Raw genomic sequence first — 72,089 nt, 5'->3', positions numbered from 1 at the left:
GGGAGCCCGATGTGGGGCTCAATCCCAGGCCCTCGGATCATGACCTGAGCCGAAGGCAGATGCTTAACCATCTGAGCCACCCAGGCGCCCCTGTTTTAATGTATTTGAATCCTAATTATATCACTTACAAGCAATGGTTTTACTTCCCTGAGACTAAGATTTATTAATCTGTAAACTGAGAATAATAATGAGGATGAAACAAATGAATATGATTAAGGAAAGCGACCGAGTCCTTGGCACACTCACAGCTTGTGTATTACACATCGTAGATTTTACTGCTGCCGAATTTCTGTTTTACCTTTGGCTAACTGGCATTATTTTATCATTTTATTTCACTGCAGGAGCCTAGACTGGTCCTGAGGGAAAAATGCAATCTTAGCACAACTTCCAAGGCCCCATGTGGTCTGCCTCCCCTGCCCCTGGCCAACCCCACCTTCCACTAGTACCCTTCACTCTGGTTACAGAGCACCTTCTCTGTTAACTGCCTCCTGCAGGTAAGATGTGTCCCTGCCCCTTGCTTGTCATGCAGGAGGGTTAGACACACTATAATCAGCCAGTCACACAGGTTACCTGTCTGTCCAGGGGTCTATCATCTACCTCTCACCCTCCTCCTCATCTGTCCCTTAACAATAGCTAACATTAATCAATCCCTAAGGTTCAGGGCAGTATTCTAACCCCTTTAAATAATTTTGTTTCAGGGATGTCTGGCTGGCTCAGTCGGTAGAGCATGCGACTCTTGATCTTGAGTCATGAGTTTGAGCCCCATTTGGGCATAGAGCTTACTTAAAAAACAAAACAAAAAGAAACAAAAACAAAACAAAAACAATTTCAGGGCATCTGGGTGGCATAGTTGGTTAATCATCCCACTCTTGGTTTTGGCTCCAGTCGTGATCTCAGGGTCATGAGATCGAGCCCTGCATCAGGCTCTGCACTCAGTGGGGAGTCTGCTTGGAGTTTCTCTCTCCCTCTGTCCTCCCCCCTCCCCCCAACTTGTATGCTCTCTCTCTAATAAATAAATTTTTTAAAAAATACTAATTTTGTCTCACTCAAAACCTTCCCACAAGCCTATGACATAGGCATTTTTATTTCTACTGTCCAGATGAGAAAGCCACCTCACAGAGAGTTTAAGTGACTTGCCCAAGGTCCCACAGCTAAGAAGTAGCAGGGTCAGGGTCCCTCCCCCCAGTGTGCATAACAACTCCTGTACAGATGAACCCCTCCTGCTTCATGTTATCTGAAACATCTTTCTGGTTGCTGTCTGCCTCTCGTCATCAGGCTCACATCTGCTCCTTCTCTCATTTGCCAAGCAATTATCGTGCCAGCCACTCTGGAGTCTGACTCCACAGAGATAAACAGACAGGACCTCTGCCCCCTGGTGCTGACCATCCAGAAGTGAGGTGCACATGTAAATACGCACAGAATGGGTGAGATGTTTGGCATCATGGGGTGTGCATGGAAAGGGTGCAAAAAAAGAGAAACAAAGCCTGCCTGTTTCATAAAACATTACCATTTTTTCAGTATAAAAATACTATATAGAATGTATATTTTTAGCCTAAGATCAGTTTCAATTGTTAACAGATCAGCAATCTGAAAACCTCTAGCTATTTTTCTCAGCGCAATAACTTCCGTCTTCCCATCTCTTCCAATCTTCCTCCCCTCCTCCTTCCCCCCACCGTTTTCCCCCTTACCTCTTTCCTTCCTAATCATCCCTCAGAGATGATATGAATGCCTCCTTTCTTTCCTCCATGCCAGGCACTGTGCCCGTTGCTCATCCTTCAAAATTTAGTTCAGGCCCTCCTCCAGAAGACCCTTCTTGAACTGTAAGGTTCCTAAGAAAATTGAGTAAGGTCCACTTCTTTCTCCTCCTAATGTGTCCCATGAGAGCTGATGGAGACCACGGTGGGAAGGTGTGTTTTCTGCCCCCACTAGACAGTGCACTCCCTGCATAGATAGTTTGATGCAGTGCCTGCAACTAGGTACTTGACGGAGGTGCTCACTAACTATTCATTCTATGTATAAATAAAGTGCATTCAGGAAGAAACCATGATGGATGCTCTAGGAATTATGCAGACAAAAAGGGCTTGATTATACAACTGAAGTTCTCTTGCAACCTGAGATTCTGTGAGATGTTCCAAGTTCTGTAAATCTCATGGTCACTGATGCAGGGCAGCCTGCATGCCTAATCCCTTTTGGCACAGCATATCTCTTGTGATAGTGAGCATCTCTGCCATATCTCTTTACTTAGGACTCATGTAGAATCTCTGATTGTGGCAAAGACTCTTTATTGCCTTGGTCTTCTTCAGATTTTTAGCTGAGCACATGGCCACCCGAGTAAAATCTGCATCTCTTAGCATCTCTTACAGACAGATATAGCTAATGGGAAGTTAGCAACAGTGCTATGTAACTTTTCCCCTTCTGTCCTTGAAAATAGGATGTAAGGGGCGCCTGGGTAGCCCAGTCGGTTGAGGGGCTGACTCTTGGTTTCACCTCAGGTCACAAATTCAGAGTCCTGGGATGGAGCCCTGTATCAGGCTCTGAGCTTAGTGTGGAGTCTGCTTCTAGATTCTCTCCCTCCCTCTCCCTCCACCCCTCCCCCGCTCACTCGCACTCTCTCTCTCTAAAATAAATTAATAAATCTTAAAAAAAAAAAAGGAGGTATTAGGGTACTTGGGTAGCTCCGTCAGTTAAGCGTCTGCCTTCGGCTCAGGTCATGATCCCAAGGTCTGGGATCAAGCCCCACATTGGGCTCCCTGCTCAGCAAGGAGCCTGCTTCTCCCTCTCCCTCTGCCTGTTACTCTCCCTGCTTGTGCTCTCTCTCTCTCTGTCAAATAAATAAATTAAATCTTTAAAAATAATAGGAGACATTCCCCTTACTTACCTCTCCTCTACCTTAGTCCTGCTGGCTGGAATATCCACCCATCCATGTGGTGGAATTTCCATTTGGACAAGGGCTGTTCCCAAGGGATGGTGGAGCGACAAGATAGGAGCCTGAGTCTCTGGCAGCTTGGAATGCTTACTGGCCTTAGAATGCTCACTTCCAGAGGTAAAAGAGAGAGAGAAAGAAGTAGGCCTCCATGTTGTTTAAGACACTGATATGTTGGGTCTCTGTTACATACCGCCATACCTAATGTTGACTGATCTTCCTTTTGTAGAAACACAGATTGTCAGAGGTATATGGGACTTTAGGGTTAACCTAATCCAATGCTTTTTAACCTTTTCGGAGCTAAGAACATTTTTAAATTAGACAAAAACTAACTACTCTAAAGTAAAATAAAATGCATATCCATAGTGGACCACGGCCCCTATGCTTAAACATTTGGTTGCAAACTCTCATTTTAACTACAAACAAACTGTGCTTCAGAAAAACTTCAAAAAAATATTTATGGAGAGTCAGACAAGAAATTGATCCAGGTTCTAGGCATTCTTGCCCTTACGCTGGTGCATTTTCCTCTAGGAGACACCCTCTGGCTTCCATGGACAATGCTCTAGTGAGAGTCATATGATGGGGCTTTAGAGATATTTTAGGTTTCTTGGTAAATATTGATGACTTCGCCTCCTTTATTGAATAATTCATTCATTCATTCATTCATTCATCCACTTAAGAAGTAATTATTGAGCACCTTTCAGGGTCAGGCACAGAACAATGCACCATTATGCCTGGTGAACAAAGCTCAGATATCACCCTATCCTTATGGGGCTTACATCCAGTGGATGAGTCAGATGTTAAACAGTCAAAGCACAAACACAATTATAATAATGAACTGGGATGAGCACTATGAAGGAAGTGAATGAGACGGTAGCAGAGAACAGTAGGACAGCTCCTGGGAATCAAGGGGACCACTTTGTGGAGCTGACATTTAAGCTGAGATGACAGATGGGAAGGAACCAAACATGTGAAGAATGAAGCAGGTGTGTTCCAGATGGAGGGAACAACACATGCAAACATCCTGAAAAGGAAAGAGCTAGAATACTAAAGAGCTGGAAGAAAGTTCAATACAGAGGGGTTAAGTAAGTAGAGAAGAAGTTGAGATGTAGGCCAGGGCAAGACCATGCAGGCCCAACTGGACCCTTGATGGCTTCCCAACAAATTTGGGCCTTTATCTTAATTACAATAAGAAGACATAGGAAGGCTTTCTTCCGGAGGGAGAAGGGTATGATTCTAGGTTTCTCAAAGACCATTGTGGTTGCTATGTGACAATGACTTGGGATGGTGATCAAGAGCAGACACAGGGAGACATCTGAGAACATATCATTCCAACCCTGCCACTGATAATTGGGTTGTGCAGATGGATTTGAAATGTATTTTGGGTGTAGGATATATTTTTGGTTTGGTGGTAGACTGGTTGTAGAGTGTGAGGAAGAAGGACATACAAGAGAAGAGCCAGTGGGTCTCTTGCAAACCTTAAAAGATTCGTTTCTGGCATTCTCCAGCAAAGGAAGCCAGATATATTCTAGTGCTGATGGAAGATCCTTCTCAACAGCTGTCAACCTGCTCACAGACCTTTACTGGATGCAAAAGCAAAACAAGGTTAAACTACAGATTGCTTCAGTAGGCTAGATGCCACTTTGTAAGGAAAAAGCTGGAAATTACACATTCAGAATAAGGTTAGAGAGGATTTCATTCATTTCTTTTTGATAAAATTACCACAAATAACTCACTGATTTGATTTGGAAGAAAATAAGATGTGTGTTACAGTTTTTGACTTATGCTTATGTGAATTGAGTAAATTTGTAAAAACAAATTTAGAACTTTAATTCAAAAACATTTCAGAAAACACTTCTACTTAATTGTTCATAATTATGTTTCTATGGTAATAACTTAGTGTTTTAGAACCCAAAATAAGTGACAATTGATCGCTTGTCTGTCTTTAAGCAACAAGTGGGAGATGTGGAGATGTGGTGAAAATTGCCTATCATTACCTTTTTTTCAGTCAGGAAAGCTGAGTCCTTCCCTGACTGAGTTCAGGTCTCAGAAACTTGCTGGAAAACCAAAGCTCCCACTACCCTCCCTGCCACTCCAGCAGGACAGATGGGGAAACAAACATGAAGCACATTTGTTAATTTAGTTTGATTTTCACAGAAACATGGGTAGGTTTTTTTTTTTTCATCTCTACTTTACATCTAAGGAAAAAGAGGCTCAGAGAAGCTAAAAGAGCTGTGGAAGGGCCCCTAAGAAGTAAGTGGAGGAAAGTAGAGTTGAATTTCAAAAGTCCACACACTTTGAATCACATCACTCTCATGCAGTGAGACTCTCATGCAATTTCCAGTTTCACTCACTTTACAAGTGTTTTGCAGTCCTAGATGTGAAGGAACAATACTAAATATTCTCAGAAAAGTCAACTCTCCCCAGCAATGCTTGGCTCTTAGATAGTTCTCACAACTTTGTATTCTATATGGCAGATCTATTAGCCCCGATTTTCATCCTTTTGTTCATGCCCTTTTCCATGTGACTTTACAGTTCTTTCCACTGGAAGCAGAATAAATATTTCCATTCCCCTTGACTTTGGGCTCAGCCATGTGACCTGCTTTGGCCAATGAAATGGTTGCATTCATGAAACAAGAAAATGCAATGAAATGCAATGCCTGATTTCATTTGCTCTTGTGTGCTTCTACCATTGCCTGAGAAGAGTGTCTCCTGAGTGGGCATTTCCCCTGATCCTTGGTCCCCGACGGAAACCCAAGTGGCACAGACCTCAGCCTAACTTGCAGTGAGAAGCCAAGCCCAGTTGACTTGCAGCCTGAAGCAGAGGCACCCAGTCCAGCCCAGCCAAGATCAACTAATACTCCACTGACCTGTGGACCTATGCGCAAAAGAGTAAGTGGTTGTTGTATGGCTTTGAGTTTGGGGGTAGCTTATTTTATATCATTTTTGGGACAATAATCAATTAATATATCTATGACAGTTGCTTTCACCTCCTGGGTATTCTGCTTTGGAAAATATCTGTAGCCAGCAAATAGTGTTAGAGCACTGACAATGTGAAAATCAATATAATGTTCAAACAGTGGCTTTGGGAATGTTCAAAGAAAATTAAAGCACAGGGTTCCTTCAAGAGAGCTCAAAGTCTAATGGGAGAAGAGAAGGTAAAAGATACCACACACATGGAGTAAATAAAGCAGAGATGGGAAGGAGCCACTGAGTATGATTTTATTTTGATTATAGAATTTACCAGCTTCAAGGGTCCACATTAGAAGAAGGTGCCATCTCTAAAAGCTGATCCAGATATGCAATCAGAGAGAAATGTTAAATAGGTTATCTGGCCAGGAGAGTGACACTAGACATGCCTACACTAACTTATTTATGTTTTAGGATACCATTAATGAAAATTTACTCCATTCCAGTTTCCCTCCTAAGAAACTTCAAACATTGCTAATATAATCCCCTCAGGCAAAAATAATTAGTCCTTCCCATTTCATAGATTAAGAAACTGGGACTTGAATAACTGATTTGTTCTAAATCACACATCTACTGAGCAGGGATAAAAATTACTGTGACAGCCAGCCTCTAAGATGGCCCCCAACGATCCTGCCTTCCCGTGTTTGCCCTGGCACAGCCCCTCCCACTTGTACCCGGGTTGGTCTGGGTGACCAACGGAACCCTGCAAAAGTGATGGCAGATCACTTCGGAGGTTAGGGTATAGCAGACAGAGTGACTTCCATTTTGGTCTTATGCTCTTTCTCTTGGACCACTTGCTCTGGGGGAAGCCAACTGCCATGTTGTGTGGACTCCAGCAGTCTGAAGAGGCTCACTTGGCAAGGAACTAAGCCCTCCTCCTAATAGCTGGTGAGGGACAAAGGCTAGTCAACAAACATGGAAAGAATGTGGAAGAGGATCCTCCAGCCTTCAGATAACTGTACCACCACTCGGGACATAACTGCTACCCTCTGAGACACCCAGAGCTAGAACCACCCAGCTAAACCATTCCCAAATTCCTGACCCACAGAAAATGTGAGGAAATAACATTTGTTGTTTTAAGCCACTTAGTTTTAGAGTAATTTCCTATGCAGCAATAGATAATACAAATGACCACTTTTTCCAAAGTCCCGAGGATGTGGCACTGCTTTAACAGTTTATAATAATATTTTTTTAAATAATAAATACAAATATTTCTGTAACCTTCACAGTTTATAAACAATATGCTCACTATTGCTCATCTGACAGAGGAATCCATTCTCTACTCCACAATGTGCTGACTCATTTCAGGGTAGTAAAATTCCCAGTTGCTAACTTTTTGCCTGATATTCAGCATAGTAGAGCAGAAAAACATGTGGCCAGTGGAGTCAGACAGACTGGATTATTTTAAATACAGTAATATTTATATACAGGGAAGTAAGCAGAATTTTTAATGGTATAGTCCATTAAGTCTTAACCAATGCATTCTCTCATATGACAAAAAAACACCAGTAATAATGAAGAATACTTTTACCACTCCAGAAATTTCTCTCATGACCCTTCCCATGTAATCCCCACTGTCCCTGAGATAACCAGTATTCTGATGTCAGTCACCATGGATTAACTTTGCCTGCCCTCGAATTTCATGTAAATGAATCATACAGAATGTATTCTGTGTGGTTACTTTCACTTGGTATGATGTTCTTAAAATTCATTCATGTTGCTGTGGATAACAATACATAGAATTTATTAATAATTAGTATTTCATAGAAATAATATAATATATAGAATATAATATATTATCATATACTTACACATTTTTCTATTGATGGGTCATTTCCAGATTTGGGCTTTTAAACTAAGCTGTTACAAACATTTAGACAAGTCTTTTCCTGGATGTATATTTTCATTTATCTTGAGTAAAAAACCTATGAACAAATTTGCTGGGTCCTAGGATAGATGTATAACTTTGTAAGAAATTCAGTTTTCCAAAGCATTTGTATCATCACATTCCTGCCTGCAGTATGTGAGGGTTCTGGTGGCTTTATAGTCTAGCCAACATTTGGTGTTATTATTTAAGTTTTAACCATTCTAGTAGATCTGTAGTGGCTTTTTACTGTGGTTTTAATTTGCATTTCCCCAATGACTAAGGATGCGGATATAATATAAGCTCATTTCCCCAATGACTAAGGATGCGGATATAATATAAGCTCATTACGCATTAATACATCTTCTTTTGTGAAGTGTCTGTTCTTTTGCCTATTTTTATGATACTTAAAAAAATATTGACTTAAAGGGATTTTTTTATATTACAGATTTAGGTCTTTTGTCAGATATTCACACTGTGAATAATTTCTCCCAGTCTGTGGCTTGCCTGTTCATTTTCTTAACAGGCTTACTTGCTTGCTTGCTTGCTTGCTTGCTTGCTTGCTTGCTTGCTTGCTTTCTTCTTTCTTTCTTACTAGAAATCTCTAATTTTGGTAAAGTCTAATTGATGTATTTTTTTTCCTTGGGGGTTAGTTACTTTTGTGTCTTTTCTAAGAAATCTTTGCAATGCTAAAGTTTGAATATATTCTCCTTTTTCTTAAAGAAGACTAATAGTACTGGCTTTTACATGTATGGCCATGATCTTTCTTAAATTATTTTTTTGTGTTTGATTAGGCAAGTATTGGAATCCTTTTTTTCCCTCATTTGTTGAATAAAATTTCCTTTTTTTGTTAAATTGCTAGCATGCTTTTTTTTTTGGAAAATCAATCAATCCGAATGTCCAAATGTGTAGGTCTATCTCTGGATTCTCTAATTCTGTTGTATTGATTTATTTGTCTATACTTAGGCCAATACTACACTGTATTGACTGCTGTAGTCTTATAGTCAATCTGGAAATCAGAGAGTGTGAGTCCTCCAAGTTCTCCTTTCTAAGATTATTTTGTTTTCTAGGTCTTTGCATTTCCATATAAATTTTAGAATAAAATTTTCAATTTCTCAGAATCTTATGTAACTTGCATTAAATCATGCTTTTCAAGAAATTTGTCCATTTCCTCTAAGTTATGGGATGTTTTAGCTCTCTGATGTCCTTAAGATCTGTTATTCTCTCCCTTCTATTCTATGGCATCTTTGTATTTATCCTGTTCCAGGTTATCTGAACTTTTTGGATCTATAGGAGTTGATATTTTCATCAAATTTGGCACATTTGAGCCATTTTTGCTTGAATATTTTCTCTGCTACGTTCTCTCTATCCTCCCATCTGGGGACCTCAGTTATACACATGTTAGACACTGATGTTACCCCACATGCCCCTGAGGCTCTGTCCCCTTTCCCAAGCTTCCCCCCCGCCGTATTCTTCAGACCGTATTACTTCTGTTGATCGATCTTAAGCACATTGATCCTTTTTTCTACCATCTCTAATATATTAAATCATTTCATATATTTTATTTAAGTATTATAATTTTCAGTTTTTAGAATTTCCAAAGCAGAGAGCCGGGTCAAACATGAAGCTCATCTTGTGTGATCTCTTTAGCAAAGGATCACAGTCCTATGCTGTTTGATGTCCAACGCCCAAAAACACTTGCTTCATTTATTTGTACCGGTTTTATTATTGTTTGGGGCCAGAAGGTAAGCTTGTACTAGTTATTCCACTATGGGGCAGTGCCAGACTTACTTTTGATGTTTTGACCTGACATTATATTGCTGTGTGATCTTGGGCAAGTTAATTCGTCTTCTGTGTTTCAGTTTCTTTATTTACAAATGAGGATCACAATACTTAGACTATAAGTTCAATGAAGACAGCTGCCTTGCCCATTTTGCTCATTTCTGAATCTCCAGTGACTAACATGATGCCTAGCGTGTAGAAAGCACTCAACATACGCTCATTATTTAACTGTAATCATTCATTCATTAATTCAAACATTTTACCAAGCGAATACCTACTACACAGAGATGTTGTGGAGAATAAATTAAATCATCTGTATAATGTGATCAGTATAAAACTTGGCTCCAAGTAAGGATTCAGGACACTACAGATATTTAAAAGAAATGATGGCTGAAATTAACTGAAGTTCCAGGCCCTAGGATCTACAGATATTTCATCTGAGAAAAAAAATCAACCTCAGTAGGGTCTTAGGAAAAAGGCATAAAAGGGCCTCATGCTAGAACTTCACTGAATGGTTTATGAATGCCGCCATTGATCTGAAAGGGTGTGGGACCAGTCCATCCTCACTGTTGATCCTGTACCTGGAGCAGTTTGGTTGGATGACTGTCCGTTTGACTGGTGGTATTAGGGCTTTTGCCTGATGGGGTAGACAGGCTGGCTGAGCTTACTTGGCTGAATCTCTGCATCACTCCCTGAGGATGGTGTCATTGCCTACAGTAATGAGTCTCTGCACTCAGATAACTTGGAAACAAGCCATGATTTCTGGCCTGGCATGAACTAAAACTACAGTGAGGGGGCTGGGAGAGTGAGTGCAGGAAGAAGCCAGATTTATGAAGTTCTAGGGTGGTGTACAAGCCTGTTCTCTCTGGCAATGTGATGGCCACCTGATCAACAGTCCCTCTTATACATTCTACTTTACTTTCCAAAGTGCTTCTCACGCCTATGACCTTCTCTGACCCTCACAGCATCCCCTGAATGGATAAAGGGCAGGATTGCATGTGCCCCTTTTACAGGTATGGAAACAGCCTAGGAATGATGATATGACTTGGCCAAGGCCACTCAGCTAGGAGGTATGAGAGCCGGGCTTGGAATCCTGTGGCAGAGGGCAAGCATTTTTTTTTTTTCATGATCTAGAAACAGTGGTTTCCATCCCTTTATCCAAATGGTGGTCATTTCAGGGTGCAGTGCTGAGAAGTGAGACAGGTGCTTGGGAATACAGCAGGTCTTTCTGTCTCCACCCAGAGGTCTTAGCGCTTCAGAGGTCGGCAAGACCCCAGACAGACATCAACAGGTCTAGCTGCCTTATTCTGTAGATGCTGAAGTGGAATCTCAGAATGACTGAGCCACTCACTGAGGCTCAACATCAAGTCCCCAGGACAACATAGGCACCCCTACTCATCTCCCCTTCATACTATGCTGTTTTCATAAAACCCTCTCAGGCCTCTGGCTTCCTAGAATCAAAGAAAACAAGACAACGGCAGCTTTGGGGCCTGGGTAGAGCGCAGGTCCTAACTCCACTAGGAGGTTGTGGATCAGCTGGACAGATCACTATCAAAGAGAGCCTTTATGAAGAAGATGCATCGAGACGCCCAATCAGTAGCACGGTTTTGTGAGTTTCTCTAACCTTAAGCGCGTCAAGCTGTATTGATTAGAAGCAGTTGGGAAATGAATTACTGAGGCTGATCTATAAAGAAATTCAATCTGGAGATGGAGCAAACTGCCATCAGGATTCCTTATTAGGCACTCTACACCACACGCCAAATAAAGCAAACAAACAGGCACACACAAAGGGCAAACTTTTCCGTGGGATGAAAATGACACTGTGATTGGGGAATACAGGGCCAGCTAATACCACCATAATTGACCATTTTTTAATAACCAACAAATCGATCCCTCCTTAACAATGCTTCCAAGAAGTGAGAATAGGAAGGCCTGTATTAACAAAGAGGGATGGAAATGAAATTAAGCCCCCAGCATGACTTTTTCCGTAACCATAAGATAGGAGTATGATTCCGTCAGAAACTGCATTCTACAGAGAATCCAAAATGGTTACCTCATTTAATTAGGAGGAGAAGAGTGCATGGGGAGAGAGGGAGTCTTCTGGGGAGTGGAAGCCAGCAAAGATATTGAACGTTCCATTTCAAAAATTGCTTAGCAAAAGCAATTTTAATTGCTGCCTTTGTTATAAAAGATTAAAGGTAGTTATGTCCCCATGGACCTCACTTTAAACAATCGATATGTTCCTGAATAGTTATGTGCAGATCAAATTTTTGTAAATCAAATCCAATTTTAAATGCCTTTGGAGAGCTTGCTGTTTCAAGGAACCTCTCTGGTGGATCCTTCTGTAAGGCCTAAAACCATCCTCTAATTTATTGGGCTGGTAGGTTTAAATTTTTTTTAGACTATGATAAATCAGGCCAATAGAATTTTGTCCCTTCTCCCATATTTAGAAGAAAGGGCTTGAAAATAGAAGAGAAATAAGGTGACTTAAAGACATGCTGTAACAGCTAATGGTACCTCCCATGATGGGTCAATTTAGTAAATGCTAAGATTACCTCTTGTATCTGAGCAGTGATGACTAGCATTTAGCATTAGGACAATGAGACTCTCAGAAAGAATAAAAAATGGTTACTTGGAAGAAGCTTTAAGGGTTATCTAGTCCTACCTTCAAAACAGAGATTTCTTTTTGCAGCATTCCAGAATGAAGACTATTTAAGATCTGCTGCGACACTGCTTGAATGGACTGTGATATTCATTCATAAGTTTGTGTGTTAACTATTTTTTATTTAAATTCAATTAGCCAACATAGAGTACATCATTAGTTTCAGATGTAGTGTTCAGTAATTCATCAGTTGCGTATAACACCCAGTGTTCATCACATCACATGCCCTCTGTAATGCCCATCACCCAGTTATCCCATCTCCCCACCCATCTCCCCTCCAGCAGCCTTCGGTTTGTTTCCTATAGTTGAGTCTGTAGTGGTTTTTCTCCCTCTCTGATGGCTTCCCATTCAGTTTGCCCTTCCTTCCCCTATGATCCTCTGTGCTGTTTCTTATATTCCACATATGAGTGAAACTATATGATAATTGTCTTTCTCTGATTGACTTATTTCACTCAGCATAATACAATCCAGTTCCATCTACATCAAAGTAAATGGTAAGTGTTCATTCTTTCTGTTGGTTGAGTAATATTCTTGGATAAAGAAGATGGGTGGCTCAGTCCGTTAAGCATCTGCCTTTGGTTCAGGTCATGATCTCAGGGTCCTGGGATCAAGCCCTGTGTTGTCAGCCTCCTTGTTCAGTGGGGAGTCTGCTTCTCCCTCTCCCTCTACCCCCCCTACTTGTGCCCCCCCAAATAAATAAACAAAATCTTAAAAAAAGAGAAGACTTGGTATATTCATTAACTATCTAATAAGCATTAACTATGTGAGGAACTAGGGTCTTGGGAGGTGGGAAGAAAACCAGATAGAGAACTCACCTCCTATAGAATTTAATTTACCTGGGAGGGCAGATATGAAATACATAGTAGCACAAATAATTGAGGCATTACCATTCTGGTCAACATTGTGAAGAGTAAATATAGTATGCTATGGAAGTAGTCAAGGAAAATTGACCTGAGGAAGTTGCATTTAATCTAAGACCTAGAGGATGAATAGGGGCTGAGGCAAAAGGAATGACCAGAAGGCACTGTGTGTGGAATAGACATACTCCACTTTGTGGTTTGAAATGAATGCTCTGGCTGCAATGTGGAAAGCAGGGCAAGAATGGAAAGAGAGAGACCTGTGGTCAGGCTAAAAGATGCTGGGGGCTTGGGCCGAGGTGCTAGAAGTAGGGAAGGGGAAGAGTGATGGTCCCGACAAATTAAAGGGAATAGGATCAATAGGACAGGGTGGCTGACTGTGTCACAGAATCAAGCAAGGCAAAGAGCCAGGGAGAGTCAGGGATGACATCTGCATTTCTGGATTGGACAAATGGAAAGGCAGTGATGCCATCTACTGAAACCAGGAGCATTGGTGGAAGAGCAGCGTGGGAACAAGAGATTTGGTGCAATGAATTCTGGGCATGTTGAGCTAGAGGTAACATCAGTGAAGATGTCAAGCAGGCAGTTTAATAACTGAGTCTAGGACTCGATGACCTTTATCAATGTGGCAGATTATGACCACCCTGCAGGAATGTCAGCACACCACAGCCTCCTCATTACTAGCTGGGGCATCCAAAGACACAGCTTCAATTTCTAGGGAAATGAAGTCCTAAAGGAACTGATATACAAGTCCAGCAGCCAAAACTATAACTAGAACATATAAGCTAGACCTAGACAGGAATTGAGTGATGAGAATGGGGACCCAGGTCATAGGAATGCAGCAGGGACTCACTTATTAATGTTACCACTCAATATTTATGGCTGTTCTTAGGTCATTGAGACAAAGAAAGCAGTATTCAGGAGAGTCCTTTGACCAGCGTTGAGGTAGGAGGCAATGTGATATCAAGCTCAGTGCTCAGGAGTAAACTTCTGCAAAATGTTTGAACCACAAGTCCATGTGGTCACCATAGAGAGGCATGCACCATGCCAGGCAGGTGTGACATTTGACAGACCCTCTCACACTTCCCATATTAGGCAGCTGGTGCCTTTGTCTAGAGAGGTAAGAAAAGTGAGCTGGAGCTGAGTTATGTCTTGTGTATCATCTCCCCATATTCAACTGTTTATATTTTGGTGTATCTTCTGGTAGCCTTATCTCCTTCTTGATATATCGAAGTCTAAGTCAATAGCTCATCAGAAAGGAATCTTAGTAGTAGTCCATCTCTTCCAGGTACCTATGATGCAACTCTACCTAAAAATAGCTTAAGCTATTTGACTGGGCTTAGGAATCTACCCGTAGCAAATGAGAGTCAGTCTTGGGGCTGCATCCATTGAGAGAGAAGTGCTCTACTTCCTCCAGATTGCCAGTGTGACAGAGCCCAAGTCCGGAACTACTAGTGGGTACCTTTGCCAACACATCAGGAGAGGGTGCCTGACAGTGAAACCAACACAGAGAAATGCAAAAACCCAGACATGGGCCTGAAGGAAAGCAAAGAGCCAATGGAGAGAGGCCTCTATCTGGTGACATCATTTGAAGTCCTTGATATAACTGTTTCTGGAGCACATCTACTCTTAGCTTCTAATTTACATAGATCCATATATTGTATTTTCTGTTTAAACAAGTTTGGGTAGGCAATTTGGTCACTTGAAACTGAAAAACCTTCTGTCCAATTCCATGCCTATGATTTGATTACTCTTACTTTAGTGACATATCTGTCCCTTGGAGTGTTCCCTGTCTGATTTTCAGGGATGGAGTCTGTAGATCATGTGGCCACACTGAAGCTTGGAGGTGGAGAATGGTGAGTTACTGTAATTGGCAATCCCAACAAACTGACATGGAAGGGAGAAGAGCAATGCAAGGGAAAGTGTGCCATTACCAAAATTATGGAAATTGGGGAATCCTGAGCAGATGCCCTTACCTAATCAGGGTGCCTCTGTCTACAGGAACATGGGATTTTTTTCAGTGTGCTTCCTCCTTAGAGATGGGAACACCAAGATTATGCAGGCTGTTTCAGTCAAATGGAACATAGGGCACTACCCAACAATTCAAGATTTTCCAGGTACTGAAAAGTCCTCTTTGGGGGGAATAAGCTATGGGGGGGAAATGTTTAGGTGGCTTTGAAACATCTAAGGCAGACTTTTTGTGTTAGTGGTCTGATCTCCAGAAAAAAAATGGCCTCACATATATTTGTAGGGTCCCTTCAAAGTTCCACAACAATCTTAACTGAGCCAAAAATCCAGAGATATACTAGCTGAATATATGAGTTTTGCTAGATTCTCTTAGAACCGTTCCACTGGAGGCTGTATTTGGCTCTTGAGGCTGGTGCCTGGGCTGCAGGTTTAGGGTAAGGGAAGTGGTCTATGGCCATTGCTGTGGGGAGAAGAAGGAAGGCAGAGACTGGCAGCCAAGCAGCATTAGGCAGAGGAAACAAGGAACCGGCATCTTACAGTCCCAAGCTACTGCCCCACTGTAGTCATCCTTTGTATATTGTCCATCATGAAGAATGCAAATAGTAAGATCCATTGTAGAAGAGCCGGCAGTAAAGCCCGGCTCTCCAATGTGTCGTGTCTCCCTTCCTTTCTGTCACTTGTCTTTATCACATCTTACCAGAGCTATTTCTGTCTATGGGGAGTTAGCAGGAAGATCACATATTGTACAGAGAGCGGGTGTTAAATTTATGCAAAGGGAAGGAATGTGTTATGGCAAAAATTATTTATTGCATGGCATCTCCCTTGAGGGTTAGTCTCTTGTTAGAGTTTTCAGGACAGCAGCTCTATATTTGTCACATGGTGGAGCCACACTCCTGCCTGCCTCCTGCTGTCAGTGCCAAGAGCATTTATGTAGAGTTGTGATGCAAACCTGCACCTTTAGGAAGCACGATCTGGTCCAACACCAAGTATCTTGTCTCGAAGCCATTTGTGTTCTGAGAGGAGTGAGTCTTCAGCCAGTGAGAAGGCAGAAAGACAGGAACAGAAATGTGGCGGATAGACTGGAATTGGGCCATGTTTTGGCATAACAATGTGTTGAACTAGTGGGACATTTTATTGTGCTCTGAGCATTTTAGAAGGTGGCATGTCGTGGGGTAGCATCAGGAGTCCTTCAGACATAAAACTGGATCCTGTTTCTACCATTTACTGGCTGTGGCTCCTAGGAGGAGTTGGTTGACATGTCTGAGCCTTCATCTTCTTGACTGTGAAATGGGGACACTAGTACCCATTTGCACGGTGTTACTAAGAGTAAGCGAATTAAAGCATATGCCCAATGGTAGGTGCTAAAATAATACTCATCTTCTCCTTCCTTTGTATAAAATTAAATATCACTTCACTATTTTTCCAAGAAACTCTATTCCCTGGATCATATGGGTGGTATTCTCTAGGACTGGAATTATAGATGCTTAGTATGCATAGCACAGCTTCCTTCTTACTTTCTTTTAGAAGACATTGCTTATTGATTATGCCACTCTTTCTTAAGGATCCCTCAGGATCCTTCTCAACATAGCCCTCAATGTGGTCATTTGTAAAAAAATCAGAGTTAACATATAAAGCAAAATATTTTTTCCATCTGTGATCCAGATCACGTCCATAAATTACTCTGTTGATTATTGCACCCAGTATGCACAGATGGTTTTGATGTACATTAAATGCACAAATAGACCTCCAGGTGCTTGGAGGACATGGGATTCTGAAAGATGTGCCAACATATTCTTGTTCTTGCTTCAATGTTGAATCATAGAATTTCTATCTCACTTTTGGACATTGTGTCCCACAGCATATGTTCTTAAGACTAGAAAGGAGTCAGCCCATCCTCAGCTTCTCATATGCATCTAGGGAAACAGAGCTACACAGGGAGGCAGCATGTTCATTAGAGGTTAAGAGCTGAGCTTTATAGTCAAACAGCCTCTGTGAGGAATCAGCTGTGTGAATTTGGTTAAATTAATTAAACTTTCTGAGCCTCAGTTTCCCCGTCTGCCCATTTGTACGTTAAGTATAATATCTGTCCCCAGGGAGGATTATGAAATGATGCTGGTAAATAGTGGAGCAGACTTATATTTATAAGTTTTTATATTTATATTTATATTTACCAGTTGTTATTATTAATTATAATTGTAATAATTATTATTAATTGTAATTATTATTATAATAATTGTTATTATGAGCTGGAACATATTCAGGGAAGGGAGATCCCAAGAGACTCAGAACCATGTCATGGAGGAACAAAGAAGGAATTGGAAATTGGAGAAGCTGGGGGAGAGCAGGCTGTAGAGCACATGGTAGCTGGGATACTGTGGTTTATAATAAGAAATATATATGTGGTCTTCCTCCCCATTTCTGGCTTACAGCGCCTGAAACCCTTGAATTTCCTGTAAGATAAAGTTGTCCTTTGTTATGTTAAGGAGGTGACCTTTGGAAAGCCCTTAGGTAATTTAAGGATGAGGGTTGGTTGACAGGGGGGGAACCAACCCTGAGATTTGAGGGTTGGAACTTTCAGTCTTCCCCCAACCCCACCTCCAGGGAGGGCAGAGGAGCTAGAGATGGAGTTCAATTGCCAATGGCCAATGATCTAATCAATCATGCCTATGTAAGAAGCCCCCATAAAAACCCAAAAGGAGGGGGATCTGAGAGCTTCAGGGTTGGTGAACACATGGAAATTTGGGGTGAATGATGAACTCTGAGAGAGCATGGAAGTTCCACACCCTTTTCCCCATGTCTTACCCTTTGCGTCTCTTCCATCTGGTTGCTCCTGAGTTATATCCTTTTTTAATAAACCCGTAATATAGTAAGTCAAATGTTTCTCTGAGTTCTGTGAGCCACTCTAGAAAATTAATCAAACCTGAGGAGGGGTCTTGGAAACCTGTAATGTACAGCCAGTTGGTCAGAAGTACAGGTAACAATCTGGACTTGGAATAGGTGCCTGAAGTTGGTGGGGGGTGGGAGGGCAGTCTTGTAGGACTGAGCTTTCAACCTGTAGAATCTGATGCCATCTCTGGGTAGAGTGTCAGAACTGAGTTGAATTGTAGGACACCCAGCTGGTGTCCCAAGAATTTCTTGTTGGTGTAGGGGAACCCCTTCATACATATTGGAATTGATACCAACACCTATTTAGTAACTATCTTCAAGTATTTCTGACAGACAGATTTGACTATATGGTATTGATTGTATTATAGTTCCCCAGTATTGGCTATCCTCTCCATAGAAGGATCATACCTTTTAGCCTCTTTGATAATCAGCTGGGTCATGTGACTTGCTTTAATCAACAAAATGTGAGAAAAAGGGGTGATTGCACACCTGAGCTGTAAGACCCCTGTGTGAGTCCTCCATCACACTCTCTCCTTGGCCCCAGAACCAAGATGGAGTGTGCTCCTTCAGCCCTGAAATGAAAAAGAGCAAAGAGCAGAGACTCAGCTCAACTGGAACTGATAGGTACATGAGCAAGAAAAAATGTTTGTTGTAAACCACTGACATCTGGGAGCCGTTTGTTACCGTAGCATAAATTAACCAGGTCAAGACATTTTCTTTGTAACCTTAAGGGGTAGAATTAGTACCAATGGGTAGAGGACGAAACATTTCCTTTCAATATAAAAGAGAATTTTCTGTCGATAAAAGCTGTCTAAAAATAGAGGACTGCCTTGGCTCATAATGAATCTCTTAATAATGGAAGTATTCAAACAAAGTTGAATAATTACTTGTTCTCAATATTACACAGTGTTGAAACAGTCTTCTGAAGGTCAATAGTTCTTGGTATTTGGGGAAAAAAGAGTTCTGGAGTCAAACAGATGTCCTTATTCCAGACTTATCAGAAAGTTTAATACACTGATATTTGCTATACCTGTACAAAAACAAGTAGCATATATAGTGTTTTCCAAACTTATTTGAACAGAGAATCTTCCTCACTCCTACCCTTCACCAATCCCAAAACAACATCTTACGGTACAAGTGTTTTTTGAAACATGTTTCAGGAAATACTGGGTTGACAGCTTCGTGATTGTCATTGGTTTGGACCAGACAAAACTTGAGATTTGTTACAGCAGTAAGGTACCATGAATTTGTCATGATTTAAGCCCTCAAGGAGAATACCAAAGATTTGCTTGCAGCATGGGGGTGCTAGTTAAAATGAAGGGCTTTGCATTCAGATTGAGTCAATCTGAATGACTCCTCTGCTCACTGGTTACAGGGTCTTGAGAAGGTTATCTAACCCTTCTTGCTCAGGACTTATGTTCTGGGAATTTATGTCTTATCCACTCTGGAAAGTTCACAGTTATATCTTTTAAATACTGCCTTTCCCCCAACCCCTCTGTATTCTACTTCTACAAACCCTACCAGTTAAATGACGGATGTTGTCATTCTGTGCAGTAGGTCTCCTTATGCTTCATTCATATGTTTCATCTCTGGCCTCCAGGACTTACCTTTTGTGCCTGGATGAGATTGGAACCCAATCCCACAAACATATGGGCATTTTTCTAGATCCAGTATTATCCCCTACCCACCAGGACTGCCACAGTATGAGATTTTACACTTAACCACTCTGGCTTTCAATTCTCTCTTTGTTTCTGGCACTTGATGATTTTCTTAACTTGAAAACTAAGCTATGCCCATGTGTTTTTGCTTTTGAAATTATTATATGTTATCCATCATTTTTATTTGTATGTAGTATGCATGTAGCACAAAGGGTTCTGGGTTATTGCAGACTGCCAAGTAGCCAGTATTTGAATAATGTATACATACACATCCCAGTTCTCATCCTCTATAAAACTGATATAATAGCTTCTACCTCATTGGCCAGTGTGAAGATAAAAGACACAATGAATCTAATGCACTGAACACAGTGTCGGCCATATAGTAAATGCTCAATAAATATTGGACATCGTTATTGCTATTGTTGAAACAAGACATATGCATTTGGAAAGGTAATTATAAACATCTCAGAGAATCCTAGGAAGGAACAATGATGGGTCTGTCTCTTTGGCTAACATTTCTGGATTTTTTGCATGAGGACATAGTGGACTCTTGGGACGAGTCATTAATGGAGCTTGAAATTGCCAATCTGCCCTAGGCAACAGGATCCAGAGTTTCAGGTCAGAGGGAAACACAATGAAGTCCACTTCATGAGCTCTCGGGGATGCCCTAGTGGGCTTAGAGTTCTCCTAAAGGAAACAGCTAAGGTATTTGGACTTATCTCATGATTTGACTCATTGTGTGAGGAGAGGGACACTTTTGAGTCCATCATTGTGCTGGGTACCCCCACCTACACCTCAGGGACTTGACCCAATACCTTTGAGACAAGGATGCACCTGGTGATAGCAATTGTAGTAGTAACAATAATTAACATTCACTGAGTTCCTCCCATGGGCCAGGCTGTGTTCTGTTCACACATCATCTCTTCAGTCCTTGTAAGAAACCTGAGTTAGGTACCATGATTATGACACCTGTTTAAGGTTGAGGGAGCTAATTGTAGTGTTGCCATACTGGGGAAGAGTGAAAAATGAAAGAGTTGGTTTATCCTGTTTAGAAGCTTAATATTGGCTGCAATATTTGTGGCGTGTGATAAAGAGAAATAGGAATAAGTGATGTCAATGGGGCCATGACTAACCCCAAAGTTGTATCAGCGTTAGCCCAGGCAATGCAGAAGAGGGGAAAAAAGGTGAATTAACTTAAACTGAGCACTTGCTATGAATAAAACATTTTGCATATATGCCATTTACTTAAAACACATTTTCAAATTTAATCCCCTCAACAATTCTATGAGGTAGAGATTGCTATATCCTTGCACAGGTGGATGAATTATGGCTCAGACAGGTAACTTGCCCCTGCTTACCACCTAGAGGGTAGTACATTGGTGTCCTGACTCAAATCTACAAAGTCTGTCCTTTCCAATCCCCTGAGCTCTGAGCCTGAAGGGTTGGTGCATGGACTGGCCTCTGTGACTGCAGAGAGGAACTTAAACACCCAAGAGGAGAATGTGTGATATGCCAGTTGTCTCCCAGAAAAAGAACACTTGAGGGATTTGAGGCTTAGGAACTTTGCTAGTAACAATCAAATATAGAAGGAATGTGGTAGCAGAGAGACAACAGGGAGGTCAGGTACATGGCAGAGAAGGAGTTTTGTTTCCCATGAGAGGCTCTGGAGTCCTAAAGGCCAATGTGCTTTCCTTCCCATGAGTAGAAAATCTGAACCCTAACCTGGAGTAGCGGGAGTTGGGTTTCCCAGAATCCCCTTTGCTATGTGGTTCTGGTTTAGACCTGCACAGAGAGGAAGTTGCGGGTGGAAGGAAAGCAGTTATTACTCTCAGGAGGCTGTCGTGGTCATCCCTGGCAATGAACAAGCACATGGAAGGCCAACAGTCCCCCTGTCCTCAACTCCTCAGCAACCAGCTCATCTGCCCAGCTGCTGACCTCAACACAGGCACTGGGCTGACCTCAACACAGGCACTGGGCTGTGACTCCATAGGGGTAGCAGTCATAGCAATTCAGCTGCTCCCCAGAGACAGCAGGTCCCAGATACCTCTCCCGAGCTCCCCATTCAGAGTTCCTGGCATGCTCATGATTTGGGCTTTCCCACAAGCTCTGATGTGTCCACCTTGCCTGTGCTACCGTGATTGTTTCTCTGGTCCTCCGATTCCCTCCTTCTAGATGACCACTCCCCAGAGCCTCCCATATGTGTATAAGGTCTGAATCCTACAACAAATCCTTATTTCCATGCCACTGGCTGGGGCTCTATTGCCCTGACTAAACCCTGGAAGGCACACCTGGCCCATATTATTCCACTCTCCCTAGCACACGCCAAGGTCTGTGCCAGTTTAAAGGCTTTCAGGCTGATGTCTTGTTACTGAACGTTCCTTGGGCTTGTTCCATTGAGAGCAAGAAGATGACGAGATGAAGGCAAGAGTTTGGCAAGAGAAGGGATGCTTCTTTCCATCCTTCGGATCTCAGCTTAAACAGCCCATCTGCCTGAAGCCCTTCCTAACCCCCTTATCTAAGAAAGTTTCTTCTACTTCTTGTCACTGTGTTCTAGTTCTTTCCTACCACTGAAGTCCATTTATGCGTTTCTTTGTTTATGTGTGCTTTTAAACCATCTGTTTTCATGCACCAGAATGTGAGATCCATGTAGACACATGCTATTGGCCTTTGTATGAGCGACTAGCACGAAGTCTGACAGAGTGTAGGGCTCTCCAAAATCATTGAGGAAATGAACAGACCTGGGCCACCAAACTGACTTCCAGTGTCATGTCATGTTGTTGTTTTGGTCATGCTGATGGTGGTGGCACCGATCGTGGGACAGGTGAGTAGAATTGGATCAGAACAGTCTCCACTTTTCTGCGGTTTTCATGGCCTGAGCTCTCAAAACAGAAAGAAAAAAGAAATCTTTACTGAGAAAGGTAAAGGATTTAAGAGAAAAGAGGTGCACTGTCTGGATGGCAGAGGCAAGATAAATTTGAAGGACCTGGTTACATGTGGCAGAGATGTGAGAGGACCCTAGGAGCCTAGGTGGAGTGGGAGAAGGCAGGGGAGGGAGGGAACCTTCAGGGATCCTGTGGAGGAGAGTGGAATTTGGGAAAGAGAAATGTCTAACAGGGGATGTATATATTTTCTGAATTTTGCTGAGGGTGGTGCTACGTAAATGCTCTCTATTCCGTAATTGTCAGTGAATCCACATTGCTCACTAATGCTTTGGTACAAGTGGATTCTTTGGGGGGAAGTGAACAGCTGTTGAAATCTGTAGCCAGGTGGGTAATGAGATAAACTGTGAGACAGTCTGTGTGGGCAGTGGACTTGAAGGATGGGCTTCCAACTGACGTATGGTTTACACTCCACGATGCTATGTACTGAAGGGAAGTTTAGAGAGCTCACACTGAGGCACACTGAGATTTCTCTTCTAACAATACACCAAGAAAACAAATTCATGAAGGTTACCCACTGTCTTCCCAGTTTGAGCACCCTAGTTACTCTGAATCTCTGAACCAAAAGAAGCCTGAGAGGTGGGAGTCATCAGATTCCACTGGTAGGAGTAAGAACCAAAGAGTCTTTTTCCTTACCTTTCCTTACCACTGCCCACAACTTCTTGGTGGTCCTCCTTAGACCGATGCTTCAGAGAGCTTCCAAATGCAAGCTTTAAAATTAGAAGCAAGCCGCCATGTAAAAAGGCTTGCTCTAGATTCCTGATTCATGACAGACCATCTAGAGAGAAAGAGATGCCTGGTAGAGATGAAACAAGGCTCCCAGCTAATAGCCAGACCAAGGCCCCAGACATGTGAGAGAGGCCATCTTGGATGCTCCAGCCCCAGTCAAGTTGCTGGGCCAACAGCATGTGGAGCAGGGACGAACCATCTCCTCTGAGCCTGGTCTGAACTCCTGAACCACCAGAGCATGGGAGAAAACATGGCTGATGTTTTCAACAACTAAAACCAAAAAAATTACACAATAATACAACAAATGCCATAAGGTCATATATGCTTTTTCCTTAGGCATCTTTTGTTGTTCTGAGTTCCTTCATATCAACTTGTTTTGCTGTCATTTGCCTCTCGCCCTTTGAGAAGAGGGCTTTGGAAAGTTTACTGGAAATCGAGTGTTCTGTTCAGTCAGAGCCCAGTTAATCAAGAGTTTATAGGTTACTTCTGATAACGAGCTTAAGGAAATTGAAATAACAAAAGACCAACTCCAGAGAGTTGACCTAGATTATGGAACCAGCTGCTGGCCAGGGTCTCTCTCCTCTTTCCTCCAGAGGATAATTAGCACTGAAAGTTGAGAAGTGCCCTTCACACAAGGATGCCAGGCAAAAACATTCCTCAAGACACTACCAAGGAGGTAGTCTCTAAAGAAGTCCAATTAAAAACGTGTTTGGTTGTAAAAGCGGCCAAGATTTAGTCATTAAGATGCCTGCCAGCACTTCTAACTTTGTCTTCATAATGCATTCTTCATCAGGAAGATTGCTCTCAGCATGGAGGACTTCAGGTCACAGGTGACCTTCAGGTACAAATATCTTGAGATGGATGGTGCATGGTGAGGACTTTCAGGGTAGCACTTTGAAGCTGGAAGGAACCCTGTGGAGGTGGCAGTAATATAGTGAGAGGAAAATGCAATGACCAAAATGCTTCCACACGAAGAAGTCTGTTTTTCGTAGAATTCAAAAGCACGTTTGCACTGGAAGGAATTTTTGATATTAGTGATTCAGGGAGGCCCAGCCCATCTCTGGCATGGTTCCTTGGAGCCCAGCATTGAGGAAGGTTACCATCTGGGCATGATGGAAAGACTGCTTTGACTGAACAACAATGCCTATCTTTGCAACAAGAGGACAAATGTAAGAATCAACCACATTTTTCTCATACCAACTCTTTACAAATGGGCAAACTGAAACCCAGTTTGTGCAAAGGACTTGCCAAATGTCATGAGGGGAATTAGTGGGGGGGGGGGGGGCAGGTCTTGTCTAAAGGACCCTCCTCGATGTGTTTGTAATATTTTCCCCATCCCCATTTGGCATAGGGTTCAGATTCATGACCCTGCACTTGTCTGTTATACTGAGATTGATTTCCCTGGCTTTGATTTATGGCACATTTTAAGAATTTTAGCTCAGAATCTCTCCTCAAGTCTTGCTGCTCAGGGAAGACAGCTTACCCTTATCTCCAATCTTGGTTACCTTATTCCTTGGCCAGAACTTCACCAGGTTTTTGAAAAGGGAATTTGAGTAAGTATCTATATGAGGCCATTTCATCTACACCCTTCGATTTAACATTTCTGGAAGCATCCCTCATAATCTCCAGATGACTGCAAGTTTACAGTGCTGGATGCTTGTCTCTAGATGTATCTGATTTGTCACTTACAGGATTCAGAGAGTCCTCGAGACTCAGAAATACTGAAGGTTGCATTGCCTCAATTCAAGTGCTCAGTTTCTCCTCCACTGAGACATGGGCTCAGCCATTAGCTGTCCCCCATGGAAGGACCAGACCAAGAGTGTGAGGACATCAAACTAGTATCTGATTTCTCAGGGACTCCAGGCAGTGTTGAGAGAAGGAAACATTCTTGCCTCTTTTCCAGACTGATCTCTAAACAATGGAGCAGATCCAACTGACATCCTACCTCTGGGCTGTTGACTCACTCTCAACCTTTGGGAACCTGCTTCTCATTATAGATGGAAATACTTTGACTGAGGAGAGGACACCCGCGAGCTGCTGACTTGACAACCTTCCTTAGGAGAAAATAACCTTTCCTCTCACTCAGCTCCTTCAGCTTGCCTGCCTCGTCTCTTGATCTCATTTTAAGCTCTTGCAACATATTGTTTTTCAGTCCTGATACACACTGACACACTCTCATACACACACGTGCATACAATGCACACACATTTGGTGTGCTTGTGCGTGTAAAGGTGTTGTTATGGAGAGAATGTTGAAGCTAGAAATGTCGTAGAATAAAGCATCTGTAGTCAGTCTCCACCTCATTACTATTTGATATCTTTGGAGCATTTGCCACTGGTGTTTGTGGGCATTGGGGCAGGGACCATGAGGACAGAGCCTGGCAGACAGTGAGTGAACAATGCATGTCAGGTGCTATCACCAAGATAAAGGCCGCAGAGTTACTCGGGGTGGGGATAGGGAAAGATGTGCTTCCTACCCTTGTTGCCATAGATCTGAGGGACCTTAGTAGCTTAAACACCCAGACTGGATCGAAGCAGCTCTGTTAACAAAAAAGAAACCGAGGCTCGGGAGGTTCATTACTTGGTCCCAAATCACACACTTGAGATAAAGCCAGGACAGGTCCAGGTTGTGGGAATCCCAACGGAGTGCTCAACTCACATGTCTACTATCTTGACCCCTGCTCAGGACTGAAATGTAATTAACGTGGGCTAAGGTTTACCTAGAGTTAATCATTTTATAATTAATGGTTAATAATTAAGATCCTGTGAATGAAGGTTTGATATTAATGCAGAGTGACTAACTGTACTAGAAATCAAGAGAAGAGTTATGAGTGAAATATTTATGGTGATTAAAATTATCATAGGAACAGGTTGGAGGCTGATACCTCCAGAGCCAGTAGCTCTCTGTATTTTCCAAAGTGTGTCTTACCAAAAGTTCCATAGAAAAAGGATTCCATGGTCAAATAAGTTTGGGAAATACTTGAAGTCTCTCCTAGAAATTCACAGCATTCAGGAGCACATTAAAACAGTCTGAGAAATAAGAAGAAAAGAGACTGCCTCTTTCTCTGTTTCTATTTTCCCACCAAATCTTCTCTGGGGATGGCAGAGTTTGTCAAACAAACTTTGTAACAGATCAATAACAAGTTAGGAGCCCGCACTAGGTAAGTCAGCAAAGCAATTTGAGGCTGTCAGGGGTCCCTGCCACTGTGGCTGTGGGTTTAAGTTCTGTTCCTTAGATCCGAAAGAGAATATTGCCGGGTCAGGAGGGCATGAGCAGTCCGGGGACTTAGGCCCTTTCTGCTTGCGCCACCAGAGAGGTTCAGCTTTTTGTGCTTTGGACATTGAGATTCTGCATACGATATTCATCTGTTTATTCAGCAAATGTTTACTCAATACCCACCACGTGCCGACCCTGTTCAAGGCACTTGGTATAAAGCAGAGACTAGAGAAAAGTAGGCTTCTGCCTTCATGGAAGCTGATATAGAAGGACACAATGGAAAGTAAACGTGATAAATAACAAAATAACAAAGTATATTCAAAGAGGATAGGCTCTATAGGAAAAGGGAAAAGAAACAGGATAAGGGGGACTGAGAGTGCCAGGCCATCCGGGGGTGATTTTTTACGTGGGAACTGAGGGGAGCCTCTGTGAGAAGGTGATTTCTGAGTGGAAGGTTCAAGGAGGGAGGGGAGAGGATGGACCCCACACGTGTGAGAGAAGAGGATTGGGCAGGTGGCAAGAATAGCTAGTACAAAGGCCCTGAGGCACAGTGGAGAGTACAGGACAGAGTGCCTAATGGATCAAAGCGGTGAGAGGAGTCAGTGATCAGGGAGAGTTGTGTTTGTACTCCCGTGGAGCCTCGAGAGCTTAGCAAAAGAATGAGCATGTAGAAGAGGACACAGAGAGTTTATTGTCACCCATGATGTATCCATCAGAATCTAATAAGAGAACAGAAATTGGTGATTTTCCGCAGAGAGATTTAACGTGGGCATTAATCACACAGCGGCTGGGAGAGCTAGGAGCACAGGCAGGGCCCATGAGCAGCAACAACAGGAGGCCAGGCCCACTCCCAGGCTGGAAGGACCGAAGGGACACAGGGCAAGGGATCACAGGGGCTGCGCTCACCGGGCAAAACTGGAAGTGCAGAAGATCCCTCTGGAAAGAGCTAGAACCACAGAGGAGAAGCGTCCTGTGCCAGAGACCCCCCGGGGCTTCTCCCCTCCTGCTGCCCCTCAGTCAATGCCAATTAGCCAAACTCTACTCAAGCAGTATCGCCTGCAGGGGTGAGCCCTCCTCTGAACAGTGCCCGACAGGGTGTTCCAGCGATCTCTTGCTGTAGAACAAACCATCCCCAAGTTCTGTGGCTGGAAACACACCCGTAGTACTTGCTCATTTTTCTACCACTTGGGCAGAGCCCGACCAGCACAGGCTACAGCTGAGCCAGAAAGTGGCAGCTGGGACTGGCAGCTAGAGGAGCCACGCTGAGCTGGCTCACGGTATGGCTGGCACGCTGGTGCTGGACGCCAGCTGGGAACAGGCTAACACTGTCTGCCTGGGGGACCTTGGGTCTCCTGGTCACTGGATTTCTTGGTTTTCCTCCACGAGGCCTCCCTGGGTGGGTAACTTGGACTTTCTCATAGCATGGTGGTCTCGAGACAGACAGACTTCTTCCGTGGCAGCTGGGTTCCCCGAGGTGAAGACAGAAATGCCAGGCTTATCCCTAAAATTTGCACCCTATCACATCTGCTACCTTCTGTTGGTTATATTCAAAGGGAGGGAGCCATGCAAGGTGTAGGAGTGATTCACTAGAGAACCACTTTGTAACCAAAGTCACAACATTCACTGTCTCTGAGGGCAGGTTTTAGACCAAAACAATCCATCTCCTACTCAGCACCCATTTTCTCATTTCTACCTGGTTTTCACTATGCTGTGATAGCATTTTCCCCTCATGGAAAATGCAGAAGCAGAATATTTTATTTAACAAGGAGGCACTCTCATCTTCTCCCTAATAAAGGGGAGACACAAAATTCTATCAGTCATCAAATCCCCATCAAGGCCACCAGGTCTGGACATGGCTCTTCCTGGTCTGGGGACCTAAGATCTAAGTTATAAAGTGAAGCATCAAACATTGTCTTTATACAAAATCATGGGGAAAAGAGAAGGGAAAAGTAATCACTGCTTATTATATACCTAACAAAGATACGCATAGCTACTTGGGTTCTTGTTTCCATAATTGGTCACAAGGCTGTTGTTGACATTTATAATGTTGTTATAATGCTGTTGACATTTATAACTCCCTTCTTCAACTCACCCATTCTGTGTGTCCCTTGCCTTCAATGAACTCTTTGGCTGGCTCTTTTCTGGGGATGGTGGACCCAAACTTTCATCCCCGAGGGGTTGAGTCTTTAGCAAACATTCCCTTATTGGTTGCTAATGACTTTTGCTACTGGAAAAGGAAGCTCAAAGAAGCATCCCAATAAATCCCCTGAGTACAAGTTGTCGTTCTCCCTGCCCCCATTTTGTGACAAATACCCAGTCAGGATCCACCACCCATCCAGTATAGGGACCCCCCTCAGCCTGTTGGTTTAGTGGCAAGAGGAATTTCAAACAGCCATTTGGTAGTCTCAATGTCCAGTTTAATGAGAACAGTGTTATGTCTCCTGGAAGACTTCCCTTCCTGGGAATTAATGGGAATTAAGACCTCAAGACCAGGGATGCCTGCACGGTTAAGCCCCCCACTCTTGGTTTCAGCTCAGGTCATGATATCAGGATTGTGAGGTTGAGCCCCGCGATGGGCTTCATGCTCAGAGGGGAGTCTGCTTGAGATTCTCTCCCTCCCCCCACTCAATCTCTCTCAAATAAATAAATAAGTAAATAAATAAAATCTTAAAAAAGAAGAAGAAGAAGATCTCTAGACCAACAGAGCCAGTGATTGAGGGGAATGGAATAAAAAACCCTGGGAGTAGGTCATACAGTATAATAGTGAGAGGGCCACTCCCAATTCCATCCCTTGCTTCGCAAATCTATGTGTTCTGGTTATAGGAGAAACAACGCCAGTCATTTGTCATTGGTTCAAAGTATATATCTCATCCCTAGAAGAATGACAGAAATTGATCCCACTACTGGTGACATCAAAGAATGGGGGTTTCTATTTATACCATAGCTGGTTATTTCTTCAGCTGATTCAAAAAGTGGAATGAGTTTTGGGGCACCTGGGTGGCTCAGTCCATTGAGCGTCTGACTCTTGATTTTGGCTCCTGTCATGATCTCAGGGTCATGAGATCGAGCCCCAAGTCAGGCTCCACATTGAGCATGGAGTCAGCTTAAGATACTCTCTCTCCCTCCGCCCTTCCCAACCTCACCCCCCCCCCACACACACACTTCAATGAACTCTTCAATTGCATGTGTTCTGTGTCTAAAAAAAAAAATTAACTTTTAAAAAGTAGAATTATTTTTGAGAACAACTTCAGATTATGATCTACTTATTCAGATACTTCAGTAAGATGCCTGTTGCAGAGGGTAGAAAATGAACATCTTCTGGTTACAAGAACTGAATCATTCAGGGTTTAGCCGTGAAAACAGAGACCACTTTACATACTTACAACATTAGGAGTTTGCTGCAGGGAGTTAGTTACACAGATGATGGAAGAGGTGAGATGACAAGTAGATGATGCTGAGGTAGCCTCTGGTTGAGCCACAGCAGGAAGCCCCCAGATGGAGGGACTCAGAGAGGAGATGGAAGATGGCCTGGTCTGCGGTGAACCGGCGATGTCAGAGTTACCCAGGGCCTGGGTTGTGGCAGCTGGATCACAGAGGAGACACAGACCCTGGAGGGACCCACCCAGGCAGAGGGGAAGAGGTGGGTCTACCCTGTGTCTCCCTCCCACCACACTTCAGCCTCCTGCCGGGGCCTCCTCCTGACCAGACTTACATGGAAGCCATTGAGTCAATTTCTAGGGCAGCCCCCCTCTATGGAAAGCACAGCAGTGGATGTGCCTGAAAAGAATGTGGGGGCCAATGGGACCAGGACCAGCCCAGGGGGAATGTAGGGTGGGGGAGCAGGTGCTCATGTGTGGGCAGATGGGGTTGAAGTGACAGATGTGGGAGCAGGGGGTGTCTGGGGAAGTTCTTCCTAACCTCACTATTCCCAGTGAACAGGGAGCATGCTGTCCCCTGAGAGCGAGGACGGGGAGGTGCTATGGGCTTGAGGCAGAGAGAAGGTGAGAAGTGATTGGCTGGGAGGGGCGAATACAAAGACTGGGGAAGTTTCCTGTGGTTCCCTGGCATCCATAGAGGGCCACCTGGAGTCCACGGATTTAAATGAGACCAGTCAGTGCGGCTGTGGGTTTGTCTCCAGGCAGCCCCCATACGGTGCATGTGAGGGGGGCTAGGGCAGCGGCATTTTACCAGTTATGCTTCTTCCAAGTGAATACAGTGAAGCAAGTGAAAGAGAGAGAGAGAGACAAAGAAATCTAAAATGCGTGCAAGAGGAATTACAATGATCGATGTGGAATTTCAGCTGGGAAAGAAGGCACAGGAGGAAATCAGTGAGGTGGGAAACGGGTTCACACGGACCGGAGTTCCTTCTGCAGAAAGGTGGCTGTCCCTGGGCGTTTGGGAATGAGCTGCAAGGCGGTCAGCGGCTGGCATAGATGCAGGAAGATCATGGGCAAGTGAAGTTCTAGCGGATGCCGTGGGCGTGAGTGGCTGAGTTAAGGTGTAGGAAGAGATCACAGGAGGAATGAGGTTCAAGGAGCACCTGAAGACAGGGATTTAGGACTGAAAAGTTACTCAGAACACCACCTGCATGAGATGTCTCTTATGTTCTTCCCCGTCTTGCAGTAACTGTGCCTGGTGTCCGTTTGCGGGAAGGAGTCCAGCTGCCATCTCAGAGCAGGTGATGCTGGTGGACCTCCCACCCACGAGCAGGGAGCAGGGGGTGTGGGCCCCTCACACCCTCCTGGTTCCCCTCCTGCCTCCCTGGGTCCTGCTCAGGGCTCATCTGGGCACATACTCTGCTCCCTACAGGCTCTCCTCTACTGTCCTCTAGGTGGTATCTCCGCCAAGCTTCCCTGGGGCCCAAGGGTCTCCATCCATGCTGAGCTGGGCCACAGATATCCAAAGGCATCATGGATGGTGAGCTGGGGGGAGAGTGGACATCTTGGAGGGACCTTGCTGATGGTGCATGAAGCCTGTGGGCTCCACAGGAGCTGGGTTTCCTGTGACGGCTGTCAGGGTTGTAGGCGCAAAAATGACACTTGAATAACTTGCAAACCATGAAGATACAGTTCTAGAATTCTGTGGCTCTTGGACACCGAGTTTGTATAGCAGTAAAAGTCTATCTAGTGCTTTCCCCTGCCTTGCTTTTAAAGTTAGTGGTACTTTACTGAGATCTTTTTCTTGGGATAAAAAAGAGCAGATATTTGTGACAACTGTCAGGTGTCTTCCACGTGGCAGGTACTACTCTGGGTCTGTGGCCCTAAACAAAGCCAACATGTGCCCTGTTCTCATGACTTTTCAATTCAGACACGGGTCTGATAGGATGGGAGACAAAAAACAAATACACAAATAAATATACAGGAAAGTCTCAGTAAGTCTGTGAACAAAATGGACCAGGGCCACGGGTTAGAAGTGGGTAGGGCAGGTAGATCGCCTTCCTCAATGTTTCCCAATGGCAGCTCAGCAGACCCAGCCCCGGAGAAGCACAGCACTTTCCATGGATCTCATGAGTAACTGTGACCTGCAAACATGGCCCCCGCCCTCACCCACCACAACCGACTGGTCTTCAAGTCCATAGTATCTTACACCGAAGTACTTTAAATCCTTTCTGTCCTTCCCAACTCCTGGACTTGCCTTAGTCCAGGCTTTCATTGGGTGTGACTCACAAGGACAATTAGGAAAGCCTGGATTCCCACTTTCCCTTTACCCTCCTGGCCCCAAAGTCCATCCTCCCCTGCTGTCAGAGTGACTTTCAGAAGCAGAAGCATGCCAATACTGGCTCCTGCCACTCGGGTGTGGTACCTCCATCAAGGTCTCACCTCCAGCCTTCTCCTCCCCCAGTTCTGAGGAGCTCTCCAGAGTGGGTATTTGTGGTTTATCTGCTTCTTCAGGGACTAACGCCCTCCTTCTCCCTGGAGGACCACCTCCCCCGCTGTCTTGGTCTAGTTCAGAATGCTCGTCACGCTGAAAATAAGAGACAACACACACGTTCGTGCTGTGATGCTCACAAAGCGCCCTGATGCCTGTGGTCTCTGCTGAGCAGCGAGCACGCCGCTGGGGTAGGTCGCTGGCTCCATTTTACTGCTGAGTGTTAATCCACTGTTAGGATGCACCATGGTCTGTTCGTTCATTCACCAGGTGAAGAATAATTGATTTATTTCTAGATTTGGGTATTTATGAATAAACTACCATAAATATTCACATGCAGGGTTTGTGTGAACCTAGGTCTTTATTTTTCTTGGGTAAATATCTAAGAATAGGATTGCTGGGTCATACAGAGAGTATATATTTATAAGAAACTGCCACACTGTTTTCCAAAATGGTGGGGCTATCTTGCATCCCACATGCAAAATTCCCATAAGTCTAACATTTCCACATGTATAAATTCCCTCAAATATAAAGTTTCCAGGTGTGGTGCATCTTCACTAACACTCAATACTATTTTTTTTTTGAGCCATTTCAATGGGTGTGTATATTATCAATTCAGTTATTATACCTAATATCTCTGGTGCAAATTCTCTTCCTGGTTTATAGGCAGCTATCATCTCGCTGTGTCTTCACATGACCTCTTCTCTGTGCCACACGGAGAACAAGAGAGGGGGACAGGGAGCTCTCCTGTCTCTTCTTACAAGGGCACTAATCCCATCCTGCTCCCCCCATGACCTCATCTAACCCTAATTACCTCCCAAAGACCCCATCTCTAGATACTAACGCATTTGGGTTAGATCTTCAGCATGTAAATGGGGGGGTGACAAAAGTCAGTTCATAGCAACACAGACAAGATGAGTGGGGAGGGGTGTGGACCCAGCAGATGAGAGAATTGAGCACAGATTTCTGGAGACTCCCATCACAGGACAGGCCAAGAACCTGGGCAAACAACATCCTGGTGCTCTTTGAGGACCTGCAACTGGAACCCTATTCCTCCCCCGAGCCTTTCCTTTCCAGGCTGAACTGTAATCTTTGTAGCCTGTCAGGACGGTCTGACAAATGGAAATAATAAGGAAAAGAATATGATGGATGTGGGTATTGGATGTCCCACTGGGGCTGTACCACTGGGCAGCTGTCTTAGGGCCTGTTGCCTAGTCCTTGGGGTCCTAGTGTGCATACCCAAGAGAGGGTATAATCATATCTATCTCTTTTTTTAAAGATGTATTTATTTATTTTTAGAGAGAGAGAGAGCAAGCACGAACGGGGGGAGGGGCAGAGGGAAGAAGGGACCAGTGAACGGGAAAGGAAGGACTCAGGAAGAAAGGAAAGAGGGTCTGGCCACTTTATATAGATCAAGTTTAACTGGCCTATCATGTTGTTTACTCCAATTACCCCCCAGACTCCCCCAGGTTAATTTGTAATGGAAAGAACACTTGCTTTGGGCTGGAAGGACCAGAATTCAAGTCTCCATGCTGTACTACTAAGGGTAAAGTGTGTGGCCTTAGGCAAGGCGTTATGTTCTCTGACCTGGAATCTCCATACTTATGTCTGTGAGTGCTTCATTCTCCCTCAGGTTTCTATACAAATTGAATGAGGTTATATACATTCAAGTGCCTTGTAAAGCCAGATAAAAATGTAAGGGATTAATTATCATTTCTATTACAATCACTATTACCATTTTGGACTTTGATTCCAGTTCCTTCTTCCTTTGTCTTCTGAGATGCTCCCCACTCTGCCCAGAAGAACTCATTCATTAGGCACTAAGGCTAATTCCCATATGGGCAAAGGATGCATAGCTTCCAGATCAGCTAAATTAGAAACGTTTAAATTTTTCATCTATTCCCTTGTCTGCTCTTTGGTCAATAGCTTATTCTGACAACTTCATTACCTCCTAATTACTCCAAGTTCCTTTGCTCATTTTCTGTGTGTGATTAAAAAAAAAAATGCCCAAGAAAGGGATTTGACATGCCAAGTCACTCGACTCCTGATTGACAACCAAGACTGCCCTGCTCACTTCAAGGGGATTTTCTTTTTCTTTGTGGGGAATATATTTGCAGAATCCTTCTGGTGCCTTGCTTGATGATCACCAGTTCTCCTTCTCTGCACACTTTCCCTTCCTCTGTGAGATAGGACTGATAAGGTGCATTCTCTTCTCTCTTGCCAGAGCTGATTTATCCTCTGCCTATAAATCTTTGAGCAGCCCTTCGAGAAGCGGTATCAGATGTGCCTTAATCTTTGTATTGCTCATTTCTTAAAGGAATTTTAATCTATTGAGCTTTAATTATATGTCCCTTAGAAAGCGCCAGTCTTTTCTTAGCAAGGCACTTTATTCTTGCAATTTGATAACCACTTTTACTCTCGCTTCCTCCTGAGGCTATACTTAGAAAATTGGAGGTGGAAGGGACCTTTGAGGTCACCCAGCCTCCCATGGTGCCCAAACCTGGCAGCTCATGCCAATCCCAGGGCTGCTTGTTAAAAATACAGATTCCCAGGTGACTCTAATCAGACAGCAGTGCGCTGGCAGGCGTGTGTGTAAGAAGCCATGTGCGTGATCTAACGAATGGGTGGTTGAAGGAATCACTCATTTAGTCTATGGGTTTCAAGTTAGAGATGGCTTCAGGGTGGAAGGGAAGAGCAAAAAATTTGGAATTTCGGGGACATGGGTTTAAATACTGTAAACTCTTCATATCAACTGAGCATCCTGGGGCAAGGTCCTCATCCCCTGTGGCCTCAGTTTCCTAACATGTAAAGTGGGTTCATAGTGCTATAGAAAGTGGTTTTGAGGCTCAGGGTAGGAAAAACACGCATTCAAATTTCTGTGCCTGGTAGGAACTTGATCTCTTTCGTATCTCCTAGGATCTCTGTGACTTTCAATGTTGCACAGTCTCATAAAAATTGTGCTTTTATTCTTACTAACGCAGCCTGGGTTATCATTAATGCAGTCCTTCATTGAATCCTCCCAGCACCACTATTACTTACTATCTCTAATTTACTGGTGAGGAAAACATTGTAGTGAAGTTATGCAAAGTTCCACCCTCAAGTGGTACTGTTGGAGTTTGAACACAGAGGGTCTGACTCCATCTGATAGATGATACTCTTACTGAATCCCTTCCCAGGATTCGCACGTAGCGAGCAGCAAGTTGAGTGTGCTCCATTGAAGGAAGTCCTCACTCTCATTGCACGGTTGGCCTTGCACAGCCCCAAGAGTGGGGGCCTCCTTAAATGCTGGTTCTAGGAGCCTCTCGGCATCCACTTTGGCCAGACCCTAGTGCAATCCACCATATGGAGGGAGTCACTGGAATGGGGAGTAGGTGCGGCACTGCTGGCCTCTTCTGTGGTCTTCCCTCCCAAAGGGACATGCAGTGGGGACACTTATTTCCTAACAGGCCTGGGGAATGAGGGAAGGACAGGCTCCCAGGAGTTCTGAGGTGCACTTGGGCCCTGGCCCCCATTTCCCCCACCCTTCAAGGCACACACACTTCACACCAAGATCTAGCACTTTGGTTAGCTTGAGGATAATGACCCTTCCCCAAATTCCCTGATTCTCAAAACTGGCGAGAGGATGGAGGGAAACTGAGGCAGGATGGGCCTTCAGCTGGAAGCCAAGTGGTCTAGCTCTGGAGAGGGGACTGTGAGGGCAGCAGTCTGATTTGTGATCTCCTACCTCAATATGATCTACGGGCAGCACTCTGAATCCAAAACAAGCTTGTAAAATGGCACTAAGAATAGTATTTTATAGATGGTAGAACTGAGGATCAGAGAAAGGGTCTGCTTAGAACTGGAAGGGAAGGGGTAGAAAAGGAGTATTTATTAGGCACCTACTATGTGTTATATAATGGCTTCTATAATATTTAGTGTAATGTATTTATCACAGGAAGCCTGTGAGATAGGTAAACACATATTCTTTACACAGATGTGGAGGGACACTGAGATTTAAGGAGAATGTTGAGCTTATTACTTAGGAACCAGGTTGCAAACCACATTGGCTTGACTCCAAAGCCACACTCGATCTTCCCACAGCTTCTGACTGTGAGTGGATCCAGGTGCCCTGTGTTGAGGAAAACACCGAGATGGCATCTGGGTTTGATTAGTGATGTCTGCTACAGTACCCTGGGCTGGAGGGACGCATAAGCACGCGTGCCATCCCCACGCCACAGTGCTTTCCCGGAAGCTAACCCAACCCCATGGATCAGGAAGGTGCAGGTCCAGAATACAGACACGATGTCTTCTGAAATAACGTGCCACACCTCTGTCACGATTCCACATTGTTTCATTTAATGTTTTCCACAAACTTTGTCTGGGGTATTTCCATAGCGGTGCCTGCTGTCAACCAAGCTGTAAAGCATCAACTGAGTTCACTATGTGGGTTGATACACTTATCATCACTGGCTGCACAGGGGAGATGGAACAGGGAATCTGCCCATTTTCACAGATGAAGAAACCAAGGCAGAGTGTCAAAGAGCTAGTGAAACTAGGACTAAATCCAGAACTGTGAGCTCCACTTGGTTCTCAGCACTAAAGCATGCTGCAGGGAAGGGGAGGGAGGAAGGAAGGAGTGACAGTTGTTCTAGTCGGGAGGCAGTGGAGAAAAGAAATTGCCTCAGGTCTGTTTGTTCACACTTCCCTCCAAATAAGGGCTGTGTGTCTTGGCACAGAAACAACTAAATAAACTGCCTCTGGGAGGCCGAGAATGGAGTAGCAGTGTGAGAAAACTGTCTTGCTAAGATCCTTGGTCTCCCAGAGGATCACAGAATGAGTCGAATGCACAGGCAAAGAAACTATTGGCCTGAAGCTTGGGCCCAGGGGCTAAGTTGGTCTTTTCCTAGAAGGTGACTCCCTGTTAGCCTATCCTCCAGACTCCCCATCTCCTTTTCTCTCTCCTAGTTATTGATGTTTGATCCTGAACAAGCTTTTTAATTCCACAAGGAGAGAAATTTAAGATGCCAACAACCCTGAGAGGCAGGCAATCATAAGTCAACTTCATACTAAGGTGTAAATGACTGATAGAAGCAACTCATATCTGAAGATCTTCATTTAATATTTTGAGATCAACAATCTATGCAGAGCACAGTGCTGGGCACCTGCCATGGATAAATTCCATGTCCTTAAGGAATTTACAAATCCAGGCAGCATGCTCTGAGTACACCTCGTCCCCTGTGTTCTCACTGCCCTTTGTCCTGGGTTGTAAAATCTCACATTTCATTTTCTTGAAGAGCTTACTCTGTGCCCATTGCTGGAGAGAACTATAAGGCAAGATTCTCTTCTGCCTGGAGCTCACAGTCTCACCTGGGAGGTGGCGAAGGGGAAAAAAAAAAAAATAAGATCCCCATGATGCACTAACTAATGGATGCACCAAAAAAATTGAAGGGGAGGGCAAATCTACCTGAAGGAGATGTGAAGGGCTTAAGAAGGGAGCAGACCTCTGAAATGTGAAGGACAAGGGCAAGATGGGTATAGGCAAAGAAGAGGGACAGCATCAGAGCCTGAGAGCAGCTTGTGTGAAGATATGAGCCGCCTTTTTTTTAATCAAAAAATGACTTTTTCCGTAAAATCAGGGAAGAAAGAGACTAACAAGAGGTGAGGTTGGTGAAGTAGACAAGCTCATCATGGGACCCGAACATCTGGCTCTGAAGCTTGAGTCACAGGGAGCCACTAAAGGTTTTGAAGCAGAGGAATGAAAGAAAATGTGAGGTTTGCTCCGGCTGAGGGTGTGGCCATCTGATTATTGTCCCAGACTCTTCACTTTCTCCCTGTACTAGAATTCTGTATCGACAGCCTTTGTTACGCCATCTTGCCGTGTCTCCCTCTAGGGTGGGGTTTCTTAACTTCAAGCTTTGGCATTTTGTATTGGATCATTCTTTGCTGTGGGGGCATCTTGTGTATGGCAGGAAGTTACACAGCATCCTTGATCTCTACCCACTAGATGCCAGTAATACTACCACTCACCCTGGTCCCTGTCCCAGTTGTGAGAACCAGAAATATCTCAGACTTTGCAAAGTGGCCCTAGGAGGTGAAATCACCCACCCTGCCTTCCTAGTTAAGAATGACCATTCCAGGGGCACCTGGATGGCTCAGTCAGTGAAGCATGTGACTCTTGATCTCAAGGTTGTGGGTTCAAGCCCCATGTTGGATGTAGAGATTACTTAAAAAAATTTTTTTTAATCTTTAAAAAAAAAGAGAACTAAAAAAATAATAATAATAAAATAAATAAAAATAAAAAAATAAAAAAAAAGAGAACTGCCATTCCAGAGAAGGTGGAATATATACCTCTGGCCGACTGACCCATTTGCTTTGGCGAGTCTAATGTGAGCAGCTTTGTATGTGCCACATAAATGAGCTTACATGTGTCTGTTACCTCTTGAGCTTTCATCCTCTTCTGTGAGAGGAGCATGCTCAGGTGGTCTCTTTCAGCCTGTGTTCTTTAATAAAGCCGTTTGTCTTCTGAACCAACCTGAAGCCTGGCGTCAGTCAAGCCTAGCTGAGCCTGGCTGAGATCAACTGAACAAAAGCCAACCTGACACTTGTGGGCCTGAAATAAAATTGTGCTTTGAACACATCTGGCATTGGAGAGTTGTTAGTTATGCATTATTGTAGCAAAAGCCTTGCTAATGCAAGGAAGGAGTAAGGCTGGATGCAAGGAGATCAGCGTAGATGTGTTTAACTCCAAAGCCAGTTCTCCAGAAAACATTCTCCCTGGATGGACAGATGTGGAGGGAGGGCAGAACAGGGGTGAATGGGAAGACACAGGTTGTGGGAATGTTCCACCTTTCTAGAGCTTCTGGTTAGATGAATTGGCTCCCCATCCCCAACCCAGCCACTTGACCTTGGACAAGTCACTCTATCTTTTAAAAAGATCATGGAGGCACCCCTCCATGATGTCTATAGTAGCCTCAAGCTCTGGTTAGTATGGTAGTGTTAGGGTCACTAATCTAATCCACTTCCCTACCTCCCTGGCCCATCATCTCTGTGTTCATTGTACTCCAACCAAAAAGCCCTCTTCCTCTTCCTCTTCCTCAGACAACGGAAGCTCTTTCCCTCCTTTGCCTGGAAGATATTCCCTCCAGGGGCATCTCCTCCAAGAAATGATTCCTGATCCCCAGTCTAGAAGACTTTACTTCTCCCTCTTAGCACCATTTATGTTCCTTCACAGTACCAAATACATGTCATAAATATGTATTTTATTCCGTGGTTATTTGAGTAATGCCTGTCCCCTCCACTATAATGCAAGCTATTTGGAGGTCATATCCATCTTATTCATTGTTGCATTCTTGATGCCTCCGGTGGTGCCTAGCACTTAGTAGGTGCTCAATTTTTGTTGAATAACTAGATGAAGGAATGAGTAGATGAAGGAATAAGCTGGGTGAAGGACGAGGGGAGTTGCATTCCAGGTAGGGTGTTAAGACAGGCAAAGGCATGGAGGCACCAGATCATAGGTCTTTCTCTGTGGTCAGTTGAGCTCCAAGGTACTGTAACAGCCATGGGCTCTTAGGTGAACAAGACTTTAGAGGATCCCTGCTTTGACCTCTCCACATTGTTAGTGTGAAAATGGAGCTCAGAGAGGTCTGATCCCAAGGCCAGTACCACACCAGGGCTAGAAGCCTGCACTCCTGACTCTTGGCCCAGTATTTCCCACTGCGTTGGGTGAGCGAGAAATAAAACCCACCCACTATAAGTGACCTCTCCAGAGGCTCAATGGCAGCAGAGAAGAAACGGTTTCAGAAACCAATTTTTGTCTGTAAAGAGGAAACCAGAGGGAAAACAACTTGAGGGTTGAGTGCTTGGCCAAGAGAAAATTAAAGGAAAACCACAGACTCTGGCAGAAAAGAAGGGCGTATGTAGGCACTGGGAAGAGTAAGTGAGGAAAATAAGGCTGAACAAGACAAGACGCTGTTTATTCAAGAATTCTTGTAGCTGTGACCAGGTCAGTCTCCTCCTCAAGAACCATCAATGGCTCCCCATCTTCTGGAGGATAAACTTAGAGGACCAGAATATTTTGATTAGAAGTTTGTCTAGTTGTCATATATATAGCTTGGTCCAGCATTTGATTTTAAAATATTATTTTTAAAGTGCCTAAAGAAATATGTAGTTGTTATACATAAATATAAATACTACTGAAATAAAAATTTTAAATCAGCCTTTACGATCTTTCAATCCACTCCCTAACCCAAAAATAGCTACTACAAATGTCTGGTGTGATTCCTTACTAAAAATTGTCAAGGTATTTACAAATATTATGTTTTTAAATGATTTCCAGAGATAGTACCATTCAAATTATTCTCGGACTTACATTGTTTTTGATATAATAATATATATTTAGTGATCTCTCCATCTCAGTAAATAGGGATCTAGCTTACTCTTTGTAAACAGTTGCATAGAATTCTATAAAAGGGAGGCAACATTAATTTATGTGACGCCTATCCTTGTAACTAACACCTAAGTTGTTTTCAAAGTATGGAAATGGATATTCTTGGAAAAAGAAATGTATGCTCCTAGGTAGTTATTTCTGTAGGACCAAAGCCTATAAATGAAATTGCACATGAATTTCTAATTTTGATATTCTCACTGAGAGTGGAAAAATAAAAGCTAATTATCACTGAGCACTTGCTATCTACCAAGAGCCGCTCTCAGAATTTTCTGTGGATGATTACATTTAATTCACAAAACTCTATAATGAAGACACTGTTACAACAAAGCAAAATAGGGCACAAAGAGGGTAAGTCACTTGCCTGAAGTCACAGAGTACGATGGGGTCCCAGGTGGTCTGGCTTCACAGAACATGCTCCCAACCAGCTTGAATTTCCTGACATGGAATGAGAATATCCATTTTTCAAACAACTTAACCAACATTAGATTTAATTAGCTAGATTTTTTCTACTAGCTTAATATAAATTATACCTTTTTTATTTCAATCTATATCCCATTGATATTTTGTGTTTCATGTGTTTATTAGCTTTTTATATGTCGTGTGTTATTTGTCCTTCCATATTCTTTGCCTATTTTTCCGACAAAGATTCTTAATGATTATAAAGAGTTCTTTGTATGTTCTGATTATTAATCATTCATATACATTGCAATATTTTTCTTACTCTGTCACTTCTCTCTTGAATTTGTTATGTTGTCTCTCACAAAAAAAGAAATGAAAGAAGTGTTTTACAAACAAGTATGTTGGTCTTTTCTTTATGGTGTCAGAAGTTTTGATTTTCCTTAGGAAAACGTTCAACCTAAGGCAATAAGGCTATTCTTCTATATGTATTTTTTCATTGTGTCGGGAACAAGAGAAGTGGAAATATTTGTGAATGAACAAGTGACTACCACAATCAGTGATTTTGCGAAAAGACCCAAGTTTTCAGTTTAATTTAAATTTAAATTTAATTGGTTTTCTAACTGATTTGTCTGGTCTTTGGGCAATGTCAGTCTTTGAGAAAAAATTAATTCCTTTATCTCTAGAATGTGATTTTATTTCTGATAGGGCAAGCTGATCTTATGGCATTTCTTCTTCTAAATAGTCTCAGCGATTCTCACTAATTTACTCGGTAGATGGATTTTAGGAACTGATTGTTGAGTTCTAGTTTTAAAAATGGGATTTTGATTCTGGCCTCTTCATTTTATAAAGGGGGACTAAGGTCAGAGAGAGGACAGCATTTATTCAAGGTCATACCTGTATTATAATGTGCAAATCATTCATTTCCAGGACAGCTACCCTGTGCTGTCTCTCCAGAACTCATCGTGCCCCCCACTGTTGCCCTGCCCTGCCCTTGTCCATTGGGCAGACACCCGTGGACCCTTCGAGATCCTGCTTGGGCACACTTGCTCCTTGATTCCACACCTGCTTCTCAACTGCCCTCTGCCAAGTTCCATGTGCCCAATCTGTCCCTCATAGCACCCAACGTTCCCACAAAACACAACCGCTTCTCCACCCCACTGCCATGCCCCATTGACACATCTTGGAGGGTGGGCATAATCTTGAGGCTGACTTCTGGCCCTTCCTTTTATTTACTGTCTTATGTTTGGCCGTTTGAAACAAAGGACACTTGTTTTATGAAACATCTGTGGAGAAGTACCTGGATCCAATGGATTGATGTTAAATTCTAACTTCGGTGGCAGAGGTCACCATGAGGTAGGTGATGACAGTAGATTTTGAAACCTGAAGGTCCTTCTGCAAAATCACTGATTGTGGCAGTCACTTGTTAGTTCGCAGATGCTTCTACTTGCCCTTTCCTGACGCAGGAAGTCTTGCTCTTCCATGCCCTGGGGAAGAAGGCCTGGCAATGGGACCTGCTCTGGCCAATGAAATGGGAGTAGAAATGATGTGTGTTGCTTCCAGATGGTGGCTTTAACACCCAATGTGTAGACCGCAAGTTCTCCATATTCTGCCTGAGTAATCGTGGAAGCATGTGTTGAGTTGGTGCCTCTACCAGCCTCACTCCCTGAGTGATCAAGATGAAGAGGCCACTCTCTGCCCACCCATGGTGCTCAAGTAGCACAAGTAAAGCAACAAACATTTGCTGTTGACACACTTCAATTTGGGGATTGTGATCCAAGTATAGTCCAGCCTGTTGCGGCTGATACTAGATCATCTCACTGGTCAATGTGGATGCTCTCTTATCAGGAAGCTAAGAGCTTCTACTGACCACTCTGTTGTCCATATCCTTTTGGTTCCTTCCACTACACTTCTTCAAATCTGTGTGGCTCAGATTTTCTTAAACTTCAAACAACTTTTTTATTTCCTTTATAAGCTACTAGCCCTAAAGCCAAAGAGGCTCCTTAAAAGCAGAACAGAATGTTGGTGATTATAAAGCAATCTTCAGAGAATATTCCAAAAATAGAATTGCAAGTTTGATTTTACACAAAACACAAATTGCATCAAATTTATTCTCTGAAGTTCAGCCAGAATGTCTGGTTGGCTGACTCCTTCATTCATCACAGGATAAAGGGGCGCTGCTGTATGCCAAATCTAAAGGATAAAGATGGGAAGAGGTCAGTTTGGTGTTTAAGGAGGCCACGTTCTAGTTGTACGGACAGCTCTTTAAACACCGATCATGATGGATGTGAGGATGAGGCTGCTAGTAGAGATTATGTGCAAAGTCTTCCCAGGAACAGAGGAAGGTGGACCAACTTTAACTAGAGTCACATGAAAGGCTTCACAGAACAGGAGGCATTTGAGTTGGGTGCAAAGAATTTGCAAATGTTCAGGAAGCATCTAAGGAGATGAACACTGAGGCAAGGAGACCAGAATGTGGGAAAAGATGACAGTTCATGATTATACCCTAAAGCTGGGGATCAGCCAGTGTGACCTACATACAATCAGATTCCTCTAAGGCCAATCAGGTGACGTATACTAAGAGAAACAGGGTGTGCGTAGTACACCCAGGAGTGATGGGGACATTGGTGAACTGACAACACATACCCTTCTGAACAGAAGTCACTTCTCAAATCTAGTTCTCTTTAGCCCAATCTTAGCCCAATATTCCCACATCTTTATTTCTTCAAACATTTTTAAAAATATTTATTTATTTATATTAGAGAGACTGAGAGACTACAGGGGGAGGGGCAGTGGGAGAAGGAAAGAAGCAGACTTCCTGCTGAGCATGGAGTCTGAAGCGAGGCTTGATCCCAGGACCCTGAGATCATAACTTGAGCTGAAATCAAGAGTCAGACACTTAACAGACTGAGACACCCAGGTACCCTACCAAAATGTTTTAGAGTACTAGGAATTCAGATTTCCATGGAAAAATCTCCTGATTTACACTTTGTGTTCACAGGATCAGGGCTGATATTGAAAGTTGGTATGTCAAGGACACTTAAACATCAGAGGTACACTGCAGATAAACAGTAAGTATGGTCTTTCCAGTGAATCTTGGCAGAAGATCGGTTGTACGTGAAACACACTTGGGTTGCCCCCAAGCCACCAGTCTGTGAGCCCTACTCTCAGACTACGAAAGGAAGAATGAGCAGTAGGGGCAGGGAAGGGGTGGGAAGAAGCCTTGAGTCTGATCACAGTGGGTTTTGAATATATTGTGTCAATTAACGTTTTCTGTGCAACAAAACACTCCAAAAGGCAAGTGCATTAAAAAACCAAACATTTATTTATCTCATGACTCTGTAGGGCAACGATTCATCTGGGCTCATCTGGACTCACACATCTGTAGTCAGCTGGCACGTCCCACCAGCTGCCGGGGCTCACTGGGCTAGGGCCTCCGCTAAGGTATCTTGTCTCTCACCCACATGGTCTCTCATCCTCCAGCCAAGTGGTCCAGGTTCCACATGGCACAGAGTTCCAACAGCAGCAAGAGAGAATAATAGCTACTGCCTTGTGCTTTTCAAGCCTCTCTTGTGTCACATTGGCTAACACCTTGTTGGCCAAGAGAAGTCATGTGCCTGAGCCCAGAGGCAGAATACACTATGAGGTGGGGAAGGGGACAGGGACATGTAGGGAGGGCAAGAATTTGTGACCATTTTTTTTTTTTTTGCTTTGTACCATATGTGCTATTAAGATGACACCAATGGGTCACATTGTCAAATCAGACTCTGAAAATCAGAGATCTTATCAAACTTCACCAATAATTCAGACAATATAGGTGATTGTGCCACACAAACCAAGCATGGGAAGTACAGGACCATCAACACTGCTTCTGGGGTTCTTCCTCATCCCGTCAGGCTACCGCTGACTTAACATATGGGGTCTCTAAGTGATGCATGCGGGCCATCACTTTCCCAAGGGAGAAACCTTTTCAGCATGAAGTAGCTCCATCTTATACTCTATTACCTTCCTGAGACGGACATCTTCCAGCAGACTATGGTCCAGGAATCTATAAATTTCATCTATAAATTTTGTTCACAATAAGCAACCCAAACTGACTGAGTGCATCCTACTGGAAGAATTCCATTGATAAGAATTCTGTTATCATTCCACCAGTAACATATTTACAAGATTTGACCTTGTATTTCTTTCTTCTTTTTATTTTTTTCTTTATTCATTTCTCCCTGGTAAAAAGGATGGCTAAAAGACCAGCTGTTAACCTTTTTCTTCCCTACCATACTTTGGATTTCAACCTTTATATCTAATATTTATTTCTGTAAGAAAGCATTCAAATACTGGGTATTATTTACTTTCTCTTTTGGTGGTGGTGGTGGTGTGGGGGGTATGCATATATACGTGGGAATTACCTATCATTTATCGATAAGACAATGCATTAAGATGCATCTGTAATTCCATCTATAGAAAGAATTCTATTTCATTTTCCTACATAAAGTATTGTTAACTGGGGGATAGTCTTCCTTGGCAGGGGGAAGAGGGTCTGTTAGAAAAAAAAAAAAGTAACCTAATACTTGAACTAGAACTTCTATCCCGGGTTTCAGAAGAGTTTCCAGAATATTGGTTCTGGCCCAATGTACCATTTCTTTGGAGGTTACTTTGGGTAATCATTTGCCTTTCTGGGCCTTATCAATAAAAGTGAGCAATATGGTTGCTGAGATTTCTTTTTCCACAGCTAACATTTATTTGATGGGATGTAGGGTAGTTTAATGAGTAATACCAAATACAAGTTTAGGAAGAGTGGAATAAACTTTGACTTAGTTGCGTGGTTCTAAAGCCCTGTGAAGAATACGTTCTCTCTGGAACCCCAGAGAAACCCTGGCATGAGATTATATCTTGACCTTTGGGAACATGCACTCTCTGGCATGGCCTAGGGAATTTCAGGAAGCTACACTGTGGTCACACGATGGCAGGATCTCAAGAACAGCAAAAAGCCTCATATTCCTTCCTCCTTGCCAACTACCTGCTACTTACCCTAGCGAAATGCAAAACCATGACAGCACATCAGAGTCTAAACATAAAAAATGAGGTGGAAGCAGAAGGTCAACCGAAAAGAGTCAGAGAATGGCTCTATACAGGTTCTGCAGCTGCAAGTAAAGACTAGTTACCAAACAAAAAAAATAAAAATAAAAACAAAAATAACCAAGAGTCACTTTTTTGGAGGAAGTACAAGATGAGTCTATTCATTCTAACTCAATGGTGTTCACTTACATGCAGTGGAGGCCAGATTGCAGGGTCCTCAGAGACAGACTGGTTTGGGGCTTCCTAAAGGTGGTGCCTGGGTTCGGATGCCTGGGTGGCTCAGTCGTTAAGCGTCTGCCTTTGGCTCAGGTCATGATCCTGGGGCCCTGGGCTCAAGCCCCGCGTCAGGCTCCCTGCTCAAGGGAGACTCTGCTCGTTCCTCTACTCCTCCTCCTGCTCGCGCACTCGCTCCCTCTCTCTCTCTCATGTTCTCACTCTTTCTCCAAGTAAATAATTTTTTTTAAGAAAGGTGAAGGTGGTGCATGGGGTAGTTGGCACAGGAGTTTATAAGGTTATGGTACATGGTTGAACTTCTATTTTCATAGTCACATGATTATTTTAATGAGTGTAATGGATTCCGTTTTTTGATGTTTTGTTTTGTGTTTGCACTACTCACCATTCAACCTGCTTTCCCAAGGAGCCCCTTGCTCTTCCTACTGGGGAATCTCTCATTTTGTGCTGTCCCAGAGATCCCTGGACAGACTTTCCAGGGATCAGACTTTCATTCTCCCCAACCCTGTCCAGTGGTGGGCAGGAAATAGATGTGACTTGGGCTTGGCCAACCAGATGCTCTCCCCGGGATCTTGAAGTCTGAGCATATAACACAGTTCTGGCTGGGGAGTGGCTGATGGTCACATTCGTGCTGTGGTGGTGGCACACATAATGCACAAAACTCACAGGACAGTGTGTTTTGCAGAGACCAGAGTGGTTACACGGCAGGACTGCTGCCATGATTCTGCTCCTGGGCCAACTGGAGCCTCGTTGATACTCACTGCCTTCATGCCTGACCTTCTGGCCTCCTGAAAGTTATCAGAGGCCCTAATACCCCTCCGATACAACCTGTCTCTGCTCATGATGGCTGGAATTATTTTCAATTGCTTTCAACCAAGGACCTTCTAACTGATACAGTGTGAAAACATGTAATTAGCAAACCCAACCCATGATTTTATGGATATTATTCCTTGGAAAATGGGTAAGCTTTAAAATCGGATTGATTTAAGTTAACTTAAAAGAAAAACATTAAATTAGAGAGCGGTCTGTGAATGCCATCTCTTTGTTTTACATAACAGAAATGGGACTGCAGAGAGGTGAAGGGACACCGAAGGACCCCCATGGCTCTGCTGCACAGCTGAGCTGGCTCAGGAGCCCAGACTCAGTCAGTCTCCTGCATTCTGCTCACCTGTGACGTTCAGAGCCTTGTTTCCACAGGTGGGGTCATTCCCACTCACACAGCAGGAGTGTGTTGGGTTCTAAACTCATGGAGGCCTCACTCAGTGGCCAGCATTTTCATCTTTAGTAACTTTCTAAAGACAAAGTCTCTCTTTTTTTTGTCCTTATAGTTGGTATCCGCAAGCCTGAGAGTATGATGCACACATACCACATACGCCTTGTCTGTCATTGAGTCATTTGTTGAAGAAGAAGACCCCTCACCACATGGGAATATGTAACAGATGAATTCTGATCATTTTGTTCCTCAAGAGGCAACACACCCAAGCCTGGCAATCCCTCCCTGGAGAGCAGCCCTGAGCATCCTCTGGCCTGCGACTGGGTGGGAGAACCTTGTTTTTCTGAAGCCATGTCATCAGCATGACATAGGAGAGCAGCTATTAGTCTGACGAGGAGACCAAGTCTTGTTTCCTTTACATTTTTAAAAAAATTAAAACTTGAAATAATTTCCAGAAGATGCTAACAGAGACCTATCCCTTTACATGAATGACCAACTGAAGCAGTCCCCAGTGGCGTCTCTCCATCGTCATCCAAGCCAGAAGTGATAACAGTCCACGGGAAGGAGGCAGGGCTCTATGATGGAACAGAGACGAGACTGGAGTGAGAATGTCCTGAGTTCTACCCTTAAGCTGCTGGCTGAGTGGGGTTTAGAAGGACAGTTGAAAAGAGAAAGGCATTCCAGGCCATGGGAGAGCATGTGTGCAGGAATAGAATGCAAAACCCTCTGTAAGCTTGGTGAGCTGCAGGAGGGCAGGACGTGAGGGGTGCCCAGAGGCACGTGGCTCGGCCATATTTGACACCAAGGGGATTGGACTCATCTAGCAGGTGGTGTGGTGTCATGAACAGAGCACAGCCCTGTGGTCTGAGCCTTCTGTGCCAACAGTCCAGCTCTGCCATTTTCTGACTGTACATAACAGGACTTCTTTGATAGAGTTACCTTGTGGGGGGGGCGGGGGGAAGATGTAGAATGTAAAGATGGTGGCACCGTGCCTTGCTTGGAGATGTTCCACCCTACAGAGTTGCTTCTTTTAGCAAATGAGTCCTCACTGAAAGTATTTATTGTGGTGTTGAAAGATCGCCTTGCTGATGTATGGGCCTTGGATTTAAGGGAAACTCCTCAGAAACCAATTGGAAGGTTGTTGTGCTTTACTGGGTGAGAAAGAGACTCAGGGAGGGCACTGGAGTGGGAGTGGAAAGGGAGACTCAGGGAAGGACTGAAGCAAGAGGTATTTGTTAAGCCAAAGCTATAGGACCTGGGGTTCACTGCAGGAGGTGGGCAGAGGGCTGGTGGGTTTGAGGAGTAGGAAGAGTTTATGATGATTACCAGGTTTTTGCTTGGATGACAGATTGACAGTGGTGCCCCCAACTGACGTGAAGACGTAGAAGGACTAAAGAAAGGGCAGGTTTTGTATGGAAGAGGTTGGCTCTTACTTCGAGTAAAAGTGAAACTAAAACCAGAAAGTAAAAACCCACAGTTAAAACCAGAAAGTAAAAATTTAATCAAACTTCTGTGTTATTTATCTACACTGGGTCAAAATCCAGAGATTTATAAATAGGCAGAGACAATAAATATATCATAATGAAAGAGCACTAGATTTAGATTCAGTAGACCAGGCGTGTAATCTATGTCTATCCTAATACCTGCTGTGTGATTTGGGGGAAATTGCTGAGCTCTTCTGAGCTTTAGTTTCCTCATCCATAAAACAGGAATAATGATAATCACTCCTACCACCACAGTGTACAGGGTGGAGAGATTCTCACGAGCCACTTGTCCTCCAGGACCTTGGTCCCTAGCGCTGCAGACCCACTCAGATACAGGGCCTTTCATGTGGGATCTCTCAACTTTGTGATTTTGTGGGCCATGAAAGTTTCTATGTTTTGAAAAGGCAGGTGCAGAGTTCCAAATTGTTTTGCATGCCTTCCATTGACAGGGCCCTCTGAGAGACTCAAGAGCAGGGACAATGTGCTCTTTTGTGGAAACACAACACTCCCTGCCATCTGCCTGAGGCAGAGGGAGATGGAGACACTGTCCTGTCCTCAGCAGGAACTGGTGCCATCAGGAAGAAAATCTGTTCCCCTAGAGCCCGAGAACATGGCCACTGACAGTTTTTCTCAGGCTTCACTGAAGCCAATATGAAAAGGAATATGGGAATTTGGGTAGGAATGACAGAAGGAAATAAATATGGAAGCTCAGAAAGAAGGAAGGGATGGAAGAAGGGAATTTTATCAGGGAACTGAGCTCCATCCCCTTGAATTTTCAATGATCAGGGTCTAGGTGGCCTCCAGAGCAAGTACTAGTGACCTGTCCTTTTATCCACGTGCACCTGCTCATTCTTTACGATTTAGTTAAGGTGGCATCAGTTTGAGAAGCCATTCTTAAACTTCCTGGCCAGGTGAGATAGTCCTCCTGGGTGCTCTGATAACACTCTCTCTCAACGTGCTGTCTTCCTTGTATTGCAATGATATATTTATGTGCCTGCTATCCTGATGAGACTGGAAGATACATATTATTACCATCCCCACTCCCCCAATAATAGCCAAGACTGTTGGAACTTAGAGAAATTAAGTAACTTCCCTAAGGTCACAGAACTAGCATGTGGCAGATCCAAGATTTAAACCCATCTTACTTTGGTCTAACTCCAAACCTTTTAATTTTTCCCATTTCAGACTGTTTTCTACAACAAATAGATTTCTAAAGTGCCCCTATAGGAAATGTGCTTTCTCTAAAATGATCCTCAAGCTGGACACTCAAGAGTGGTCCCAAGGGTCTTGGGGAGATGAAATATTCTGGCTTTCAAAGAGAATGATCTTATAATTCACAAGTTTGCCTTTCAATTAACTGAAGACTGTGGCTCTTTATTTAATGTTATTTCTACATAATCTAATTTCGGCTTCAGGTTAATGGACCTTTGGGGAGTTATTGCTACTTCGGTTTCAAAAGCATTCAGCAGCATTCCCAGATTATTGGTTGTTAATGGAATCACCCAGATGTTTTGACTTTCTCCCAATCCTTCTTGAGGTGACCCTAGAGAAGAGGACAAAAGTGGAGACAGTGGGACTCACTTTACAGTCGTTGAAACTTGCTGAGTTCTCCATCAGCCAGGGCCCCTGGCCACACTTGTTCCAACTCCTAGAAAAGCACATAGTCATACCCAGACTCAGCATGTCCCATGCTATTGTTCATGCAAAAACATTTATTGAGCACCTAGTATGTCCAAGGTACTATGATAGCACTGCTGGAAAGACAGAGGTGGATCAGGTATGGCATGAAGAATCCCTTTTGGTTGGGATAATCATTAAAATCTCTGAGGTGTGGTTTCCTTCTATGCAGCATCCATCTGCAGTTCCATCGATGTACTTACGATTGTTCATTTATTCAGTCAAATAATATAGATTGAGAATCTACTATATACCAGGTGTTTTCCTGATGACTCTGATCTTATAGGAATCTATGATCTCATAAAGAATATAGACAAAATAATAAGCAATGACAGTTCATGGTGATGAGTCAACAATGGAGGAAGTACAGGGATACCATGAGAACACAAAGGAGTCATTTCTATTCAGGATTGAGGGATCAAGCAAATCTTCCTAGAGGATCTTAGGGTGTCATCTGAGTTGAGACCTGAATATGAATAAGCCAGCCATAATTAGCAGGAGGTAGGGCAGGAGAACTCTTTCAGTCAGAGGGACCAGCATGCACAGATCCACAGGATGGGAAAGGCTAAGTCATGTTGGGGAAAGTGTGGTGGCTAATGTCCCCGAGTAAAGTTCAGAGTGAGGATAACAGTGAAAAGGGATGAGGCTGGAGCGAAGAGTCATGTGCAGAATATAAGGGGTCTTGTGAGCTTGCAGAGAGTGGACTTCATCCCATAGGCAATGGAGAGGGTGTATACGTTCTCACAGGTGTGTGACATGAGCAGATTTGGACTTTTGACACATCATCTGGCTGCACTATGTAGACTTGATTTGGGCATTCAAAACTCAGAGGCGGGAACAATTGGACCAAGGTGATGGCCAGAGCTCCTGAGGAAGCACCAAAAGCAGAGAGAAGGGGACCGATCTAAAGGGAAATTGGGAATCAGTGCCAATGGAACTTAACATTGGAGATGAAATGAGTTCATGTAACTGCAAACATTTGACTTTTAGAAATACACAAACTAGAAAGTCAACTTCAGCCTGCCTCAAGCCCAGATTTCCACCTTTAGTGAATTAGTGACACCTAAGTTAATGAGATTTTTCTATATTGAAATATGAGATCAAAGCCATTCTACTCCAGAGTTTATAAATTTAATAATATTTGAAGAAAGAGTTTGGGAGTCTAATAGCACGAGATGGCTTTGATTGTAGGCTTTGGGGCGATTCAGGATCCAGTAGGTCATGGAAACTTTCTCCAAACGATGACAAGGTAAATGGGTGGCTTTCATTTTAATGAGAGCCAGAGCTTCAGTTTCATGGGTTTATTAAATTATGCTTCACTGATGGAATATTTAATTTGCTTCAGAAAGGAAAAAATCTTAGTTCCTCAAAGGCATGGGGACACAAAGATCAGTGGCCTTTTTCATAGTATTCCAAATGGCCTTAGAGCTGTACAGAGGCAGAATGTCTCATAGATTTTTTGAAGTATGAAAAGTCTTCATTCTGGTAAAGATGATGCTTCATGTTTTCTGAAAATCACACCCAAGATTTCATACTACAAACGTGTGAGCAGAAGTGGAAGGACACGTTGTCTGGAGGCCGACCGGCATGATTTGGAACACCTGCTTTCACCTAAACCAGATGCACACATTTGCAGGAAGAACTCCATCTTTCTAGTGTGTTGTCTTATCTGTGAAATGAGGGTGGTGATGATAATCCACCTCATAGGGCAACAGCAACGCTCAAATCAGAGCCTTTCCTTCCTTGCTTCCATGACACTCAATTTTGTTTTCTGCAAGATGAAGAGAATAAATTCTTCTTTGCCTGCTTTGCCAGTTGCTGGGAGCGGAGAGAAGGCTGACACTCAGAGTGGGAAAAGTGCTTGTCCAAAGTCACAAAACAGATTGGCAGCACGGGAGGAGCTAAGACCAGGTGTCCTAACACCTGGCACCCCTGCACCATGCCACACACACCAGCACCCAGGTCACTGGGTCACAGGCATGGGCTTCAGTGGGGGAGACTCTCTGAGATCTTTCTTTTGTGCCATTGGTCAATTCAGGAAGAACTTGGATGTGAGCTCAAAACGCTCCGTGCACAAGAGTCCTTGATTATGACTCCCAAACTCTCCTTCAAATGCAAACCCCCTCAAAAAGGGAAATCTCATTTCCCACCCTTTTCTCAGCAACTCCCAAGCTTTGTCCATGTTGCTTCAGACACTTACCCTCCCAAGGGCCTTTGTCATACTTTGTCATGTCTGAGGGACTTACCTGAACATTGCCTGCTGCCGAATGCCCGGAGGGCAAGGACTTGGACTTCTTTCCATCTGTAAACCCTCCCGTCACCCAGCTCCTGCCTGGCTCCCACAGGCACTCAATAGCATTGCCAGGATTAAATCTATCAAAAGAAATTGACTTCCTTATCGTTCACTTGTAAAACATAAAATTCACTATGTTTGGAAAAGATGGGAGAGCATTATCCCAGGTGGGCTAGGGCTGAGATTAGGAAGGAGACTCTTTCTAGGTCACTTACTGACATGCATGTTAGGCAGACAGTATCCTAAGAAGCCCCATAGCCACATAGTTCCCCAGAGACCCCATGCCTGCTCTGCTCCCTCACTCCCTGTGACTGCTCACCCCACCATATTCTCCACTCTCCTGGTGCTGAGATCCAGGCCATCAAGAGTGGGCTGGTGAAGAGGGAACAAAAGAAAGGAATCAGATATTGACAAGTTGACTTCATTTCCCATAATCTCAGGGGTGGGGTTGGGGATATTTAGTAGCTGGTGGAAAGAGGAGGGGCCTTGAGGTGTCTCTGGAGAGCATGACCCCACTGTGCTGCCTGGGCTCAGCCTCTTAACTTTCTCTCTTTCACAGCCTGCGTGGGGCTTCCCTCCCACCCAGGCCTGGACCTTCCACACTTGTCTCAAGCACCTATCTCCCTTGTGAGAGGGGTGTACGCTCTACAGACCCAAGCTCCAATTCCCACTCCACCACGTGGCTGCTGCTCTCCTCACCTAGCAGATTGGGTGTAAATAGCAGAAATAAGATAGTCTGGCACAGGGTAGTCATCTAAGAAATGGTAGCTTATATTGTTGAAAAAAGAAAGTCCCTGATCCTCCAGCCTGGCACTGAAGGTTTGGCACATTCAGTGTCCTGCCACTTCTCAGTATCCCACCTGAAGGACTTACCTAAACATTGTCTGCTCCCCTTCAGATGCCGAATGCCCGGAGGGCAGGGACTTGGACTTGTTTCCATCTGTAAGCCCTCCTGTCATCCAGGTCATCTCAGGGGCTCAGTGTGCTAGCATTTCCACGTGGAAGGAGGAAACTGAGGCTTTGGGACCAGGGTAGGCAGCTGTAACAGTGCACACCAAGCATCTCATGAGCATTTCCTGTGACCACTTCTGACCAATGGGCCGTGAGAGAGGTGACTTGTGTCACGTGCTAGCAAAGCACGGAGGTGTTGATGCCGACCTTCCGTTGTTCCTTTCTCCACTATAATACCCCCCTTGGAGTGCAGCTACCAGGGGGAGTCTCTAGGACTTTGCTTGACTAAGCACTCAGCCTCTGCTCTGATAAGCTGCTTAGATTTGGGGAGTGTTTATTACTGTAGCATAACTATCCTAAAATACACATGTCAAATATTTATCAAATATTTACTATTGCTGACTTGACATTTCATTTAGCTAACTAATGACGCAGAGAAGTAAACAGACAATTATAATGCAGTGCAATGAGTACCCAAATACAATTTGCTCTGGGACAATAGAGTAGGAGCATTTAATATAGTCTGGGGTCAGAAAAGCTTTTCTAAAGTAACATATAATCAGAATCTGAAGAATGAATGCTAGTTTAGGGATAAGCAGGTTGTTTGGAGGATTGACTGGTATGTTATATATGAAGCTCATAGCAGTCCCCCAAAATAATTCCAAAGTTCGCCTTAATTTTCAAGTACTTTTACCTGGATCTAGTCACCAATTACCTAAAATAATGCAGTCTCTCCCTTTAATTCTTAGCACACAAAATCCTTTTTCTCTTCTGAATTCTCTCTACCTGGAATTCTAGAATATCCAGACTTACTTTAGTATAGCTATCCTGTATTTTATGGGCTTCACAGTTAGTACAGACCAGGCATGAGTCATTCCCCATCTTGTGACTTAGAAAACATGTCTTAGAGACTGAGTCATAAAATCATAATGTCTTGGAACATTTGGATGGGAGACCAAAGGGAGAAGAAATAAAAATTCCTCTTGGCATACAAATTATCTTGAAACAAATTTGGAACAGGATGTTGAAACTGGAGTCTCTGATAAGTATCATGAGATAACAGATGAGAAATTCAAAGCCAGATTCCCATGTTGGAATTTATAAAGGAAACGTCAGAAGACCTGTTCCAGGGCTAAAGGAACCTCTTCCCCACTGAGGATTTAAAGAGGGCTAAGGGGATAGAAGGAGGAAAATTATCAAGGAGATTTCTTTAGAGACATCCTCATATGTTGGGGTGCCATATCAAGTTTAGTGAGAGTCTTCAAAAGAACTATCCCAAGCTATTTGAAATGTGTTCCCCACAGTTGAGGTCTGATTCCTAACCATGAAATGTAGAGGGCAGAGCAGAGCTGGGGTAGAAGCTGGGGAATCCTGCTGGGTGGGGACCCAGCATTTCTTGGAGTGTTTCCCATGAACCACTATGGGACTCTTTAGGGTGAGAGAAAGACATGTAAATTGATAGGGCTGCCCAGGAGTGGGGGCAGATCCCATCATCCAGAACCTGAGTCCCTAGGGTTTGGGGAAGTGAGGAAGCATCTGCCCAAAGAGAGTTGCTTCCATCTGGGTGGTGGGAACCTCAAGGGAGATTCTCAGTGATAGGTTTTTTGAAGAGCCAAAAAATGCCCATGCTCCTGCCAGGTTCTGGAATGCTAGGGCAGCCGATGATGGCACCATCCAAAGAGGACCTTACCAATCTTTTACCTCTCCTTCCTCCTCCTCCCCCAACCCTGGAAGAGTCAGAGGCTTCTGAGAAGCTGGGGTCTGGGAAATTATTGAAGCACAAGACCAAGGAATAGAGAAGTTGACCCAAAGCCCCAACCTCTCTCTCCACAGTCTTCCAGCCTAAAAACATCTAAGCTGGAGAAAGGCGAAAGACTAAATACCAAATCTTGTTTAGGTTTTGGGTACTATTTTTGACTTGGCATTCCATTACTGAATCAAGACAATTTTTGAGACTTAAGATGATGATTGAACTGCCAGTTAAGACTTGAGAGTTACCAGAAAAGTCTTGGATTTGCCTTATTCTCACCCAGGGGCAGGGGAAGAGTGCCTCATTGTATAGATTTTAAAGAAGTGGTGGGAAAACAAACTAAGATGCATTCTAATTGCTTCAAAAGCTGTGCTTGTTCAACCATCAACTAGAGGAATGGAACTAAATTATAAATTAAAGCCTGCTGCCAAATATGTAAATACATATACAAACATATATAGGCATTTATTTCATAAGGGTATCCTAATTCAGGACCTTATTATGAAGGCCAGTGACAAATATGTCTGCAAACTTTCAAGAAAGTAAGAGCACAGGAAAAATAGAATACATCCAGAGAAATAAATTACATTCTATTTCATTACAAAGGGCAATCTGAACAAATTCAGATTGAGGGCATCAGTCTTCAAGGATTTCAAAGGTAGCAATACAGAAATAAACAAATAAAAAATCTCTATCCACTTAAAAACACCAAGACATTAAAAAGTCCACTAAAAAAAATCATCTCCTTTTTCAGCAATGTCAAACTCAATCCTCAGGCAGCTCTGTGGACGAAAGCTGTCACATCTTGCATTTTGCATGAGGGATGCATTTTCAATAGAACTATGTCACCTAGTTTTTATTACCTAATTTTACTTGGTGACATCCCCTCTTTTCACCCCTGCCCGCATAGCCAGTATTGAACATAGAAAGAGGCAGTGAACCTTCTTCTAGCTCAAAATTGGAATTAGAACTAGTCATCATCAGGAGAAACTCAGGGGTAATATATGATGGGTGCTGATGGGGGGAGAGGGAGTAGGATCCCAAGCATCTGCTTCTCCAAGGAGCCACAAGTCCATCTGGAAAAGAGGGCATACTGGGAACAGCTCTATTAATTGTGTCTTAGATCTCCTCAACCAAGTCCTCTTCACCATCTCCCCCTGCTCCTTGAAATGAGCATGATATACTAAGACTCTCTGGATGGCTCCAAAGGGTAGAAGTAAGAACAATAGGGAGAATCCCTGAGGAAGAATGTTAATCTTCAATGGAAGAAAGAAGCTTCTGAGGGTCAGAGCCACTCAACTCCGGCCTCAGGGGTTGGAAAGGGTGGGTATTCTCCAAATACTGGAGGTGCTCATTTGTGCACTGGTTGATGGAGCACCTGGTACAGACTCAGCAGGAGAAAGAGGATAGAGGTGAGTGGTAAGGGTCTCAAACCCACAAAAGAGTGGAGAGGAAAAGAAGGACTGGAGAGGCATTATGATTCCGTGCGAAAGAAAGAGAACTCTCATCACATGCATCTCAGGAGAGCAGAAGTAGGACCAACACAAGTGTGTGGAAACAAGAGTAGATTGGGATCCCATCCAGGGAAGAACTTCTGGACAGCTAAACCTGTCTAACGGAAAGGATTGCTTTACAAGAAAAAGACCTGGGCCTCATTGCCCAATGACGTTTGAGGAGGCAATGTGATGACCACCCATCAGAGCTTTCCTAAAGGACCTTCTTCCCAGGGTGACAATGTGAACTGGACACTTTTGTGCACCTCTGACCCCGTGACTCCTCATGAGATGGGAAATGCATGGCACACATGGTGTGTCCCCCTCTCTCCTACCCTTGGCAAACATCCCGAAGCAACAACAGCTCTTTCTGGAGATGTTCTTGGTATCTTTTCCCAAGGAACTGCCAGCAATCAATTCTATTTTGCATCTTTAGGTAGTGCAATATCCCAAAGCATTTGTTACTAATCCAAGCTTAGCCTTGAAAGACATGTTCTATGGATTTGACATAGTTGCCTAGGACACCCAACCACAAACACACAGAGATAGACAGACAGACGTGCACACACACACACACACACACACCTCTTGCCTCCTGCCATGTTTTCTCATGGACTTCATTTTTTGGTTAATGGCAAGTCAGGTCAGTCTCCACCTAATTCTTTCTTCCTGGCCCTGTGAGCAGCATGCTCAGTGCCCCTCTTCTGGCTTCTGCATAGTCAATGTCTGTCCAGGACACTGGCTCTCCTGTAAGAGTGTGTCTTTACTCTCATCGTCCCAGTGGTTTGCCCAGCTGAGCTGGAGGCTGGGATTCGGACAGCCAGGCTGGAGCAAAGGAGAAAACATACATCTCACAACTCTGAGACATGTTTCAAACACAAAATGAACTGAGCACCTTGGTAAAAGGTGCTGATGTGGTTTGAGAATCAGAAGTTTTAAGTGCCAAGCCTGAGTGGGTAAGCAGACAGGCAAGAATGAGATCTGAAAGGAGACATTTATAGTGAAGGATGTGGGCCCAGGGTGGTAAATGGGAGGGGGAACCAGGTGAACATCTCAAGACAATGCCACTAGAGTGGGCTGGGTGGCCTCACCCACAGGTGGACAGGCAGGGAGGATGCTAAAGGGTGATAAGTTTGGCTCCTCAGCTCCCCCTTTCCCTATTGCCTATGCCAGACTCCCCCCACCCTGATGTGCTGACGAGCCCACATCCCCAGCCTGAGTATGGCTGGCTGGGCTGGGGTGGCCCAAGACTCCCCATGGGGGATTTGATCAGATACACTCTGCCTCAAGGGACTTGGGAATGAAGATTTTGCACATTTCTGCCCAGGTGATCCTGAAACAGCACTATTCCCCTGTCACTTTCTCTGCTCTAGAAACATTCCTGATGCCACCCCCCCCCCCACAACTAGAGGCTGAAGTGCAGACTCCATAATTAGACTCTATCCATCCACTATCACATACCTCTTCCTATGCATCCTACCTGCTAAGTAAATATTTATGAAACACACAGTATATGCCAGGCATTAGGAATAAAAGCTGACTGGAACACAATGCCCACTCTCAAGAAGCTCATGATCGTCACTCAAATCACTCTCTGGCCCCAATATTCTTGTTCTGTACATCTTCTACAAGGCCTTCATGAATAGCCCATTCCCAGCTAACAGCTGCACTCAAATTACCATGGTGTGATGGCAAAAACTTGGGAAACAGGTCAACTTGGTTTGAAACCCATTTCTGATGCTTTCTAGCCAGATTTTTTTTCACCTTTCTGCACCTTAGTTGCCTTACAGCATTGAAGCGAGGATTACAAGATTGAGCGTCTAGGCTCATACTGAGTGCACCTTCACCACGCCCTTACTATTACTGCTGGTGCTATTGTTCACTCTCCTCTCTGACCCTTGCTGCCAGGCATCCCTCTCTGATGAAAGGACCTGACCTGCACACTGCCCATCCATTTCCCAGGCCTTGTGGGGCCAGCCTGCTCCTCCACTAACTCTCCCCCCACCACCCGGCACCTGGTACCTGGACTGCTCTCATCGGATCTCAGATGTGGGACTCCACTTCCTGCAAGGCGCTGGAAGGGGACACCCTATGAAGATGGGAAAATGTCTTTAGCTGGCTTAGGTCCTCCCATAGAAAACCTGGGGCTGCTGCAACCAAGGGACTTCGGTTTTGCTGTGAAGTAAAGCAGCAAAGCCAATGTCTTCTAGAATTACAGCTTCATGGTGTCTGCCAACTTTGGGCTCACAAATTCCCTGGGGGTGAGTTCTGCATGCACTGTCCCACATTTCAGTCCTTCCAGCTCACTCCATGCCCAGGACAGGATGGTAGGGGGGTGGGGAGGGGGGAACGCATCATGCTTAATAACTGCCTTAGGGTAAGTATAGATCTGCCACCCCAGGAGGTAAAGATCTCTAACAACAGAGTCAGGGATTATTAACATTTTTCTACCACAAAGGAATCACTTGATGATGGAATGATGATGATGATAGTCATCATCATCATCTAAATGACAAAGATTTTTCTCTCTGTCGCTAGTACCTAACTTGGCAGGAAGTAGGTTCTCAGCAAATATCTCCTGTATAGACTGAATAAACAATTGATTCCTGGTTTGGAAAGAGTTTCCACCAAATAAATTTTATTTAAGTAATAGGTGGCTGTTTCCCTTCCTAAATGAGTCATACATGGTATAAAGCAGCAAGACAATAAATGCAAGCAGGAGGCAGCAGTAATGCGCGATCAGGTTGCGTCTCTGTGGCCGACGCTGTGGACCCCGTGGACGGTCTGACCAGTGCCCAGGCTGCCTGCCTGTCTCTGCCCCAGCTGAGCTCAGCTCTGACAGGGGATGGAAGTGACAGACCCTTGCAACGAGAGGTGTCATGAGGATCAGTTTGGGCTAAGGAGACATAAAGAGAAGTTTGCAATGTTTGGGAGAGACTCCCAGAAAATGCTCATCCCCACTCCATGATAAAAATAGATTTAAAACAAACAAAAAAAAAGGCACTTACTTCCCTCTTCCTTTTGGCATTTCCATCTTGGGACCATGAGCGGTGACATGATTTATGCACCGAGAAGATCAGCTCAGAGAGGGGGAATGCTTGGGTCCTCGTTGAGGGCATTTCAAGATGCTGAATCAGTTCTAGAAACACTCAGTTCTGGACACCTTGTTATTGGAGAGGAAAATAAAACCCTATTGGTTAAGTCACATTGAGTCAGATACTCTGTTACCGTCAGCTGAAAGCACCCTAAATGATAGAATTGTTTCCTGAGTTAGCCATTGCTCAGGTGGCCCGTGACACTCTCTTGTGTAGCTACAATTGTTACAAAGCTGTGGGTAAGGTTTAAGGTTGCCGTAAGTCTGCCTTATTACCTTTGGGAGTCCCACAGGAAAAACTGACATTCTCATTCTCCAGAGAAACAAGGAGGGAGCCATGGGCTTTTTCGTTGGACCTGAAGGGACTGAACCCTGCCTCAGCTGCTTTCCGCATAGGCAGGCACTCACCACCCTGAAACCCCATGGTCTCCTCTGTGATGTGAGACCCAGTGGTGGGACAGAGTCTGGCTCGTGGAACTGAATGAGGTAATGCATGGGGGGCCCCCCCGCACAGAGCCCAGAGCTGGAAGAGTTCCAGTGCTGCTGTGCTATCCTTTCTGTTCCCCACCTGTGGAGCTGTGAGGCAAATGATTTTTCCATGCCTTGAGACTGGCCCGCTCTTGTTTTTTCTTAGAAGAAGGTGAGGACGGCCCAGCTGGACCCAGGAGCAAAGGAAGCGGCATGAGTCCCTGGGGAGGCTGGAGGGCTTTGGAGAGAGGTGAAGTTCACCTTTCAAACCATCACTTCAGAAGCCTACCCTGCTCAGAATCCTGTTGCTTTTCTGACCTTATTTCTAGGTGCTGCTAAAAAAAAAAAAAAAAAAAATGGCTCAATGTTCCTCCATTCCCGCATCATCCCCTAAGTCCACCTCCTTGGTGGTTCTCCATGCATTTGCCCAGGCTGTTCCCAGGCCTGGAGAAGTGTTCTCCACCACCTGGTCGGCTCCTGCTTCTTCCACAAGGCACAGGTCAACCGAACCCTCTAAGGACCTTACCCACCTCTCCGGGTCAGTGGCCCCGTCTGCTGGCCCCACATGCTCCCTGCTGGCCCCAGCAGAGTTCTTCACTGTTCAATTTCTCCTGTTCCCAAACTGTCTCCTCACTTCCAAACATAGCCGTTGCATATATTAACTAAATGTGGGTTGAATGATAACATGCCCACAAGAAAATCAGCAGTAAGTAAACATTATTCTGTGCAGTTGTATACTTCATCTAGGAAAGTTATTTCTTTTTTTTTTTCCTGTGAGAGAAACCTGATGTGTTTATTATTTCCACCTTTATGTTTTTCTGGGAACCGTCTGCATCATTGCTGTCAGGAAAATAGGCCGCCATCACCTTCCTTGAGGGAAAGTATGCAAAGAAACAAAACATATGTTTAGAAATTGAAAAAAACACAATAATTCACGAGTCGAAGCAGAAATCATAATGGAAATCTAGAAGTGAATGACAAGAAAGGCGTTATCCATTAAAACCTGAGTAATGTGATTTAAGAATACTTAGAGGGAAATATATTGTCTTAGATGTAGGCATTAGAAAAAAATTAAATCCTCAGAAGATACATATTTAATTCAAAAGCTGGAAAAAGAACCAAAGAATAAACTGAAAGGAACTTGAAAAGGTAAAATCAAAATAAAATCAAAATGCAATTAAATTAAAAAAAAAGGACACCGTAAAGGCATTTCTTTTTTAAAAAGGTAGCTAGCTCATTGAGACGATTCGTAAAGAGCTATTTGACAAGATTGCTCAAGAAAGGAGAGAAGACACAAGTAACAATATTAGGAAGGACAAAGAAAGCATAATTGTGGCTTCAGGAGAAATTTTAACAATAAACAATGCTGCAATAGTATTATCACAATGATTTTTAATAACTAGGATAAAATTAATATGTTTTTAAAAAATTAAAAATTACCAAAATATACTCAAGAATAAACAGAAAACCTGACATGACCATTCTGTAAATTAAATTTGTAATAAAAATCCACCCCCTACCATAAACACAACAGCACATAATCATTTCAAGTTTCACGAACCCTTCTAGAAATGGACAGTTTCTACCTTTTACAAGCTCTTCTAGAGACTAGAAAGAGGGACACTCGCTGAGAATAAAAGGAAGAACAAAATCTTCTCTTTCTGGACGGACAAATTTGACTGTGGGTAAACCCAGGACACCTGATAAAGGGGGAGTGTCAGCTCTGTTTCAGGCAACACGACATATGGTTAAGGAAGGAAAAAGAAAACGCCCCATGATTGGTGAACTGGGAGGACGTGGGTAGACCGTGAATGCCCGCATGAAGCTATACATTTGAGCTTCCCTGTGTGGGGTTGATGTGTAAATGGGCACAGCCCTTGTGGGGATCTGGAAGCTATGCTTATGGAGCTGTCAGCTACATGGGTTCTGATTTTAGCCGATGGCCCCTCACGCCACCCATGAGGTCACTTTCCCTTGCCCGAGAGCGGTCACATGGGTGATCTGAGAATAGTCAGTGGGCTGCTGTGTGGCCTGCTACAGAGACCACCCCCACGGGGAGATGACTTGCTACCAGGCTCTGTGTGTGTCTTGCAGCCTTCCCAGTGGCCCAGTGGCCCACTCAGATCTAGAATCTCAATGCCCAGTTGAAACTGACACCACTGCTGGCAGGCACCGCAAGACCCAAATCATAAGGCAAAATAAAAATTTATTTGGTAAACTCAACACCAGAGAGATGAGAATCAGAGTGAAAAGGAAAATCACTGGCAATATCACTTTTGAGCAAAAATGCAAAAATTCTAATATTAGTAAATTGATTCCAGCAAAGTATTTAAACACACACAAAACAATGAAAAAAAGACTCAAAATTACAAAAATCCATTAATCAAATTTACCACCTTACGGGATGAAGGAGCAAAACCATGTGACAAATACTATTTGGCTTTGGCTAATACATTAGCTGTCCCTACCCTTCTCCCTTCTGGCCTCCCATACATTAAATTGTGGCTACTTTGCAAACAATCTTCCAGATAGATCAACAAAAGAAAGGAGATCCCAGAAAGAAAGTCACCCATAGGAGCGCCTGGGCGGATCAGTAGGTTTCTTAAGTGTCTGCCTTTGGCTCAGGTAATGATTCCAGGGTCCTGGGATTGGGCTCCCTGCCCAGTGGGGAGTCTGCTTTTCCATCTGTCCCTCCTCCCTGCTCATGCTCTCTCTCTCTCTCAAATAAATAAATAAATAAAATCTAAAAGAAAAAGAAAACCACCCGTATATTGCAACTTTATTTCTTTCATTTATTTTTTTGTTTATTTATTTTTAAGTAATCTCTACACCCACCATGGGACTTGAACTCACAACCCCGAGATCAAGAGCCACAAGCCCCATCGACTGAGCCAGCCAGGTGCCCCCATATACAGCAACTTTAGAAATACATTAGAATTCAATCAGTGGACACAAGAAGACTATTCAGTGGTACAGAGCAACTGATTAATATAAGGAAAACAATAAAATTAGGTCTCAACATCTCATCTCACATCGCTATACAAAAGCAAATTTAAGATGAATTAAAGCAAAATTTAAAATTTGTAAAAATAAGAACACATTGCCATACATGGGTTGTGCAGTTTCTTCAGTAAAACCAAAACCAAAACAATACAAAACAAAACACCCCACCATAGCTTATTATAGAGAATATCAATGAATACAATCATACTTATATTTGTGGCAAAATGCAACATACAGAATATTACCATTTATGTAACTTGCAAAAACACACAAGGCAATGTATATGAAAACGTGACCAATGTTTGAAGCAGGCACACGAGGTTTCCTGTCCACCTGAAGTCTGATGATAGCCTGCCCCCCGCCCCCTGGGGAGGGGCAGGGATCAGAAGCCCTAAGAACAGGACCTCACCTCTACCTCTGATACTTTCACATTTTTTTAAAAGCCCTAAGGCAAACAGAATGAACGTGAACCTCTGTTCCTTCTGGGTGGTGACTCCATGTTCATTTGTCATAACAATGCTATTTATAATTTTTTGAATGTTTGAAATTTTCTACAATAAAAAATAATACAATGAAATGTCTGTCTCTTCCTTGTATCATAACTCCCATGACAACTTGGATAGTCCCAAAAACATAGCAAGCGCTAGAAAGAAGACCCTCCGTTCACTGGCCCCCATCTCCTCACTACCTCATACTCAGTCCTCAGGCCACGAGAAACCATTTGTTGCTCTGCCACACATGCACGCACGTGTTCACGCTTGCATGTGCACACACACACACCCACACACACACACACGCCTATGCACAGATGTATGTAAACACACACACTCAGTGGCTCTGCTTCTTGGCTCCAAACCTTTGCCCATGTTGTCCCTTCTGCGTGGACTCTTCCTCATGCTCTTCCAGTCAGTCCCTAACCACCTTTAAGAACCCCCCAGGGGCATATTGTCCGCAAGCCTCCATTGGAGGTGACCCCTCTTTGCTCCCATGAGAACACCTGCCTGTCTCTGTCCCTGCATCCTTGGTGCGGTACTCTCACTATTTTGCTTGTCTACGCCAACCCCAGTGAGCAGGTCATATTTGCCTTAATGTTTTAGTGCCTAGAATAGTGCTGAGCATTTAGTGGGCATCCACTAGATGTTCCTTGATCGAAGAATGGACTTACTCCATGTGGACGCCTGGAAGTTTGATTAAATATGTAAGTACCCCATGATGTACATTTTTCTTGGGGTACACAATAGAGGTCTTACTTTTATCCTTGTATTTTGGCAAGTCTTTAGCATGGCTCATGGACAGTATTTGGGTTTGGGGAGAGACAACGCTAGGCTCCAACCCTCCTCCACCCCATTACTAACTATTAGTCTTTGGCCAAGTCATAATTTAGTGTCTCCGGACCTCAGAAATATGGGAGTAATCATATCATCCTGGAGAGTTATTGTAAAGGTTCTAGATCTAAAATATGTGCAAGCTTTTTGCACCTGGTAAGCACAATATAAATCATTAAACCAGGCTTACATGATGTTCAATACAGGCTGATAAATGAAGGTGAGTTCTAAGGATGAGGATTCAAGGGGTTTGGGAAGAACCGATTAAAGAAATGGATTTTGAGTAATCTCATGGAAAGAAAGATGTTCATGTTGGAGAAAAACTCAAAGGATTTCCAAACCAAGAAAATGGCATTTACATAAGTCTTCTTGGTAGGAGCCAAGGAGTTTACACAGATGTAATTTTCTGTCCTCCAGCTCTGAGCTCATTTGTAAGCAGCTTTGCCTTGGGGAGGGGCAGGAGCCGCGCAATGACTGTGAAGACCACGCTAGATTCTATGGGTGTGAACCACCTGCTGAAGGCAGAGTGCGGGACGTGGGAGGTGATGCAGAAGCAGTGGGCTGTGTTGTGGTGAGAACAGGCTTTGGCAGGCAGCAGGGGGGTTTTCTGAACCTCCATTCCTTTTCATAAAATGGAGAAAAACTGCCCCACGTAGTCACTGGGAGGATTAGCGATCCTGTGTTTAAGGAACCCAACACAGCACCCTCCCTGGTGAGAGTTTAACAATTAGTGCCTGTTTTGAACATTACCGCTCCTGCCATGGTAACTGGGCAGTACAGTCTGCTTTCAACATCTCTGAGTCCCAGCTACTTCGAAACTTCTCAACGCAACTGTAGCTTGCTCCGGTGCTCGAGCCCTCAGAAGCCTATGCTCTTCACAACCATTAGTGTACCTCAGAAATCTTATGGAGCTTTTAGAAATTACAGCTCTTAGAGCCCACCCAGAGCACCTAACCAGAGTCTCTGGAGCGGAACCTATTCTCTTTTTCTAACTTTGTCTCTAAGGCAATTCTACTGCATAGCCAAGGCCGGAAAGCAATGGACTGAGGCACTACCTGTCCGGGATCCCCTGTTGGAAGGCAGACCTCACCTGGGACAGGTAAAATAAGGCATAGCCAGGCTTCCACACCTGGAATGAATTCACTGATAACGTTATTCAACGTCAGCCACGGAAATGGAGAGGAGACTCCTGGGCTGTGGTTCGGGGTGTAGGGAAGCTGACACATCCTCATCTGTGAAATGGGGTGATACCAGTGGTTATTTGTTGTTGACGGATGGAGTTGATGAGACAGCTGTTCAGTACATCAGTTCTCCTCTCAGAGGAGGGCTGAGTGGGGATGGGGACAGGCGGCTAGGACAAGACTGCGGGCAGGATGCCCACCCAACACCTGACTGGGGTGGGGGGGCTGGGGCCTGGCCTGTCTTCTTTGTCAGGTGTTGAGGACAGAGTCCACCTTTTTGTGTTTATTCTGTGTTTGCTTTTCACACTTTTCATCATCCAGGATGCACCACAGAGCCAGGTTTACGAGTGGGACTCAGGAATCCATGTGGGGGGGAATTTAACTGACTTACAGTCCTATTTCGGGGGAGACTGGCCATTAGGATGTCTGCACTTGAGGATCTGAGAATCCAGGAGAATGTCTGAGGTCTCTAGAGGAAACAAATCAGTCCAAAGCTTGAAAACTTAGCTGCCACCCTGCTCTTTTGCTGTCAGGATTTAAAGCAACTACCTGAGTGGTCTGCTGTTCGCACATGGTGACCCAAGGCCGGTCATTTCCCTATTCTGACCTCGTTTTCCCACCATAAATGAGAGATTTGGACCACAGTCCCAATACCCCTCATCTTCTAAGCACCCCCTCTCTAAGATCACTTGTGTCGAACTCAAAACCCACTTTATTAAGAGATAAGCATCAAAGAACCATTTGGGGCCGCTGCCCTGAGGCTCATCAGACAGCTTCCAACTCGCCATGGCAAGCCTTCCCCCATTCCCACAGAGTTGTCTGCACCCAGGGGAGGAGCCTGCCCCAGGCCTGCTGGTCGCAGGCAGCAGAAATTCCTCCAGGGCAGATTGCAGACAGTGCCACAGAGCCACGGTAAACACAGTCTTTGCTCCAACCCTTCGTTTGGATGTGTTTCCTCTTTGAATCTCAGTTGGTTGCAGCGGGCTTGTGGGTCTGTTGCTGAGGAGGCGTTTGGCAAAGCATGAAGGGCAAGTGCTCCCCAGAGAGGATATTTTCCCTCATATCGGAGCCTTTCAAAGCAGCACGGGGAGTGAAGAACTGCGAGTGGGCGGCCATCAGCTCCTCTCCTGCAGGGAAGAGTGGGGACAGAGTCGCTTCTTGAGGCCCCACAAGATTTTCAGTCTGGGGAAAGACTTCTTTCTGAAAGATCGGACTCAAGTGTGGAATTTTCCAAAAAGCCTTTCCTGGGCATCCCTACCCCCAAGACTGGGCCACCCCCTTTCCTGTGTTCCCACAACTTGGCTGCTTCTTTCCAGGTGGAAACGTCCCCCTTGCTATCCAGATCCCATGTGCCCTTCCAGACCACTCTCCAGGCATCTTAGCTGGGGTTGTCCCAGAGGTCCAGGACAGGGTCCCCAAGGAAGGCAGTTCATGGGGAAGGTGGTCTCGGTTAGCACATGGGAGGAGTAGGAGCAGTGGGGAAAGGAGAAAGATCAGCTGGAGCCCTCTCCCCTGGGGACCTTCTGAAGAACCTTGCAGAATGAACTTCAAGTTGACCCACTTAGAGTGCACAGCAAAACTGCAGCCTGGATCTGTGAATTCTCCTGCCTATTGATTGGGAGTTTCCCTTGGGGCATTAAAGGTCCTGCACTTCAGGGCTGACTTGCTACAGGCAGCTGGGGGGCTCCCATTAAAGCCTTGAAGCCCCGAAGCAGAGGTAGGACACACACAGGACAGCAGGGGGCGCTAGAGAGATGTTAGCGCATGGTTCTTTGGCTGCACAGTTGACGGTGGATGGATGGTGTCCCTGCATCAAAAGTCACACTCTTGCTGGGTGGTCCTCTCTCTAAGGCTCTCCCTGCCTGTGATCTGCTAACCTTTCCCTCCACCACCCCATCCGTCCTAGCCTGGCAATACCCAGCCATTACCAGCTCTAGGCTACTGCCCCCCTGTGCACACCTCTGTGAATGGAGCTTCATTTCCCTGCTACACACACCCAGGGCGTGTGTCCTGTCCTTCCCGCCAGGACGCAGCTGGCCCAGTCCCAGCTTCCCTTTGCTGTCTGATTTCCTCGGCAGAGGCTGGAGATGTACAGAGATGTTTCTCCTCATACTCTCCATCTCTGAATTCCTGGTCCCATCCTTCTGCTTCAGCATCTTGGCTGAATTTCCCACAATTCCCTGCAGATACTCCTCCCATTCCTTCATGCCCTGAAAGGGGGGCTCCCGGGCCCGCGTTTCCTGACAATTCAGATTCTCAGGGGTTTTACTCTGCAGAGCCCCAGACAACCTAGAAATGGAAATTTGGCATTCCTGTCCTCAAATCTCCTTCAGCCTCTTCCCCACGGGGACTTCTCAGAGAGTTTCTCTTTGGGGTCCAGCCTCACAGCCCTCACTCCCTCACTACTGCTTAGTCCCGTTCCTCGGTCCCTCCCGAGATGGCCAGGACAGCCGCCCCACTGTCGCTCTCACCTGCTTCCTCCCAATGTGAAGGTCTCCACTCCCACCACCCTCACACGAAGGGGACGGTCAATAGATTTTTCCCACCCAAGGGTGTTTCTCTCCATTGGATGAAGCTTGGGCCATTTGCTGTCATCCTGGTGTCATGGGCACTGACAGGCACTCCACTGGTATTGTCATACTGAACTGAAAGAAGTGTTTTCACTGGACACGGGGCTCTTGTCCGGGGAGGGGCAGCGGTAGGGGTTCTGGGATGCCTGTGAGGAGGCTCCAGGGCCAATCCCAACAAGTGTCTTCAGGCAACCATGGCCATAGTCAGCTCCGGACAGGCAAGAAAAGAGAAACTGGTCTCTGGCATGTGTGGGGGGTCATGAGGTGAAGTAAGTGTCCCCTCAGATATTCAGGGAAATTTGTGTACCAGGTGCGGAAGGAGGGCATGGAGCCAACATGCTGACCTTGCTGTGCCACGGTAAGAACTGGACACGGGCTACTTCTAGACTCATGAGGGACCCTCTCTACAAGTCATAGGATACTCTTCCACAGGTGTTAATTGAGTCTGACCCAGAGATGTAAGGGTTTACAACCAGGAACTGGCAGAGCTAGGACTCAGCCCCAGGTGGCCCAGAAGCCTGGTTGCCATGCTGCCTACACACCGAGTACCAGAGGCTACAGTTTGGAGAGATAACAGCAAGAGTTTGTAGAAGAGTCCCCACGAAACAGAGAATGGGGTAAGCAAAAGCCCCAGCGGAAAGTGGCAGCTCAGAATCTGTTTAGTGGCCTCCACACTGCCCCCTGGTGGGCTGGCCGGCAGGGCTGTGCTGGGACATCCCCAGATGAGTGATGCAGAAATGCACAAAGCACATCACACATATTCTGGAGCAGAGGCCTGGGACAAGTCCCCTGAGGTCAGGCCCCCAGAGACCAGGAAACCCACAGCAAGTTAGGCAGAGAGTCTGAGAAGCTCACCTGTTGGTGTCACGTGGGCCTGGGGTTCTGGGACTGGCCTCTGACCAGCTGACTACCTATTAGGGATAGCTGCTTCACCTCTGAGTCCCAGCCTCCGCTGGATAAGACATGGACACTAATCTTCATCTTACTGGTTCACCTGCATTTGGCCACTTACCCCAGCTAGACCCAGCTCTATGCTCACAAAGCACTCGGTGTGCACCCTGATCTAGGTGCTTTACATCTATTAACATGTTCAACACTCACAGCAACTCTGTAGGCATGTAAACCCAGGCAGTCCAGGCCACAGCCTGTGTTCTTGATTACCGTACTTTCCTGCAGTTGTCTGTGTGAGACCTCCCTCCACGGTCCTGGACAGTGGGCTCAGTCACTGGTTGTCTTGTGTCTGAACCTGGCCTTCCTTGGAAACAGATCCTCAGACTGATGAGTAAGTGACTTGCTTGTAAATGTGAGCAAGGACACAGGCTAGAGACAGGGGGTGATAGGAAGCAAAAGCAGCCCATACAAAGCTATGTTCGAGTTGAGAGGAGTCAAACACATTCGTGTTATCAAGAGGGCCACCAAGGGCAACCGGTGGCTCCAAGTGTGGGATTTGAGAAGCCTGTAGAAAGCATCTCAGAAGTAGCACATGCCTGAGAGCCCAGAGCTTCCACCATGGGGCAGAGAAGTGCAGATGTAAGGAAAGGGATACCTGGCAGGTGCCTGAGGCAAGGCGCTGTCTGGTCACACCTGGTGAAACCACAGCTGGAGTGGGAGGGGAGGCTGAGGAGCGGGACCCAGACACCCTCATCTCTCAGCTGTGCTCCTGTTCCCCACTCACATTCATTGTTTGCCTCTGCCAAAGCTGTCCTGCCCTAATCTCTGACACTGGTTCCAGGCTTCATTTATTTATGCAGTCATGCAAGAACCACGTGTTGGCCACACTCTGAGTCAGGCACAGAGCTGACATTAGGTCTGGCCTCTCCCACTACTCAGGCTTTGTCCTTTCCCGCCTGACTTTCCTGTGGTTGCTGCTCTGAGGTCCAGCACGTTGCGTTATGCTCAGAAGGAATTCTTTACGTTCTTTACGTTCATCTCTGTGAATCCACCCTGACCCCAGCCACTTGACTCTCTACCGATTTAATGGGGGATTTCTGCACCTCACAAGTTCTTAACTTCTGTGCGGCTCATTACTGTTTCCCAGAGTGTGTTCCAACTAAGAGATGATCAGATAAAAAGGGATAGTGGGGCTCTTGAAGATAATAAGCTTAGGAAACACTAATAACATCCCACTGAACATTTTGGGAAATGCTCCTCGACCAGGCAGTGCCAGCATTCAAGACCCCAAAGCCTACTCTGAATTCAGACTGCAGAAATGATCAAATCTTCTTCACTCAAAAAGAGTTTATAAACATCAGGAGAGGGAGGCATAAGAGGATATTTTCGAAGAGTGAACAGTAGATGTGCAGTAGATCACATTAATGGTCAAGAATATTCACGTTTCCCTCCCACATGGGAGGAGTGTCCTCCCCTGCTCTGTCGATTTGGGCTTTGGCCAATGGACTAGAGACGTAGCTGTGCCGCTTCTGAGCCGGAGCTTGCCATGCAATTGCTTAGTTGGGCTTGATCTTCCTGCTCTCCTCCTCTGTCTCAGGGACGGACACTTCCCACAGAGGGACTGTTCCCCTAGCTTGGATCCCCAAATAAGAGGACACATGGAGCAGAGCCACAGTCAAACCACAGCTGTGGTTGTGTGTGCAATGCAGAAATGAATGTCTTTTGTAAGCTGCTGGAATTCGGGAGCTGTTTGTTACTCCCCAAAACTGTCTAATACAGTGTGAGTACTTCATCTTTTAATGGGGAAAAGGCAATGATGATGATTCTGAACCAAATATCAAAAGGTTTTTCCTTGGGGGGGGGTCTCTTGGAATTAGTTATTCTTTGGGGAAAACTGTTGCTTAAATTGGGATTCTAAATAATCAAACTTTTACCCCCAGGGAGAGAGGTCACATTTAGTGCCACTTACTCCATAGAAGCTTTGCATAAATCCTAGCTTACCTTCCTAACAAAACTAAGCAGGAAGTATTTCTGTTCTCCTTTATAATAGAAGGAACTGAGACTCAGAGAGAGTTTAACTGGCCTAAGGTCTCACACACAGAGGATGACCAGGATTTGAAGTAGGTCTGGAATTCAGACAAAATCCGCATTCTTTCCTCATATCACACTAAAGTAGCACTCACCAGCTACTGGGAATTCTAACAAAGACTTCCTTTGAGGAGCCTGTAATGAGCTATATTCAATAC

The sequence above is a fragment of the Neomonachus schauinslandi genome, chromosome 4, assembly GCF_002201575.2.
Source record: "Neomonachus schauinslandi chromosome 4, ASM220157v2, whole genome shotgun sequence".
In the NCBI taxonomy this organism is placed as follows: Eukaryota; Metazoa; Chordata; class Mammalia; order Carnivora; family Phocidae; genus Neomonachus; species Neomonachus schauinslandi.
Note: the sequence above shows the minus strand (reverse complement) of the source record.